We start from the raw sequence: 72,089 nt of genomic DNA, 5'->3' as shown, positions 1-72,089 counted from the left end.
AAGTGTCCTATAACTAGATAGCATATGCTTTTGTCCAAACATAATTGGAAAGTTAGCAGAAAAAAAATCTCCAAATTTTACTCAGATCATTTAATTAACATGTGTAGGCAGAAGTTTCTGTCCCACCTGGCCCCACAGCCATCCATGCACAAATAAACACAGAGACCCTTATATTAATTATAAACTGTTTGACCTATTACTCAGGCTTATTATTACCTATCTCTTACAACTTAAATTAATCCATAATTCTTATTATACCATGTGGCTTATTATCTTTTCTTAGTACAGCATTATCATCATGCTTCCTCCGCACCTGGCTGGTGACTATGTCTCTGCCTTTCTTCTTCCCACAATTCTCTTACTCTGGTTGCCCTGGCTATACTTCCTGCTTGGCTACTAGCCAATCAGCATTTTATTAAACCAATACAAGTGAGAAATCTTTACAGTGTACAAGAGCATTATCTCATAGCAAGCACGCTTGAAATAACTGTTTTTGTAATCATCATCTTGGAGAAACATACCAACATACTTTTACATCTGCAAACACCTTGCTATCTTATTGTTAGCTGACAATAATTTTTAATAGACAAAGAATGAGTAGGTCACTGTTGACAATAAGGATATACAGTATTCTTCATAAAGATGATATATACTGTAAAATGTGGATATAGCATCAACATAGCCTTTTTTCCCATAACACCAAATATTGGATTACCTATTTCAATATTGGTTGCAATGGTTAAAATAGTCCCACTATCTCTGAAGGGATTGCCCACAGCAGTATGACTTATAGTAGCAGCAAGTATTTCAAACGTCTCCTGTCTTTCCAAAGGGAATTGACTATGCAGACTATGGTATGTAAATAAAGCATCAACCAAAAAAATGAGAGGGTCTAGATGATGATATAAACTAAAAGGTTCAAGCATATTTGTTATATATAAAGGGCAAGGGTCAGTAGAATCTTTGTACTTGAAGATTATGTATTTGAAGAAAAAAAATAAGTGGAATAATAGTTATATTTTCTTGCATGGACATACACAACCCCTGAAAAAAATAGATTGATGATGGTTTTATACAATGAAACATTGATATATCTTAAACATAGCCTAAACTTCTCTCACAAATGTATATATAGAACAAGGCAGCAATTGAAGGAATTAGGTCAGTGTTGGAATGAAAGCATCTTTAATTTATTCTCAACACATAAATATAATCCATTTAAACTCTGAAAATGTAAAATTATTAATTGCCTGAAGAAAATTCTAATAATATAGTTCCTTTACATAAAGTAATAATGTCTGGAGATATGACCCCCAGATGGATTCAGGATATCAGTCAGTAGAAGGATTCATTTATGAAATTGGAAAGTGTTTTTCATATAGTAGTTGCGTGTAGCCTTTTTATATATTATATATATATATATATATAATTTATATTATATTTATATCATAAAATATACAGTGTCCTTATATTTAAAAAAGAATACTGAAAATATTTTAGGTCTTTAATAAGACATAAGTATAATTATCTTAGAATGGTTTGATATGAGACCATACAATACATACATTTCATGCTAAACACAAAGGTCTCACTCATGGGGTTTTGTGAGGTGAAAAGACTTTTGCAGGTGGACTACATTCATCTTCAACCTGAGTTACTGCTTTAATTATAGTTGACTGCCTTTTATTGCAACCTTTTAAGTTGCCAAATTGCTGTCTGCAATGTGACAGGAACAATTATTTCCATGTGGGTGAATTTCTCAAAGAAGTGTCACCAGAATAAATCTGATGTGCCATGGTGAATGGAGTAGCTAACAATAGCTAATGCTCTAAAGGAACAGTTTTTTGAGGTCAAGTATAGGTATAAAGGGTGTATGGAAACCCACGTTATATATATATATATATATATATATATATATATATATATATATATATATCCAAATGCTATAAAAATAATACAAAGTGCTTTATGTGATTAAAATTCAAGGGAAAGCAAATTAAAAATTAACAGAAGAAATTTGGTGGAATGGCTACCATATATGCAGTATTTATAAGCTATATAAATAGACCAGTACTTTGATCCTCCCTTGGTACTTTATAGGGAGAAATGATCAAACTGCAGTTTCTTGCTTTTTTATTGAATTTTTTTGAGCTCTACATTTTTCTCCCTGCTCCTATTCCTGACTCCCCCCTCCCCTTCAGCCTAGTTTCTTGTTTTTAAGACAGTGAACACATCAAGGGCTAACTTTTTAAATTCTTTTAAAATGTTTTTGCATTAGACAAATATCTCCTTCAGTAAAGCTAAAATGACTTTCTTATAAAAGTTCCTTTGCTAATTTGACACATTCAAAAATTGATTTTGATTTCTTTTCCCCAAAGCCAATAACAGTGTAAATGAGGACAGTTCATCAGTAGTGAGAAAGATAATTGCTGCAGTTTTTCGATAATGGTTTTCTTTGGTAAGTGAAATTTTATTCAGGTGTATAAGAAGTAATCTAAATATTGTCATTTCCATCAGCAGATATAGAAGAAACCATGATTTAAACAAATGGAAATAATTGCTATAGTAAAATCTCAGTAAGTGTCTATCAGCTATAGGAACTTTCTCAAGCACTTCCAAAGGCTTTCTTTCACAAGGTTTTAACAGGAAGGCTGCTCCTTTGTCCCTGTGCCAGGCTAGTTTAGCCCCGAATAACAACACAGAAATTGCATTTATTAAATCACTGTTTGGCCTGTTAGCTCTAACTTCTTATTGATTAATTCATACATCTTAATTTAACCTATTTTTATTAATCTGTGTGTCACCATGTGTCAGTCGTTTACCGGGTAAAATTCTCAGCGTCTGTCTCCATCGGATCCATGACATCTCTCTAACTCCACCCTTCTTTCTTCCAGCATTCAGTTCTGTCTCCCTGACTACCTAACTAAGCTCTACCCTATCAACAGGCCAAGGCAGTTTTTTAATTCATTAACCAATGAAAACAGCACATAGACAGAAGGACGTCCCATACCACAAGGTATTTTCAGGTTAATAAAGTAGCATCATATAGTATTAAGAGTGGCGGGGCTGCGTTCCCAGCACCCCGGCCGCCTGCTCTGCTAGCTTTTGCCCCGAAATAATTACATGGACACTGTATTCTTTTAAACACTGCTTGGCCCTTTAGCTCTAGCCCTTACAGACTAATTCTCACATCCCGATCAACCCATCTCTAATAATCTGTGAGCACCAGTCTTACCGGGAAAGGTTCAGCATGTCTAACCTGGCGGCTTGCTTCATCACATGCCTCTGCCTGGGATAGCAGATCATGGCATCTCTCTGAGGCGTCTGCTCCCGAGAGGAGAGCTGTGGAGTCTGAGCTCACTTCCTCCCAGCGTTTTGTTCTGTTTACTCCTCCCACCTATCTTCTAACCAATGAGGGCCAAGCAGTTTCTTTTTATTTAACCAATGACCTTCCTCCATCAGCATCAGCATCAGAATACCTTCAAACACAGCAGTGGTATCTTTGGACTTGAGTTTAATTTAAATGTATGCCTTTTCTTCTCTAGCTCTAGAATCTTGTTATCTGTCGGTTAATTGACTATTTGTTTGGAAAGAATAAAAAAGAATTGTGATTTGTGTTGGATAGGTAACCATTTTCAGAAGTATAAGTCAATTTGTGGTGATCTAAATGATATGAATCTCATTCCTTCCAAGAATGTTTATTTAGCAAGATCTTCCCCTTTTGTCTCCCTTGTTTTCCAGCACCTTATCTGATACTCCAGATTTTATGAGGGTTGGATAAAAAAATACTCTTCTTGGTATGATAATAAATTTGGTGTTAGAAGTTTTGTGTTTGGTGGTACCTCTAAAATACATTTTGAATGAGGTTATGCAACTTGATTTCTCAGAGATATGTAGTCTTTCTTTAATTAGCACTAAAACATTTTCCTTCCATCATACTGTCCATTTTGTCATTACCTACCCTGTCATGATAACCTAGGTATATTTTATTCCTTAATGTGGAGTGTTGATTTTGTCTTTATCATAGTCATCTGAAAAATTTCTATCAAGGGCTCTCATGGGTAGAAAATTCCTTTAGATATAACCCTATGGAGTCTATTAAAGCACTGATTCCTAAGCAGAATAAATCTTGTTTATCCCAGAGAAATAATGGTATTTGATAGACTCTGGAGAATGTGGCCAACTTTAGAATTCTGAGCATACCATGTATGATTATACCACTGATGATCATATGTTTATCTTTATAAAATAAGGATATTAATATTAAATTTCTGTGAATAATTTGGTTTATAATTACATGGGATTTAGAACAATATATGCCATGTAAAGAATGAGGTATTGCCTAAAAGTGTTATCCATTTTTAAACTTAAGGGTTTAAAAGGTTACGTTTAAAAGAATCTTTTAAAAATAATTACTTTTCTAAACTTTCTGATGTCCCTTGGACTATTCAATACACCAACAATTCAGGGTCTTAGTTTACTTCAGAGCTTTATTTTGTGGTGAGCTGTCTGTTGTAATAGTGAGCTGGCAGTAGTATTAGGATGCTGTGTTTTGGGATAAACAGTTTTCAAGCACCAGTATTGTAACATGTAAAGATCAAAATGAAAGTTTTACTGCCTTTTAATTAAATTGTATAAACCAAATCAACCAGTGAATTTTGTCCTGACAGCAAATTTCAATTGGTAAGTGTATCCTGACTTAACCATTTTTTCTTTGGATGATTATAGCCAATCTAATGAAAACTGGTTAAAGGATATTTGTCACCTACCAAATTAAGTTTGTATGATCTTTACTTAAATCATTTACTTCAAAAAACCCTTTCTCATATTGAAAATAAAGCTATACCAGAGCTAAAAGTTAATGAAAAGCCTAATTAACACAGCGAGATAGCTTTCTCCTGTCAAATTTGTCAGGGAAAGGGGTTCATAGAGTGTCTGGAAAAGCAAGTGTTGATTATAACAGTAACAAAATACTTAGCAACAGAAACTATAAAGACTCATCTATGCCAGCATCCAATTCCCTATCCTCTGAACATCATTGTTGAGTATGCTGTTTTAATCAATTTATTTTTAAATAATTTTATGCAATATATTTGGATCATATTCTTTACCCTCCCTCAACTCCTCTTGTGACTTCTCCCCACCTCCTCCTACTCAATTTCATGCTCTTTACATCCCAATATGTTTTATTCACATTCTAATATTAGTGCTACAATTGTAAACATTAAAAGTTCTATTTTTTAAAAACAAGCTATAGATATAAATTTATATATACAAATGTAAACAGGTGTGTGTGTGTGTGTGTGTGTGTGTGTGTGTGTGTGTGTGTGTGTGCTTATTTTGGTGCATGTGTGTGTGCATCTGGTGGTAGATCAAGTATTATCAGAGAAATGTATTGAGAATTTTAAAGGTAAAAATCAAAATGACATGCATAATACAACCAGGCATCAGAATATTTAGTTATTTCAGAGGGTGTCATTGGGAGTGATTATCCATGATCTTGACTCAGATAAGGTACATACGGCACTAAGACAAGAAACTTTACATTGACTATTCATCTGTAAAGCCCTTTGAAAATGATATATATGGGTGAGTGAGGGTACACATGTGTGCTCAGGCATTCATGTGTATGTGTGTGTACATATGGAGAACAGGTGTTATCCACGGGTATCAGTCTGCAGGTGTCACCCACTTTGATTTTGAATCTATCACTGAGACAACTCACAAATCAAACCTTGGCTGACTTGCCAGTGAACCCCAGGAATCGTCATCTTTCTGCCTTTTCAGAGATGAGATCACATGTGAATGGCACAACACCTGACTTTTTCACTTGGGTGCTGTGAATCAAACTTAGAGATCTCATGCTTGCATGGCAAACACTTTATGAGGTGAACTAGCCATGTGGCCCCCAAAGCATCACTGTTGAATATGAAATGGATTATCTGTGAATAATAAAAATGTTCAGTTATTATTATCTAATTTATTGAATTTGAAAATATTGTTAGACTCGCAATTATTTCATGTTGGTCAAAAATCATATTCACAAAAAACATAGATAGCAAGATGAAATTCATTGTTGCAACTTACTAATTGAATCATTTAATAGATATTCATCAAATTTTTGTTAATGTGCCAGGAACCATAGCAGTGCTACATATTAGCAGTGAATAAAATCATTATGACTTTTTCTTTCTTTAAAAATAATATTATGATATAAGCAAATATTAAGAAATGAGTGCATAAACCAGTGTGTAGCTGTAGATACTTTAAGATTAATTGAAGAATCTATTTTAGAAATAAGGTCCTGGAAGGTTTTCCTGAGGAAGTGACATTTAAACTGAAATTGGCTTAAAAATAATTTAACAAAATTCAGGTAAAATGATAATATATACAAGTGCTATAAAAGTACAAGGGGCTTTGCATGATCAAGAAATGAAAATAAGTACAGTTGATACAATGTGTTGGAAGAGAGGCCAAAATGATGCTGTACCTTAGGCAAAGATTACATATGGATATACAGAGCCAGTATAAAAGATCTGAAATTTTTATTCATTCAACCTATTGTCGAAATCATTGGAGAGTTTTAAACAAGGTTGTTAAAATGTACAGACAAGGTCGCTCTAGTGACTATATGCAGAATGAAGTAATTCAGAGACTTTCTAGGAGAGCGATTTGGGGGAATTTTTTTCTGAAGTCTATTTGGCAACAGTGACAATAGTAATAAAAAAGAGGCAAAGGAGAGAAATCTTTGAAAGTGGGATGCACTGCCTATTGTAGTAGAATGAGCGTGGAGCAGGCAGAAGGAAAGTTAAGACAATGTCTTATTTTCAGCAATTGAGCATATGTTGGTGTTATTTACTGTGGTATGGTATAATGTTAAGTAATTTATTTTAGCTGGTTTATTATCCATGCTTGGGGCAATATACAACTCACTAGAAATTCCTACTTCTTGTTCAAGATTTGGTAATATAAGTAGATACTCAGACTAGGAAATTATTGCTGTTATGTGACAAAAGTTACTTTAATGAATGAATTTACCAAAGCCATATCTAGAAGTTCTCATGCCATTAATAATAGCACACTCTGTTTATACTATATGATTGTGGTGGTATATGCAGGCAAATCCTCTACGTATTTATTTACTTCAGGAATTTAAGATACCAACTGGACATCAAGCCAAGTTCATGAGGCCTGACATGGCTGTTTGATTACAATTTAGTAGCTCATGAAATTTGACTTCATAGAAAGAAATGATTTGCTCTGATTTTATACATTACTATGTGACAATAACATGCTGGAGAGGGGTAAAAATATTTAATAAATATCTAGTCTTTCTGCCTTACTTATCTTTAGTTTTTAGTGTGATATTATAAACATGCAAAAATTTCTGATCCGAACTATTTTTAACCATGTTATCCAGAGCCATTAAACATATACACAGTGTTGTATGATTGCAAGTAGCCTTTCAGAAATTTTTCATCAACCGAGGCAGAAAATCTACACAAAGCCAATGAAATGTAGCAAAATAAGGAAAGACAGAAAATGAATGATGCATGTATAGTTCTTTGTCTTAAATTTACCAGTCATGTAAGTGTATCATCTAGCTTTTGAAGTAGGGTCAAGAAGAGGATCAACAATACTAAAGAGCAGAAATTATATAACTCTTGCTGCATGAATGAAAAAAATAACAGATGAGAAATAAAGTATTCCTCATCTAACATGCCTTACACTTTTTCTACCTTTATTTATTTTACAGTTCATTTTTATTTCTTATATTACATTGAGGGAATAGCTTGTTGATTTTTTGTCTGGTTGTACTTGAATAACCAAATTTATTTCTGCTGATTTGATATTCTAAATTATCTTAATATCCTTCTGTATCTGTAATCATTAAAAACACAGAAAATTGTTTTGATTATTTAAATGTTTAGAGATTGTTTATGATAATGAAAGAAGCAATTATTTTTTATTACTTTAAAAATAATACCAATCAAAATTTCTACTTCCTCTCCTCCTCCCACTTCCCTCCCACTCCCCCCCACCCCTACCCTCACCTCCTTCCAGTCCTAATAGAGGGCAAGGAACCCTGCCCTGTGGGAAGGCCCTCATCACTATATCTAGGCTGAGCAAGGTATGCATCCAAAGAGAATAGGATCCAAAAAGTTAGTGCACGCAGTAGAGACAAATCCCAGTGCCATTGAAAGAAGCAATTATTAACATAAAGTGTATATCTGATTATATTTAGATGATGCTACATATATAAGATCAAGCATTTTTGTTGTCTGTTAAATGAAATTAAATGCAAAGTTACTAGACACGTGGACTATAAGGAGAATTATAGAAATGGGAAAATTTCTATTTACACTGAACCATTATTAATATATGATAAAAGCCATACTAAGAATAGAGGCTCAAATTGAAACTACCCCACCATCTACCTCATCTATGAAGTGTGTGAAGAGGACGAACCTACAGATCCAAAACAACAGGATGTTCATGACTCAGGACAACAGGACTTTCAACAGGAGCCCCGGTGAAAGTGCCTTATCAGTGGTATAGCAGAGGCCAAAGGCCTCAAGCCAGACCTGTGACTTGTGACAATGAACACTTACAAGAAAAGATTAATGGACTAAAGAGTAAGGTGTGTGTCTCAATAGGCTGCACTACAGCTTTTACTATATGTCTTCTCCTTTTTTTGTTTTGCTTACTTGGTTTGGTTTATGATTTTCTTTTTAAAATTTGTTTTGTTTTGTTCTGCAAGGGCAGAAGGCAGATGCAGATGTAAGTGGGATCAAAATGCATGATGTGAAATCCACAAAATTTGATGAGAGTTAGTAGAATTTTAGAAAGGAATAGAAGCTCAAACAGCCACATTTCAGGATAAATAAGTTTCATTTAAAGTGAAAATAAAAGTGATAGGTAAATAGGATCAAGGGAAAGAGAGGGAATGGCAATAAAACATTTAAAGAAGGTTTGAAGATGATTTCCAGAACTAAAGAGAAATGGTCACTTCACTCAAAAGTAAACTTTGAGTAGCAAGATTATTTTTAATTTATAAATTGATATACCAGATGAAAGTCTTGGAAATCACTTTCAAATAAAAGAATGCAGAAAAAAACTTGAAAAGAAATTTTCAGAAATTTTTCTACAACATAATTAACAGTAACAGCCACACTTTTTTTATTTAAATAGCATTTTTACTTGTGTTACATAGAAACCAGTTTCCCCTCCCTCTTCTCCTCCTACTCCCTCCCCTTTCCCACCTACCCCTATTCCCATTCACTACTCCACCATCTCTATTCAGAAAGATATGGGTCTCCCATGGGTTTTTACAGAACATGGCACATCAAGTTGAGGCACACTTTGCACCAATATGAAAAGTTCTTGAAAGGGTCAGAGTAGGAGGGCAGTGAAACATAAGGAGAACTGGTAAAGATGAATAACACTAAAGAAAAAGTCAGAGAGATAATGCTGCTGTAGTATCTTTCATATATATGTATATACACATACACGCATATACATATACATGTGTGTGTATATATTAAATTGGAGTTACCATATAATTGGGTAGCAATGTTTCTTCTAGACACCTTACAAGAATCTCAATGTCATATGTGAGTTACTCTGTTTGGGGTTATAGATCAGTGAGGAATCATTGATCCCCATATATTAAAGTCTATTTAGAATACTCTTGGTTGTCACCCAGAACTTGACAGCAAGACAGTCTTGCAGAAGGTATTACACACTTGAGATACTGAACATTCAGAACTTAAGCTGATTCTGACCTGGAAGCTTCATCCTTACTGGCTCCCTTTTGTAGGGCTAGAAAGGGGCTATTCATATTACCTAAGGAGAAAAGTAATCATTAGTCAAACCCTGCTGTGAATCCTATGAGTAATAACAATTGGTCTGTCAAAATTAGGCCACTTGGTACATTAAAGATTTAAAACTAAAAGCATAAAATTGTCTAGGTGGAGATATACAGTAAAAGAAGAAACCACAATAAAGATAGATTAATTAGACTAAATTAAGTTTGAAAGTTTTTTCCAGCAAACAATAATTCATAAATGTATGATATGTGCATCAAATATTACAAAAGACTAATATCCAAGAAATAGCAAAAATCAATCCACTTGAAAATAAGCAAGATATTAGAATGAATAGTTATTTTACAGAAGAGATGACTTAAATGTCCAATAAACACATGAAATGATGTTTGGGCTCATTGAATTAATAACACAGGGAAATAGCATTTCACATTTCCAATATTGGGATGAACATAAAACTTTGGTATTTATTTAATTTGGTTTGTTTTCTCTGCAAAGATTGACACAATAGTCCAATTGCCAAGTATGTCACTTTTTGTAATGATTTAACTAACTAAAAATGTATTTTACAATAGAAAAGATTATAGAAATTTAAAAAAAGTTACTGACATAATTTGTGGACCAAAAAGCCTAACAATTTTATTATATGTTCCTTTAACAAAAACTCAGACAACTCATTAAAGAATTCTAATACATATATGTCAAGAGATGTTATAGGAATGGTACTACTTGTTAATAACCACAATCTGGAAATGCTGCAGATATTTATCCACTAAGGTATTTTATTAGAAAAGAAAGTGAATTATCTTAGCTGTGGTAACTATATTTACAAATATTTTATTCTTTAATATTCAGCTGGCAGAAGGAAGTTACCAAAGAATACATATAATGTGACACCCTATGTCTAATATAAAATAACACAAATTAGATGTATATGATTCATTAAAATGAGCAAAGAATTTTAAAAACAAGGTAGTATTTAAGTATAAATTATTGAAAGCAGAATAACATTAAGAAGATGTAAATTTTATGTGTTTCCATAAATGAATATGTATATATATATTAAACTGAACTATATTGAATTATATATTATATAAATATTAACTGATAGACTTTTAAAAATATTACTATGAGAGTCTACCATATATCTCTTTCTAAGACAACACAGAAAGATAAAATTAGTGATTGGGAAAGGGAAAACTTCAATTAATAGGCTTAATCTAGTACAAATATCTGTATTTAAAATATGCAGAATATATTTTCAAGATTAAATACAGAATATACAAAATCACTATGTACACTAGTTATTGGACACAAATTAAGCATATTTTAAAGTATCAGTATCATTCAATCAACTTTCTCTTATCATATTCTAGTTAAACCATATAAGTGTATATACATATATACGAACAATCTTTTTAAAAATTTAAAATAAACTAGTAAACAGTGAAGTCCATCACTGTGTAAATTCTGCACATTTTATACTAAGGAATGATAAACAAACTAGAATTCCAGAATGATAGGCTCACAAAGTATCCTTTATGGAGTACAAACCATTGACTTGGTCAGGTGTTGTGGTGCATGCCTTTAATCCCAACATTCACAAGGCAGAGGCAGACAGATTACTATGAGTTTGAGGCCAGGTTGGTCTACAAGAGATAGTTCCATGAGGCAGTGACCTCCCCCAGAGCAGACCTGAGTCAACGACCTCCACAGGAGCAGTCCTGAGACAGTGACTTCTGCCAGAAAAGGACTGACGCAGCGACCTCCGAAAGAGCAGGTACAAGGAAGTGACTGGCGAGGGAGGAGGCCCAAGTCAGAGACCTCTGCGGGACTGGAAGCAAGTCAAGCATCTCCACAGTACCAGGTCCAAGCCAGGGACATCTGTGAGAACAGGCCTGAGCCAGTGACAGCCTGAGCAGGCCCACGGCAGTGACCTCTGCTGGAGCAGCCTCAAGCAAGCATCCTCCATGAAAGAAGGCCCAAATGACCCCCAGGATTGCAGAACAACCCCCGGGAGTGCTGAGCATCCTCCAGGAATATTCAGTGACCTCTGGGGTAATTGGAGCCATGGCCCTGACTGCACCACAAATAACAACCATCTGAGCCTTGGATCGACTGGCACCTGGAAGACTGATCATCATAGACACAGCCCCAACTATGCTAATCAGAGAAAAAGATGGGTAGACAAGTTAAGAACACACTCAACACCACAAAGAACAACACAGCACTAACAAAAAATAGTGGCCCTAGAACAGCAAGACTTGAACACACAAATACAAATGAAGCAGAAGAAAATGACCTAAAAATAACTTTATGAGAGTGTTTGAGGCCCTTAAAGAAGAAATGAAAAATTCCCTTCAAAAAATGGAAGGAAAGACAAACAAAAATGGAAGAAATCAACAAAGCCCTTAAAAAAAAACAAGAAAAAACAATCAAACAGATGAAAGAAATGATACAAGCCTTGAAAACTACAATAAAGAAAACATAAACTGAGGGGACTATAGAAATAAAAATTATGAGAAAGCAATCAGGAACCACAAATGCACACATAAAGAGCAGAATACAAGAGATGGAAGAGAGTATCTCAAGTGTTGAAGGTACAATAAAGGAAATAGACTCATCAGTCAAAGAAAACATTACATCTAACAAAAGCCTGACACAAAAAATCCAGGAAATCTGGAACATCATAAAAAGACCAAACCCAAGAACAATAGAGATAGAAGGAGAAAATGTCCAACTCAAAATCATGGAAAATATATTCAACAAAATCATAGAAGAAAATTTTCCCAACATAAAAAAGGATATGCATATGAAGATACAAGAAGCTTGGCAAAACACCCAACAGACTGGATGAAGAAAGTCCCCTTGCTACAAAGTAATCAAAACACTAAACATATAGAATAAAGAAAGAATAGTAAGAGCTGCAAAAGGAAAAAGGACAAGTAACATATAAAGGCAGACCTATTAGAATTCCACATGACTTCTCAATGAAAACAATGAAAGCCAAAATGTCCTGAACAAGTGTTATGCAGACATTAAGAGATCACAGATGACAGCCTAGACTACTATACCCAGCAAAACTTTCAATCCCCATAGAATGACAAAACAAGATATTCCAAGACAGAATCAGATTTAACCAATAACTAGCCACAAACACAGCACTATACAAAGTATTGGAAGGTAAATTCAACTCAAGGAAGTTGGCTACATCCACAAATACACAGAAAATAGATGATCTCACAGCTGCAAATCTCAATGAGGGGAAAAACATACAATAACATCACTAACAACAAAAATAACAGGAACTGGCAATCATTGGTCATTAATATCCCTTAATATAAATGGACTCAACTCACCTATAAAAGGACACAGGCTAACAGATTGAATACAAAACAGAATCCATCCTGCTGCATACAAGAAACACATCTCAGCCTCAAAGACAGACATTGCCTCAGAGCAGATGGTTAGGAAAAATTTTTCTAATCAAATGGACCTAAGAAACAAGCTGGTGTAGCTATCTTAATATCATCAAAATAGACTTTAAGCTAAAAATCAATCAAAAGAGACAATGAGGGACATTTCTTATTAGTCACAGCAAAAGTCTATCAAGAAGAAATCTCAATATTGAACATTTATGCCCTTAATACAAGGGCACCATCATACGTAAAATAAACACTTCTAAAGACTAAATCACACATTAAACCCCACACTCTAATAGTGGGAGACTTTATTATCCCACTCTCACCACTGGACAGGTCTGTCAGACAGAAAATTAACAGAGAAATAAGGGAACAAATAGATCTTATGACTCAAATGTACTTAACACACCTACAAACCTAATTTTTGACAAAGAAGCAAAAAAAAATCAAATAGAAATGGCATAGGACATTCTTCTGTTCATGTCTTGTTTTCATTGGTTAATGAATAAAGAAACTGCTTTGGGCCTGATAAGGTGGAACTTAGGTAGGTGGAGAAGACAGAGAATTCTCTTTAAGAAATAGCTTTGGGCATTCTAGTCCTGGTTTGCCTGGTTATGCATGTCTATGTACTTAGAGTAATTTAGTCATTTTCTTAAGGTTGTATGGGTGGTCTGAAACTTCTGGACTTTATGTTAAGAGACTGAGATATTTTCGTGGCAGTTTTTAATTATTGGCTATTTTTGAAAGCCAGACTTTGTGCACATTTCTGTAGCAACAAAAAAAATGTCTGCTCGGGTTTTATGAAGAATGTAACAATGCTAAAAAGAAAGTCATTTTACTAATATATACATCCTCTTTACAGATGGTGCTTGTTAATGAAACCTTACCAGATGGGAAGAAACAGGAGCCCTCTGCTACACAGTTTCAGAGGCTGATTTTATCTTATCTTATCTTGTTTGAAATGTGCATTTTTATTAAAATGATAACTCATTCCTGAGTTCCTTAATTTAACTGAATTGCCAGTTTGTACTTCACTTATCAGGACTTGTGATTTTGTTAGGTAATTTTCTGCTAGTAATTTCTTAATATACTTTATTTTCAAGAGAAAAATAATATGTTTGTCATATATGTATTGAGAACAAATCAAAATGTTTTAGAACTAGATAAAATTTTAGTGGAAATATCACTCAGAAGTAGATAATTCTGCAAACATTCTGAAAGGTATTAAATATCCTACTCTTTAAATTTTAATATTAGAATATTATGAATATTACATCCCAACAACAGAATGGCACTCATGTGGACAACTGCATCCACATAAAATGTGAGAGAGCTTGGGAAGTAATTCTAGACAGAAGAGAATAAAGTAAAACATGGCTTCTTGGTAGCAGCAATTTTTCGGATCTGCTCTGCTTGCTAGCAGCAAGTGCTCTCATATAAGAGAGGCTTCCTGCATGTACTGGCTTTGTGGGAGCCTAGGCTGTTTGGGTTCTCACCTTCCTAGACCTGGATGGAGGGGGGTGGACTTTGGACTTCCCACAGGGCAGGGAACCCTGACTGTTTTGGGGCTGGAGAGGGAGGGGGAGGGGAGCAAGGGAGCGGGAGGGGAATGGAAGGCGGAGGAGGGGAGGAGGCAGAAATTTTTAATAAAAAATAAAAAAGAGAGGCTTCCTGACTCAGCTTTTAGCTGCAAAATCCTGCAACTCTTTAAGAGGTCCTGCTACAAAACCCTTAAATGGTGTTGGTGAAAAGCTGACTGCACACTTTTTGGTTTTCAGCCATAGCAGGAAAAAAGCCATGCTGTTTTAAAATGCAGGCTTTCTGGGCCATCCTGCCGGGGCAAACTCTAACTCTTTTAGGCAGGTGGTATGACTATGGTGCATTTAAGTGTGATTTGTGAGCACACTGTCACAGCTTGCTTGCTGGCAGGGAACTGGAAATGCCATAGACTTGTGGCAATAAACCTGGCTATAGCCAGTACTTCTGCCACAAGGCTGTAATCTCAGAAAGCTAAGGAATGGGCTGGATCGAGTCATCAAAGCTATGGCTTTAATCTTACCCATACTGGAGAATTCTGGGAAGGAGGAAGCCCATTGCTCTGCAGTCCTGGCCCATCCACTGAAGAAGCAGGATGTGATTGCCTCACTGTTAAGAGGTATTAAGCCATGTGGCTAACATAGATAAGAATAATGGGTTAATAAAAATTATCAGGGTTAATAAGAAGCCTGAGCTAATGGGCCATTCAGTTTATCATTAATATACACCCTTGTGTGATTTCTTTGGGGCGAAATAGCTTTGGGACCTGGTGGGAAGATAGAAACCAGGCAGTACAGAAACCCATGACAACATATGTTTCTATGTCAACACACCATTAAATAGGACAAAGATTCCTGAAAATAGTAGATAAAACATAAGAAAAGCTCTTAATACATTTTCTTGAGAGGACTCTGTAAGCACAAAAAACATAAGCAATGATTTGCAATTCATATATAGCACTTGATACTCTCAGCATAAGAATATACACAATGAAGGTGCAATTTATCTTACCATACAAGATTTTTCCCAATACCCTTTCTGAATGAGGGATCATATCTATAACATAAGGAACTGAAATACCATATTCTTCAAAAATAAGTAATGCAATTAAAATAGAATACAGATTTTTGAGAGATGTTTCAATACAATGGCATGCATGCTACCTAAAAGTGTGTGAAAATTACATAATAACACAAATAATTAGAAAAATGCAAACAAGAATTACAATATTAATACATATCTCACACTGATCAAAACAACTCACATTTGGAAAACAAACAAAAAATGTTAATGAAGCCACTGGAAGAAAAGGAATACACAAGTTTTGAGATTGTAAATTAGTCTGGCTACTATGTAAATCAGTATAGAAACTGAAATAGAATTTCCTTATGATCTAGCTGTACCCTTGAAATTATATATACCTGCAGGGGTCTACTGTATACTACAGGGGTACCTGCATAAATGTGATTTATCCTGGCACTGTCCATGATGTCCAAGTTATAACATAGCCTCAAAGTCTGCATGGATAAATAAAATACGTAGACACTGGAGCTTTATTCAGCCATAAAGAAAAGCAAAATTATATCATTGGCAGGAGTATTGATGGAACTAGAGATTATCATGCTAACTGAAAAACACCAGATCCATAAAGACAAATATATTAAATTATGGAGGTAAACAACTGCTGCTCTCTGAATCTGAAACTTTTTCCAAAGGAGCGAATTCTTGTATGATACTATAAATACAGCCAAAATTTGCTTATGACTGAAGTGGAGCGCTTATGCTCTAGAGAGAAACCTACTACTTTTACTAAATAGCCTTGTTGTCAAACTGCTTTCGATGTGTTTATGTTTATACCCTTAGATTAGTGTTACTTTCATCTGTGGTCAGAGAAATATATTGGTACAGGGAGAAGTAGTAGTGCAGAGATGTGTAATTGGTGGAAGTACTAAGACAGTGAGAAGAAGAATGCTGAGCTCAAAGGCGAGGGAATAGTGCAGAAAAGCAGAAGATAAGGAGTAGTGCTATAAAATACTGATCTCTAGATATGATACAGTTATTATTCCCATGAACTCACTGCAGCTACAGTTATCTGCAAAGTCCTGTACAAGATCAAGCCAACAAGATTAATTAACATTCCAATATGCAGCACTTATTGGACCAATGGGTTACAATGAAAAGAAAACAGAAATGTAGAGAACGTGAAGAGCAGAAAGAGATGTATCCAAGGAGAGAAGGAGTGAATTGAGAATAGGTATGATCAAGATACATTGTAAATATGTAAGGAAAATAAATAAATATTATCCAGGACTTTATGTCATGCGGAAGCAAAAACCATCAAAAACAAAAATCAAAACCCAAACAGACAAAAAATAGTGAGTCCTATATTTTGGGAAGGTGACAGAAAAGACACTGTACAAAAAAGAGTAGTTAGATTTGTTCAATACATGCTATCTTAATTTATGGAAATAGCACACTGAGGCTCATTAATATGTACAATTTATATTAATTTTTTAAATAAAATGTAACACTGAACAATGATCCCTCTAAAAACCAAATTGCACACTTGAGGAGGAAATGCACCCTGAAAAGATGACATGTTTTTATCCTCAAGCATTTTACCCCTTGAAAACTCCAAAGAAAATAAACGCTTAACCCATATATAGGGGAGATGGAACTGTTTACTTGTGATTTATCTGACAAGACTCTCATTGTTTCCTATAGCCTTTAATTATGTCATTCATTTCTAAAATCATTGGATTGCTATGTATACGGGTGCAAAATTTTATAGACCATGGGCTTTGAGACTGACAGATGTAGATTGTATACTACACATGATCACTTTCGTCATTTCATATAAATGACTTAAACGCTCAAAGTCAATGTGTTGCTTCACAAAAAAAAGATGTTGATGAATCATTGTGTTTGTGAGAATAGATATAAAGTTCTCATGATAAAATATGCCTTCTACTCTGGTTTTCTATGGATTATTAATGAGATTAAAACCCTTTCTTCCCAATTTAACACTTACAACAGATTTTTTTCATATGGATCCTACATTCACCAAAGATAGGAAATAACACTGACAATAATAAGCATGTGCTTTGTTTTCTGCACCAAAAGATCACTTTCAAATATGCTAAATGAAAGTATTATTATTTAATTTATGAAAACCTAATAAGCAATCTCATTGCAATAAAGGATAAGTGGGAAATACCACAATTAAAGCAGAGGTATGGATGGTCGCTAAGCCCTGTGCAGTCAATCTAGTGTGAAAAGATATTGTCAAGGGTGCTCCAGATAACTGACTGACATGCTAACATGCTATAGAACAGGGTTTGAGAATCCCAGAGAGAGAGAGAAAGGTCATTTTCACTGAGGCCTTCCAGAACAGCCAGCCTATGATTCAACTCATCTATTGGCAAAGTGGAATTGTCCCAGAAAGAGAATAGTGTCTCTCCAGGGACAGCTCTTATCCATTCATACTCATGTAGCCACATTTCTTAATTGTAGTCATGCTGATAATGGCTTAGGGAATAATATTTTTTTGATTTCCTGATGACATTTTAGTATCATTTGAGTTAATAATTAACCAAAATTGTATCCCCTAGCAAAGTTAATTTAATCTTGATGGAAGAGCTTCATCAGAACTGAATAATCCAAAATTTTTATCTTTTCCTTCAAAATCTGTATCATTCATCAAGTGACATACTGCTGGCACACAATGGTTGCTTCAGTTGACTCGTGCCTCTTCAAACTTTTAAAGAATATTTTAGTGTATTGTGGCAGGACTGCAGAAGTTTCCCTCACATAGTGGCAGCTCCATGTTGCCTGTAAACAAATTACTATCCGGGACTTGTAAAGTGAGTAAAACATATTCGTTAACTTTGGGTTAAAAATTGGTTAAAAAAGTCTTCAAGTACTATGTTGAGTAGTAAAGTCAATGTGGTCAGGTTTCCTTCATTTACTATAATGTTTTCTGTATAAATATTTTTATTTTGTTGAGGTGTGGTCTCTATTTTCATAGTTTATTCAAGGTTTCTATCACCAAGGGGTGTTGTCAAAGGTCTTTTCTGTGTCTGTCAGGAGGAATATGTGATTTCTCTCCTTGTGTCTATTAATTGGCTGCATTAATTTGTTCATTTGGATACACTGAACCATCCTTTTATCCTTGTTAAAAATCACCTTATAATGGTTTAAGGTAGAATCTTTAGTTTAAGAAACAATTGTAATATTTATTAATAGCCTTTACTTGCATTTTTTACTTATCAATATTGCCAAATGATTATCATTTACATTCAGGTTTTTTTTTTAAATTCTTTACTTTATCAGTACCCATTCTTACCCATGTGAATCCTAGGACTTTCTTTGAGTTTACCATGCACCTACAAAAATTGGTTCCCAACTTGTAGAAAGGGAAAAGATAGCCCTGAGTAAGTTATTATTATTATTTTGTTGAACATACATATATAATTTTTGAGACAGGGTTTCTCCATAGCTTTTGGTTCCTGTCCTGGAACTAGCTCTTCTAGACCAGGCTGGCCTCGAACTCACAGAGATCCACCCACCTCTGCCTCCCGAGTGCTGGGATTAAAGGCATGTGGCACCACCACCCAGCTCTGAAAATATATTTTATACAATATATACTGTTTCCACTTCCCTCTACTCCTCCCAGTTCCTCCCCACCTCCCTTCTCATCTGGATCCACTTCCTTTCTGACTCTAATTAGACAACAAACAGGCATGTAAGAGCTAAAACTAAAACACAGTATGATAAAACTAAAACAAGTAAATTGGAATAGAACAAAACAAGGAGAATGTAAAGAGCCCACGAAAAGCACAAGAAGCAGATATAGATACAAACATACATTTTTTCATCCACACACTTTGGATTCCAGTGAAAACATAAATCCAGAAGATACAATACATGCACAAAACCTGTAGAGAAAAAATAAACAAACAAATGAACGAATGAATGAATAACATTAATATGAAACAGAAAGAAGATTAAAAGAAAAAGTCTTAAAACATTATGAGATAAGGTACCTCCAAAAATGCCACTGATTCTTTAACTGATGGGCATGCAGTCTACTCAGAAAAGTAGTTTGTATATCCAGTGAGAGCCCCTTGGAGAGAACTTAAGTTTTCATTTGCAAGTGATTGCCAATTAAAGATAACTTCTGGGTTAGGGATAGGGAAATGGGTCCACTTCCCTTTTCAGTCCTATCTTATGCAGACTCATTTAGGCCCTGTGTAAGATGTCACAATCTATGTAAGTTCATACATGCATTAGTCCTGATGTGTTGAGAAGGCATTGTTTCCTTGATATCCTCCATACACTCTGGTTCTTACACTCTTTTTGCCCTTTTTTTCTGCAGGGTTTCCTGAGGGGTGGGATTCGATGGGGACATCCCTTATAGGATTGAGTGTTCTAAAGTGTCTCATTCTCTGAATGCTGTCTGACTATGGGTCTCTGTACTCATTCCCATCTGCTGTAGAGGAATTGTCTCTGATAATGACTGAGTATCTATGAGTGTCATAGAATGTCACTAGGAGTTAGTTTATACCTACATTATGAGCCCTTACAATTTAGTCTTGCATTGAACCTACCCACTTTGTAGCTCCCTAACACTTGTAATTCCGGTTCCAAAGAATATGATACCTTCTTATGTCTTCCACTGGCGCTGAACACATGTGATACACATCCATATTGACGATAAAAACTCACACTTATAAAATAAGATTAATAAAGTCTTTAATTTTTGATTTCTCACTGAAAATGGATTTTTCTCTCATATAATACATCTGATCACATGTTTCCCTCCCTCCACTCCTCCAAGCTCCGCCTCATCTCCACTCTCTCCCAGATCCATTTCCCATCAATTTCCTCTTTAGATAAGAACAGGCCTCTAAGAGATGGCATCCATATATGACAAAACAAGATAAAATAGAACAAGGCAAAAGCCATCGTATTGAGGCTGGATGATGCAACCCAATATGAAAAAATAATTCTTAAAAGCAAAAAAATGCTTAAAAATGTATATGATTATTTTAAAAATCATGATGAAACATTTATTTTTCTAATTAACACTGTAAATTATTTAGAAGTAAAATACATTCTATAAACAATATAGTATTTATTATGTTTCATTTTCTATTAATCTTATTTATTTTATATTCTACATATATTTTTAAAAAAAACAAGATCTGCCAGAAAGAATCCAACTTTGACCTTGTGCAGAGGAAGTAACTGGGCTGCTGATGAGAAGGGAGAGCTCCATGTAAGCACTCACTTCTCTGTGCTGGAATAAACAGATTAGTTTTGCACAGTGAAAAAAAAATCCAACTTTGATGTTAATTGACTCGGGATCCATTTCTTCTGTTACATATTTTGGACTGAAGGAGAAACATCTCATATATTACCTCATAAGGTGATACATACATTGCTTAACATATGACACTGAGATTATTGATCATTGACGAAAGTGTTAGGCATTATTGGTATATCCTTAAAGTGATGGTAGTAATGACTAAGATTTGCTATAATCTTAAAATTGCAATTCTGTCTTCTGAGGTTTGTAATGTACATGAACTCACATTGCTTTCTTGCCAACAACTTTGCAAACTATTGTTTCTTCTTAGATGAATGGTAATTTTCTAACGCTTTTCTTTTACTATGTTTCTGGGCATTAATCTTTTTGATTTATTAAAATGAGAGTACACCATGAATATTTATTCTTTGGGTTTTAGTTCCCATAAAATTCATTTAGGAGTAACCTTATGATTTCTGATTGGCTTGATTAGGTCTAAGGACCACTCCTTCTGAGGGAGCTCATGTCCTGTACTGTGTGTGGGGATTTGATGGGAACATCATAGGCATTAGAGAGAAAACTACTACCTTTATCTTGCTAATTAGATTTGTTGTCAAGTTCCATCTTAGATATTTATATTTATGCAAACAGCCTAGTGTTGCCATGAACTTGGAAGAAGGAAATCTTTCTTAGTAGCATAGACCAGCTCTTAAGGCTGACGCATGATTATTCAAAGTAGTGAGAACAAGTGACAATTGAATGTATATATTTAGACTAGACACCCATATAACCCCCTACATTGAAAGTTCAGGGAACATATTAAATAGAAAGGAAAAATGTACAAGCCAATTAGCATGTAAAGGGGATTGTGAGATGCTGTGGTGTGGGATTCCCCTCTGTATGCTGTGAATATGCCTTATTACCATTGGTTAATAAAAAGCTGATTTGGTCTATGGTAGGGCAAAATATAGAAAGATGGGGAATCCAAGCAGAGCTAGAGGAGGAAAGAGAAGATGGAGTCCAGGAGATGCCATGTAGTTGCTGAAGGAGAAAGACATCAGAACCTTACCGGTAGGACACAGCTTCATGGTGATACATAGATTAATAGAAATGGGTTAATTTAAGATATAAGATATATCTAGAAAGACTCCTCAGTCATTGGCCAAACAGTCTTGTAATTAATATAGTTTCTGTGTGATTATTCAGGTCTTGGTGACTGGGAATGAATGAGCAGTCTCCATTACAATGCTGTCTTATAAGCATAAAACAGTTGTGACATTCATGAACTCATAATAAATACAGATGCCAGAACAGGGTCTTTGTAAGAATGAACCAGTAAATAAACAAAATAAATAAAAAGACCTTGTCCTTGTGGTATAGGAGTTCCTTCTGTTTATGTCTTGCTTTCATTGGTTAATGAATAAAGAAACTGCCTTGGCCTAGTTGATAGGGCGAAACTTAGGTAGGTGGAGAAAATAGAACTGAATGCTGGGAGGAAGAAGGGCAGAACCAGAGAAGCCATGGATCCTCCGCCTGAGATGGATGCTGGTTAGAATCTCTGGTAAGCCACTGCCATGTGGCAATACACAGATTAATGGAGATGGGTTAAACTAATATGTAAGAGTTAGCCAACGAGAAGTTAGAGCTAAAGGCCAAGCAGTGTTTTAATTAATACAGTTTCTGTGTGGTTATTTTGGATATAATCTAGCTGGGCAGCCAGGATGAACAAGGGGCCCTCTCCTTACAACGTCCTTGCATGAGGCCCTGCCCCATGGAAGGGAAATAAGGACAGTGTTGGAGGATAAAAGTTATAACCACTGGTTCACTAATGGTGCTCCAATGGACAGCTTCATATCCAGGTTTATGGAAAAGGCTCAGGTTAAATCCAGTGGGTCACAAAGAAAAAAATAAAAACAAAGAAAGTGAAAGTGGTGTGGGGATTTGGTAGAAGGAGGAGGATGGTTTGTTGGAGAGAGAGAAAGGAGATTGAGAATATAGGCGTAAATGTGACCAGAATGTGTTATATATGCATAAAATTGTCAAAGAATAATCATTAAAAACTGGCAGAGTCTTCTAAGCTTTTTAATTTTTTTAAAATGGGGTCTCATTGTCTAGCTCAAATTGGCCTTGAATTCCCAGTTTTCTGTCTTCCACCTACTCAGCTATTAGAGCAGGTTTATGGTACACTGACAAGCATATAGAGTAAGCTGGGCAGTGGTGGCGCACACCTTTAATCCCAGCACTTGGGAGGCAGAGGCAGGTGAATCTCTGTGAGTTCTAATCCAGCCTGGTCTACAAGAGCTAGTTCCAGGACAGAGACCAAAGCTACAGAGAAACCTTGTCTTGAAAAAAAAGTGTGTAGAGTACATGCAAATCTTTAGTTTAAAAAGTTTAATTTCATAATGCAATATTCTAACATTTGTTTTTTATTTAACAATATATCTTGAAAATGTTTCCATGTTAAAATGCTGCTTGGAACATATTGGGGAAATAGAAGTATACTTACTTGTGGCATTGAGATTATTTTCAATAGTCATTAACTCTTTAGGAGAGTTACATAAAATCAACAAGAATACTGACTCAGGCACTATTTCAAGAGTGACAATTTGCATTATACTTTGTATAACTTACAATAACAAGTTATTGGAATGACATCATGGCTAATTGTTAAGGAATATAATGCTTGTATAAATATTGCCAAGTTTCCATCTCAAAAGGCTATCCAAAATAAATACTGCCATCAATTTTATATGAAAAACCCCATAGTTTATTAGTCAAAATTGAATGGTATATATTTTTAAAAACTGTCAGTCATAAAGTCAAATGTTACGTTATTTTTAATATGTATTTTGTATTTCAATTGTAAAGTTTAGCATTTCATGTTTAAGGAATTTCTGTGATACTTAGTAATTTATTTTACACCCTGATTGCCAATTTTCCCATTTTTTCTTATTGATATGTAACAAGTGTCTATGTGTATATGTGTAATGTTTCTTATTTTTAACATGTGCAACAAATATATTCACTAACCTTTTTATTTTCACAATGTATTATGTATGTGAGTCTATGTATGGGCATGTACACATGTACACAGATATCCTAAGAGACCAGAAGACATCAGATCCTCTAGAATTGGAGTTATAGGTGGTTGTTATTGGCTTGATCTGGGTCCTGGGTATTGAACCTGGGTCTTCTGTAAGTGAACTAAATGCTCTTAACGAATGAACCATCTCTCCAACCCTATTCCCTAATAAAAATGATTTTATTTAATTAAAAAAATAGACTCTGTTCATGTATTGCAGGGTGTCTATGAGCTTACTGTATCCTCTCAAGTAATAGGACTGCATTCGTTATATTAAGCTTTTAATTTCTTCCTTTAGTATAGCCAGTTTTGCTATAAAACATGTTAATATTATGTAAGAATTTCTCCAAACATTTTTAAAGATTTAGCTATTTATTATACATAGTTTTCAACCTGCGTGTATGCCGGCATGTCTGAAGAGGGCACCAGATCTCATTATAGATGGTTGTGAGCCACCATTTTGTTCCTAGGAATTAAACTCAGGACCTCTGGAAGAGAAGTCAGTGCTATTAACCTTGGAGCCATTTCTCCAGTCCTCTCTAAACTTTTAGTAACAAAACCTTGGAGTAATGTCTTTTTCTCCTCTTTGTCAGTTCTCTATTTCTTATTGAATGAAGTAAAGTCCTATATTATTTATTCTTTGAATAGTTAATTGTACCAAGAAAATGTGTCAATTTTTTTATCTTCATGCTAATACAAAGCTTCATTTCTTTAAACAGGTTCCTTGATTTTATTATCATTATTATTATTAACATTATTTTGTTATTAATATTGTGTATATGTGTTTATGTGATCATGCCATATAATGAATATGGAGGTCAGAAGATGACTTGCTAAGATCATTCATTTCTTTTTACTCTATGTGTGTTTTAAGTATCAGACTTAGGTTTCTGGTTTGCATGATGGGAAATTTTACCTGCTCAGCGATCACACTGGAACCAACTATGAACCTTTAAAGTATCATTGGGCTACAGGTTGTTTTAATGTCCTATATGGGCAGTGGTTCATTGTCCTGACTTTAATAAATATTATTGATTATTTGAATGGATTTATGTCTTCCATGTAAACATAGTAACCTCATTGTGCTGTTACTTTGAGATTAAATTAATAGGCTAATCATTATCATTGTTCATTTGCTGTCTACCCAGCACAGGAGGATCTTGCATATAGATGACTAAATTAATTACTTGCAGTATGAATTTTGTTACAAATTTTCTTTGGATTGACCCTATATTTGCATAAAACACAAGTTTTACACATTCCCCAAACTGATGGCAGTGCTATACAGTATGGCAGCTACAAGCTACATGAATTTTAACTAGTTAGAATGACTTCAATAAGATTAAGGGATTATATTGTTAAATAATATTTCTCTAACATCAAATAAATAAGCTTTATTTTTCAATTAATTAAATCTTAAAGTTATAACAGGAAGAATTATAGTTTTCTTTTGTTTAGTAAAAAATTGTTTGGTAGGACTAAATTTCACATTTTCTATCATCTTACCTATCAGAATATTATACACTTACATCTGTGGATTTTCAGTTAAGCGGCTCTAGCAAGAGAGGATATAGAACCAGTATCTCTATAGTTGGACCTAAAACTTGCTTGATAAGAAGGAGACATTGTATGGTACTAGAATCCTGCTAACCACTTAGTGCTAATGATTATGGTTATTTGGAGAAGAATCTACAACTGCAAATTTGCTCAACCAGTATAAACCTTAACAACAGTCTATAAACATGTGACCTTATTCCCACAGTTAAGTGCAGTGTTCACCCTTCATCAAGAATCTTCTTTGCCTCAGAAAGAGACCACTATACAAAACCACAATAATCAAAATACAGAGTGTGGAGCCCATTTCCAGTGACCATATTTATAAAACACTCCCATACCTAATGCCAAAGGAATATTATAGAAGAGGAGGTAGGAAGATTGTAAGAATTGAAGGATCATGGCATTTGCTATGAAATGAGGTCTCCTAGTAACATCAGAAGTTACACCCATAAATTTTCACCAACATGACTGCCCTATTGTGAGCCTAACATTGATGACATCAATGAACATGACAAACTTGACAGATAAAATTCCATGAGGCCTCAGCCATATACAAACAATATAGGTAACCGAGGAAAGCTAGGAAAAGAAGAAATAGTTTTTCCTAGGTAAGAACACACCACTTGGTTGTCTAGTGCCAAATGATCAGTCCTGTAGACATATATTCAGCTACCATTATGGAGACTAAATGGGTTATATAAATGAATCTATCTATCTGTCTATCTATCTATCTATCTATCTATCTATCTATCTATCTAAACAAAACTGAACATATTGCATGTGGTACAGTGAGATAATGAATTTTTCTATGTATATGAAAATGATCTGATTTGACCATACATTCAAGTGAACAGGATTTAAAAGAAAGCCACTGTAAAATAATAGAGTATCAAAAACATGTTCTCTCTCTCTCTCTCTCTCTCTCTCTCTCTCTCTCTCTCTCTTTGATTTTCGAGACAGGGTTTCTCCATAGCTTCCTGTCCTGGAACTAGCTCTTGTAGACCAGGCTGGCCTCGAACTCACAGAGATCCGCCTGCCTCTGCCTCCCAAGTGCTGGGATTAAAGGCTTGCAGCACCACCGCCCGGCTGTTCTCTTTCTCTTAAAAAGCTCCAAATATATGTCAAATATAGTTTGATTGCCACTTACCTCATCACATTTTAATTCTTGAAATCTTGGAAGCAGGCAAAAGCTGTTGAAAGACTTTTAGAGTAAATATTGCTATGGACATCATTTAGTTTCATCAATTTACATTTTACTATTAGGGTTAATGTAGTTTTTCTTTCAACCATTTTGTATATATTCACAATTTTGCTTCTATTTTAAAACATTTCAAAGTGCATTGCAGATATCAGAATCATTCCCCTAATCATCTCAATATTCCCACAGGCAATTATGTTTAAAATGCTTTATTTCCTTTAAAAGATGAGCCATATTCTAAAGCACATATTGATAATTCATACAACTGTGCATCCCAAATTTTAATTTAGATATAGAATATGTATCTATGAAGATGGATGCTTAAAAGAAATCTCACACTAGCTCAGAATTGATAATAGATGGTTATTTATTTCGGGGTAGACTAACAAATCAACATTCTCTTCTGGAATGGAGAACAGCAACCGAATCCTGTATGCGTTACATCTACATAAATAGTATAAGAGGCCATACCCATGTAAGCGGATAACTTAAAGGCTACTAGCTGTAGAAATTCCTACAGCATATCGAGACACAGAGCCATATACACACATACACACTCACACAGCACTTACATAGATATTACATGCATCATATATATAGTGTCATTTCATTTGTATTTCAATAAATAAAACTTGCCCAAGGATCAGAAAAATAGAACAACTACACTGGTCAGCCTTACAGACAAGGCAGCAATGGCACACACCTTTGTTTCCAGCAGCCACACTAGTTTGTCATAGAAACCAGGCAGTAGTGGTGCACACCTTAATCCCAGAACTAGGGAGGAATATTTAAGAGGAGGAGACAGATCTCACATACAGTCTCCTTCTGAGATTCCTGGAGACAGGATTGCCATTTGGGACCAAGGTAGAAATAAGAGCCAGTGGCTGGTTGTTTTGCTTTTCTGACCTTCAGGTTGAAAACCAATTTCTCTCTGAGTTTTTATTAATTGTGCTTCATTATTCCTCTGGTAGAGAATTATTTCTTGGGTGACTATTACAGATGCCCAATTCTAAATGATGTTTCATGTCTCTGTGATAACAAGTGAGGTTATTTCATGTAGTTTTATGTTTATATAGCCTTGTACTAAATCCCCATGTATGAACACATCAATACCTTTGTGCTAAATAGTCTGAAAATTGTGTGTACATATATACTTCCTTTTTATTCTAACATGTCAAGTCAAATAACTATATTTTCAATACTGGTCATTATTACGGGCTCTTTCTTATTTTTGTCATTCATATTCTGTCATGTTAGGTTACTAGACATATTTTGTAATGGAGAGAAAAATAGGCTGCGTGCTTGATCCCATTGTTTCTTACTAATAATGAGTTTCCTTTAGTATGCAAAAGTTCCTGTCTTGTAAGGCTTTAGAATTGTTTTACAGGGTTGACCATTATAAAAGTGAGTTCTTACTGGTTCTGTTTTCAAATTATACTTTCCAACTCTACTCCCCAGCACACGGCTATATCTTAGATTGTAAAAAGGCTTCAGTTTTCTTGCTTAGTTTATCAATAGTAAAGCTTTTTGACTTTCAATCCTCATATTAAAATAAAACATTGTTATTAGAACACATTCATATATACATGTAACAATAAATTAATGAAAAGAGGCCATGAATTTGAAGGAGAGCAAGGATGCATATTTAAGAGAGTTTGGAGGGAGGAAAAGAAAGGTGAAATGATATAATCAAATTATCATCTCAAAAATAAAGCCAAGCGTTGGTGGCACATGCCATTAATCCCAGCATTAAGGAGGCAGAGGCAGGCAAATCTCAGTGAGTTCGAAGCAAGCCTGGTCTCCAGCAGGACTGTTACAAAGAGAAATCCTGTATCAATAAAACACCCTAAAAAAGGTAATAAAATGTGTACTTTGACTTTTTATATCACAAGAATTTTAAAGTAAGATTTTATAATCATAAAAATATTTTAAATAGTTTAATAATTTAATTAAAATGATACATTTGCTAATGAAAGTGATGGGGTAATGAAGTAAAATATGCTCTTTTGTGTTGCCATATTCCAACTGATTTTTACTTCCATTTTTCCTTTAGTAGGTGTGGATTTTCTTCTCTAAATGTCTTTGTAATCATTTTTTTCTGGGACTGGTACTGTTTCTTTGATATATGTATTTTACCATTTTGATTTTATATGGTCACTGATTTGTATAACAACTTATTATTAAAAGATAGATATATGATTTGCCTAGCATTTACTCTTGAAAAACTATTGCATCTGAAAAAATAAAAACTTCAATTCCTGATGTTTAACTGCTATATCTATGTTGTGTTTCTCAATATGAAGCCACAAAACAAAAGCTGATCTCTAACAATTGCACTATGAATAATGTTTCCACAAAATACAGTGTAGTATCCTGTTCGATCAGATGAGAGAAATGTTAGCCAAGAAACAGAGACAGAGAAATAATACCCCTATGCCTTAGGCATGTTGAACATACCACAATCTGTTTTTGTATAAATAAGAAATAACACAGAAATCACTTATGTAACTAAGTCCCTGTTCCTGTTATTGTGATATAAAGATAAAAATTCACAATAATAAAATACTAAATCTAAACATGGACTCTGACATGTTTAGCCATCTATTTTATATCCCCATAGCATTCGTCCTTGTTGCTGGAGAAATTTTGCATTTCAATGTAATAAGAGTTTTCTGTGAACATTATTAAGTCATAGATAAAAGATAAATGTGACTAATATTACATAAAATGCTTTATGGTTTAGCTTGTATTACTGCTACTAAGAACTAATTCTAAAAAGAGCAAAAGTCCAGTACCTGTGACTACCATGTCTGACCTTGAGTCTTTTCACTCAGGTTGCGAGCATGGCTACTTTCTAATCACAGAGATTATGACAGTGAGCTACTGAACTGAGTAAGATGTCCTTAAAGGACTTCAGAAAAGTTTATATTCCCAAGGTGTATTATATTGAGTCATTTGTGACTCAGCTATGACATTAAGAAAATCTCATTGTTTTTGTTCCCTCATCTGTAAAATGAATAGAGAATTGGCTGACCTGAAAAACATTTTAAGGAATTAATTCATTAACTAAGATGACTTGGAAAAGAAGAATTATATAGGAGTTAAATTTAGCACTGAAATAGTACATTAACAATGGTCCATAACCAGGTTCACTGATATGAGTTATATGCAGAAGGAAATGCTGTCAGGTTTTATTAGGGTATATGTTAATCACTGGAACATAGTGTAATATCTTCATAATATTTTAAACCACATTCTAATTTATCAGACATAAAAAGAGAGGGGGCAGAAGGAGGGAAGGAGGAGGAAAAGAGAGAGGGGAGAGAGAGAGAGGGATTTCTCTGTTTTACTAAGCAGACTGGCTCTGTAAACCTCCAACCGAAATGCGCCAATGAGATAGTGCAAAAAAGGACCAGGTACAGAGCCTGATGCATACTAATGGCTAAATAACTTCATAGACTTCAATGAGACCCTGAAAATTGTATCTTCTCTGACAGTACCATTCAGAATGATATGGTTTTCTTTACTACACCACCTCCACAATGCCTCTGTATCTTTTGATATATTAAAAAGCCAGTTTGACTAGTTTATTTTCACATTTGCCTTTACAGATAAAAACCTGCCTCACAGAGGGAATCTACTACTGGTCCAAGGTCATATAACCATCTAGTGCTTTTCTTTCCATCCATGAGATATTTTCAAGATAATACGCTAGTGTCTGAAGATACAATGACAGAAAAAATAATTGACGTAACTTTTGACTTTAGGAAACTTAAAGTCTGAGGTGATATAACAAAATGTCAAACATATATGCAAAGAAACAATATCAAATTTTTGACAGATGTTGTGAAGAAGGCATATGTGAAACTATCTACCTGCAATGGACAGATTGGGTCAATGGGGCTTGCCTTAAGACACTGCATTTAAGATTAGAAGGACACTGTGATGATATAAAGAAGAAATGTCCTCTATAGACTCAGGCTTTGCAAACCTTGTTTCCTAGTTGGTGATGTACTTTGTGGAGATTTATGAGGTGAAGCCTTGCTGAAAGAATCATACCACTGTAGGTGGGCCTTGAGAGTTTAAGGCTGACACCATTTCCAGATTTTTCTCTCTGCTTTTTGCTTGCTAGTGAGGAGATAGGCTCTTTGTTTCTTTTTCTGGAAAACATGCCTGCTGCTTGCTGTCATGCTTATCCACCTTGATAGACTATCACTCATCTGGATCCACAAACCAAAATAAACTTCTTCTATAAGTCAATTTTGCTCATGTTGTTTTATTATAGCACTAGAAGAGTACCTAATACAGTCACATAAGTTGTAAGTAAAAATAATGGTTAAGTGTGCTACAGAATAATTTTTCATATATTATTTGTATATTCCTTATGAAGATATAACCAGAGATGAGATGAAATACACACACACACACACACACACAGAGAGAGAGAGAGAGAGAGAGAGAGAGAGAGAGAGAGAGAGAGAGAATGAGTTAATGTGACTCTGGACAGAGAAAATGAAAGGAATCTGGGTACAAAGATAATATTGGAAATGAAGGCATGAGGCAGCCCATGGAGGGTATAGGCATTACAGTAAGAGAATTTATTACCACTAAATAAATGTTCCAGAAACTGGAAACACTTGATTTCCCTCAAATAAATAGTGGATATGGAAAATGTGGTACATTCACATAATGGAGTATTACTCAGCTGTTAAAACAATAATATAAAATTTACAGGCAAATGAATGGAACTAAAAAAAATCATATGGAGTGAGGTAACCAAGACCCCAGACGATAAAATATGCAGTTGCTTATATCTGAATAATTGGTGTTAAGTAAATGTAACCAAACTACAATCTGTAGACCCTGAGAGGTTAAGTATAGAGGAAGAGATGTGGGAGCATGTGAATCTCCCTGGGAGGAGGAAAAAGAATTGATTTTATGTGTGGACTGAGGGAAGGGGGAAGGGAAAATGAGGATAAGATGAGGATAAGAAGGCAAAATAGGTTAAGGGAGGAAATATGGAAAGAGTCATTTAGAATTGAGGGATATTGAAGACTGTTATGAAAATCCAGTACAATGGAAAGCTCCTAAAATATATGATAGATGTCCTAATGAAGACTCCAAATAATGGGAGGTATATAGTGTTGTGGGATTCCCCTCTGTATGTTGTGAATACCATTGGTTAATAAAGAAACTGTCTTGGCCTCTGATAGAGCAAAAAAGTAGGGCTAGATGGGGAAAACTAAACTGAATGCTGGGAGAAGGAAGGAAGAGTCTCGAAAATCCATTTAGCCCCATTGGAAACAGACACAGGAACTTTACTCAGTAAGCCACAACCTCGAGGTGATACACAGATTAATAGAAATGTGTTAAATTAATATGTAAGAGTTAGCCAATAAGAAGCTAGAACTAATGGGCCAAGCAGTAATTTAATTAATATAGCTTCTGTGTGGTTATTTTGGAGCTGAGCAGCCAGTAACAAATAAGCAGCCTCTTACAATAATATAGTACCAAGTGGCCATCTGTGGTCACCAAACAAAACTTTCTGTACTGGGACTGGGCTACATCCAACTGAGTTGTTGGCCAAAGCAGTGCGTGGAAAAATCCCCAAATAACCCAGACTGTTGCCAACATAATAGATTGCTCTCCACAAACTGACAGCAAGACCACATTGCTGAAAGAGCACTCAACTCATTAAACATGTAGAGGCCGAGCTGGTGCCTATATAGACCTTTAATCCCATGTTCTAGCATCTTTGGTATGAGAAGGTACTCTGCGTGCTATCAAAAGAGAAATGTAAAAACTAACCCAGATATAGAACCTTGGGGCTGCAATGCTGTCCTGCTTTCAAAATATGCTTGAGCAATGATAACTCTTGGAGACTAACCAAACAACATATGATTAGACTTAGGGCCCCTCTGTGAGAAAGAACCAATACCTGACACTCCTTGGGGGACACAGAACCAGAGACTAGATATCCCAGATGCCTAGAGTAAAACTAAATACTATTAGGCGTAAAAAATCTAGTGATAAAATGACTCTTAAAGATAATTCTCTTATACTCATAGATCAGTGACTTATAGAGACATCATCAGAGAAGTCTCTTCCTGTAGTTGATGGGAACAAAAACAGAGACTCACAGTCAGACATTATCCAGAGAAGGAGAGACTTTGGAACTCACAGCTCTAAATGGAATGTGTCTATCAAACTCCTTCCCTCAGAACTCAGGGAAACCCGTGAAAGAGAAGGTACAAAGAGTAAAAGAGCCAGAGGGGATGAAGGACACCAAGAGAGTGAGGTTCTCTAAATTAGCTGAGCAAAGCTCATATGAATTCACAGGAACAGAAGCAAGCAGATGTCCTGCACATGTCTGTATAAGGTACTCTGTGCACACATTATACTCTTCAATTTAGTATTTTCATGGGATTCCTAAGTGTGTAAATGAATGTGTCTCTGATTCTTGTGCCTTCTCCTGGGATTTCTTTCTTTTGGTTTGCCTTGTACAGCTTCAATTTGATGGTCTTGTTTTAATTTATATTTTGTTTTGTTATCTTTTGTTGTTATTTCTTTGAAGCTTGTCCTTTTCTAATGATAGAATAGGGATGAACCCCTGATGAGAGGAGCTGTGTGGGGAGGAACTGGGAGAAAAAGGAGAGGAAACTTTATTCAGTATATATTATATGAGAAAAGAATCTATTTCCATAAAAGAGAAGAAATAAGTTTATGTTTATGCCAAGCCCTGAGAAGTTACTAAATGATTTGTAGACCAAACTCATTTGGAAATCACTAGACTATAGTCCAGTGAAACTGTGGTTTGATTTTGACAGTGGTCATGGCTGTGAAAATGCTGAGTAGGGAACAGACTTGGGTAAAATGAACAAAATAGAATATGGAAATGTAAAAAGGGCATAATTGCATTTTAGGAGTAAATAGTAACATCAGTTCCTTAATAAAATTGGTTTAACTAATCAAATAAAATTTGAATCCAAGTAACACAGGAAGTTAATTTTTTTCCTTAGATCCAAATCTTCCTTTCCATATTCTTGACTATATAAATTGCTACAGTAAGCCACTGGTTTCCTGGTATTAATCCCAAGGTGTTTGGCCAGAGCCTAAGTCTTTACTTGTTTGGAAAAGAATGGCTAAGTTTGAAAACTCAGAGAAGCTTCTTGGTATATATCCATGGATGCAAGATGAATCATGGCACCTTATCCCAACACAGGGCTTCTGAGTCTGAGACCAAAGTGATCTGAAATGAAAACAAACTTCTATTCAGAGGTGGCTGAAGAAAAAAAGATACCAGCGTCTATGAATGAAGTTAGACTAGCTCAAATATTGTCCATATATAAACATTTCAAAATCTTCCTGTCACTGCTTTGGAAGAATTGTCCTTGATTGAGGCCTCTTATCATGGAAGAAAACAAAATTCAGTTGAAAAGAAATAGCCTGTATGAAGTGGACATTGGAGAAAGGAAAGATATTGTGACTATCAGGTATTGAAACCATTTTCTTTTTTATTTATTTATTTATTATTTATTATGTATACAATAGCCTATCTGTGTGTATGCCAAAGGCCAGAAGAGGGCACTAGACCTTATTACAGATGGTTGTGAGCCACCATGTGGTTGCTGGAAATTGAATGCAGGACCTTTGGAAGAGCAGGCAATGCTCTTAACCACTGAGCCATCTCTCCAGCCCCTGAAACCATTTTCAAAGTGATAATTTATGGTTTAGTATTTCTCTTTTTCACTTTTCTTATAGCAAATTTGTAACAATTAAAATGTCCTTGATTTCCTGGTACATCCATCACTTAGGCATGTTAAATCACCTGAATTTGCAACTTTTCTATATTTCTCCCAGAATTTCCAGAGTTTTATTGATGGTAATGTCAGTGGACAAATTTCTTGCTTACAAATCAGAAATTCACAACAAAAAATGGAACAGTCTATGGTATTGCTCTGCTTTTCAGATATGTTTTAAAAAATCACAGGTATTTTTCCTAGTGATTTTTAAGGCTGGGTTGCTTAAAGGAAGAATAAACCTCTGATTGACATTGTTTTCTGTAAATTTATATTTTTTCTTTGTCTTTATTATTTTTCTCTATATATTTATACATATGTACACACACACACACACACACACACACACACACAATTGTATTGTTCTTGTCATTACAAAACATTGCCCAAATACTTCTGTAATAAATGCAGGATTATATGGGATTAAAGACCATATATTTGTGTTTAGTCATTAACATACAAATTCAATGTTATAAAATTAAAATACATGACAATACTTTTTTTCAAGCTGGTAAACTTACTTTGATAATTTATTCTTTCTTTTCTATTGATTTGAATAAATTTTATATAAATTTTATTTTTGTTAAACTAGACTTTCTTTGTATACATTGATCCTAGTTTATCTATTTATATAGCAAAATTTATTAATTGGGATTCATTTTAAATAGCCCTATGTTTGTCAAATATAACAAAAAAATATTCTGTTTATGTTAGAATATTCACTTTGCTGTATTCAGAGTCAGTATTTCTGTTTTCTAGTTCTTTGTCCTCTTTTATTCATGTAGATAAAATGAAATTGGATCCTGTTAATGAGTCATTTGACCAGCTTCAATAAATCTTAGAAATATATAATAGTAACGTCATAAGTCAACCAACTAATCCTAATGAAAGATAAGTATTTTTGCAATCATGTTACTAATTTAGTGTTAAAGTTGATGGATATCAGTGTCAAAGGTAAAGCATCCAACCAATTTTTGATCACTTATTTTTTGACAAATACTGTGTTTAGCACTGTAGACAAAGAGTTGAATAAGGCCTGGGTTATAATTGAAGAATATATATCAGAAAAGGTCAAAGATATGAATTTGTTTGTGTGTGAGTAATTGTGTAATGTATCTACTAAACAAACCTATAAAGAATTGGTGCATAGCATTCACTAGTGATCTTGACATTTTGAAAAAGTGGCCAGTGAGAAGAAAATGGTAAAATACACCAAAATCCAAACTTCTTTGCCCTAGATCCTCCTTACATATATTAGACTAGCATGTCTGTGTTTAAGGCACTTGTTAACAAAGGTTATTTGTACAAAGTTGGTCTTAGACCAGTTGCCATTACGGGTTAGCATGTAGCTGTTGGGATATAATTTGATGGTATAGTGTTTGCAGGTTTTAATGCCAACCGTGAAAAATAGTAGGACCTTTTCTTTTAATTTCTATAACCTATCACAAATATTTATTCAATATTGACTAAAGCCATGTTAGACATACATATTACTAAAGAATATTTCACTAGTTTCTATGCTTCAATATTGTAAGAAAAATGTTTATTTGTTGTATGAGATAAATGAGCATTCATATCCATTGTCAAACAGGACCTTTGTAATATTTTCATTTGTTGGTAGCTGAATGCATGTTGCAAAAAAGTTTTAATTTATCTGTATGGTCTTGGTAAATTAGCATGCATACATATTCAATTACATTTCAATTTTCACAATTTATAATGTACCAAATCAATGTCAAGTGTTAGAAATGTTATTTTCATTTTGTACATGAAGGATGTATTTTTCTCCTACAGTGGGAGATATATAAAAGCAACCTCAATTTAAGAAAATATTCTTATTCTGCTTTCAAACTCTCACTACCACCAATAAATTATACAAATAGATTTTTTTGAAGGAGCCCAGAGGCTGCGTTAGATTACATTTTCTCAGATTTTGAAATCTGAATTCACAGAATTGTCTTTTGGAAACTGTCTCTGCTCCCACGGCTCAGTGAATGAAATAACAGACCAATGAACAATGTGATTTTCTTTTACTATATGATTTGAAGTGTTGAGCACCAAATGTTCATAGCAAAATGGAAGATTTCCTGCAACATGTATACCAAAATCAAATTTCCAGTGTTATTTTCCACAAAGCAGGATCCTTTCCATTGTTTTTATAGAGTTGATTAATCAACATATTCTAATTTGCAATGCAATTATCTTGCTCCTTAAAAAACAAGGTAAGCCTATAGAAACCCATGATTGAGTTTAATGAGACATTTTCTTATTATATCATAAAAATGCTTCCAAACTCTTTTTTTTTATTTTTTTAAAGACTAGTCAAGTATAGTAGTGAGAACAGAGTAACCAATGGCTAACAACCCTGAATGGTTGCTAACAATTGACAGGGTAAACAATTGTTATACAACTGTGAAAAGTTGCTAACAACTGTCATAAATGGCTGACTGTTATTAATCAACAGAAAGCACAAATGGCTAACTGTGAACAATCAAAGATTAGGGAAAGAATTAAAAATATTTAATTATTTGGGGAATTATAATGTAATTACATAATATTTCCCTTAGTCCTTACATTTTAAACAAAATATGTATCTTTAATGGTGAAACCTCTTGTCTCTAGTTGGTACCATAAGATATCTACAACTTATAATGAAGACAAAGCACAGATAAAATTCCATTATTGTCAAATTCATTTTATGTAAATAATCTATTCTAAGAGACTTATCTGATATTTTAGTTATGGAGACATTTGATAGGATATTAAATAGAAGATTCTGGCATCAGTGCTTCTGCAAGTCATAGATCTAATATTGGAGAACCAATACAACCAGTCTTTTTTGAGGCGCTCTTCTCACGACCTGAAGTATACCTAGACCACCCCACTGTCAATTAAACTTAGTGCTTTCCCTTGATAATGTATACATGTGCTTTAATATGCTTCATGAATGATTAATTCACATACTTTCCCCCTTCTATTTGTGAGTACTTGACATGATCTAATACATGCTATAAAGGGTCAGGGAGATTGTGGGGTCAAGTGATCATACTACAGTTAATGGATTCCCTCCAGGGAAAATCAGTCATAAAATCAGTCAACACACAGGAAGAAACATGATAGCAACTCCAGGAACTAAAGTGTAGTGAGAATTTTAGTTCTTTTTTCTATCATGTGGGTTCCAGGCTTGAACTCCAGTTATTAGGCTTCGTAGCAGATGCTTTCAACAGCTGATCATCTGACAGCTGGAAGACATTTACTTTGAATCGAAACCAAAAAAGAATAGAGATTAATTTAAGCATGCAGTTGATAAGCAATAAACATATTTGCTAACTGGGTGACTTCACGGTTTCAACACATGTTAGCTATTTATTTATTTTAAAAACATATGTGTTGTTTTTAATTATGGGTATTTGACGGGGTGTTATATATGAGTGTAGGTGTCTGAGGAGACCAAAGAGGGGCACTGGATCTTCTCGAACTGGAGCTGCAGGCAGTTGTGAGCCACCTGTTGTGGTTGTGCTGGAAATGCATCTCAGGTCCTCTGTAAGATGAATATGCATGCTCCTGAGCCTTCTCTCTAGTCCAGAGGGGGTTTCTCTGATCACCGTGGGAAGCAGTCTTTTAGGGGTTATGTCTACATAAAAAACATCATTCTAGTCTTGTCTTAGCCACTGAATTTTGCTTCCTTTATAGGTGTGTGTGTGTGTGTGTGTGTGTGTGTGTGTGTGTGTTTGTTGGGTGTGTGTGTTTTACAGAGGCAGTTTTACTTTTTGGTAACTTAATCAATAACAGATTTGGTTATTAGTTTTTTGGTAGAATAAATTATACCATTAATCCTCTTTTGGAAACACTTTGTAAGTGGACTCATACTTCTCCTCCAAACTTGTATATTTCCTGTCCAGCAGAAAGCAGTCAGGATTCTGAGGCAAACTTCTATTTTTTTTAATCACAGCCATGTGCTTCTCTTGTCTGATCTAAGCTGCCCAGTTCTTCCTTTTTTACTGTGCGATTCCCTAGCCCCTCCTAAATCTCTTTGCTTGGTACACATCTTGACTTGTGCTGCTTGTGTTTCCAGTAATGGCAATTGTTATATAGTCCTGCATTTGGGAATTGTTTTTCAAATGATTCTAATATTTGTATATGGATAGAATTGATGTCCTTGCACATAGAAACAATCATGAAATGACCAATTTTCAAATGCAAATCCCAAATATATGCTTATAAATATCCAATGCACATTCTTATACAAACAATGATTTGTAGAAGTTCATAATATCTTTATATTTTAAAACAGCTCCAAACTCAATGCATTTTCAATGTCTCATTCTAAGTTTTTTATCTTATATTGCTACTTAAATGTGAACTGGACAAAGAAACTAAGAATGTATTAAAATTAGGAATTCAAATCAAAGTATACATTTCAAATATGTAATCATAATAAATTTTATTTCAATAATCAAAATGATGGATGGCATCTCATTCATTAAAAATATGAATGAAAGAGAACTTTTGAATGAAAGAGAAATCACAAAATTGAAAATATGAGGGAAGCATAAAAATGCTAATTTCCTATTACTTTGTCAGCATAGTATGCCTGTTTTGCAAGAATTAATCATTTCTGTCATCCTTTTTCTGTGCCCTGATATCCATGTGTCATTGACTTTGAAAAGAATTTATTTAGAAGGACTTATACATTTTAGTACACTGTGCTATGTCTTATAAGCTATTATAAATTGTCTGGCTACATAATGCTAAAGAATTCATCATTTCATTTGCAAATAAATCAGTATGACTGGTTGGTGTATATGAAAAAAGCATAAATAACAATACCTCATGTTTATATGAAACATTTTATTTTCTTTAGAGTTCTTTCATGAATAATTTGTCATTTTGTACTAATCAATCCAGTGTAAGAGGCAAAACATGCAACATTTTAATAACTCAAATCCAAGAAATCATTTGGGTCAAAGTGTATTTAGTTATTTCAAAACAAAATTCAAAGCCAGTGTTTTCTGACTTGTGTTCTTGTAGTTACTTTTTGAAGTCAGAATTATAAAGAGGAACACAAAGTAGTTACATTATGAAACATTGTTTTTAATCAATAAATCAGATAAGGAAACACATAAATGTGAGAAATGTAACTAATAGTTAAATGTGCTAATTACGAAGCACAGAAAAGAGAATTTAAAGGTGAATATTTCCCAGGTGTTGTGATTTGGATAAAAAATGTTCTTCTTAGGTTTATGTGCTTAGACACTTGGTCCCCAGTCTGTCTCTGTTTATGGAGGTTATGGAGCTTTTAGAACTTAGAGGTTTGTAGAGGAAAATACACTGCTAGGAGTAGTCTTTTAATGGTGCATAGCTTCTGCTTTGTTGTCTTGGCTTCCTGTAGTGTTGTCAAAATGTGACTGACCAAGTTTTTTTGCCAGACAGCTTTGGCCTTGCTTTCCTATCCTTTATGGGCTCCCCTGGAACCACAAACCTAAAGGAGCTCATACTTTGGTTGTCTTGGATGATAGTATTTCATTATGGTAATTAAAAGATAACTAACAGAAGAGGAAAATGCAAAATGTTAATTATCATTTAATTCATAAAACAAAATGCTATTTGAACAGTATGTGACTAAAGAGATCTCCTAGACATGGCTTTGCCAACCTCTAACAGATTTACTCATTATAATCAAAGGTCATTACGATTTGAGTCAAAAAGAAACTGGTTAGAAAACCTAATGTAATATAAAATATTACCTGAGGAATTAAAAAAAAAACCTTTATTATAATATTTACTAAATCCTGTATTACTTTGTTCTGATGAACAAGTATATACATCTTTACATTTATAAACTCTATTCTTAAAGGGAAGGTAATCCATTATGAGTTGAGCAAAAAAATCAATGAAAATGTGAAGTCTTCATAGTGTCATGTAATAGTTGAACAGGACAGTTCTTTATATATTTAGAAAGCTATAATATGGAATAAGGATTCAAACTGTCCTACTTTTATCTAAAGAATAGAATCAAGCTCAGTAAGGAAAAACATGAAATAAATTTGATTTCAACATAAAATAATATTTCCAAATCCTCAAAGGTTTTCAAATAGAAAATGAATTTAATATTGGAGTATATATATATTTATGCACATGTAGGGTGACCATTAGGCAGAAATATCTGAAGGTTATCAAAATATTTATTTATGAATTGAGCTAGGAAAATTGGAGCTAGGGCACAGGAGACCACTTCCTACGTATAACCCCAGCAGCACAAACATTGAGGGCCTCATTGAATAAATGGGACCTCCTGAGACTGAGAAGCTTCTGTAAAGCAAAGGACACTATCACTAAGACAAAAAGGCAACCCACTGACTGGGAGAAGATCTTCACCAACCCCGGAACTGACAAAGGTCTGATCTCTAAAATATATAAAGGACTCAAGAAACTAGACCGTAAAAGGCTAATCAACCCAATTATGAAATGGGCACTGATCTGAACAGAGAATTCTCAACAGAAGAACTTCAAATGGCCAAAAGACACTTAAAGTCATGCTCAACTTCCTTAGCGATCAGGGAAATGCACATCAAGACAACTTTAAGATACCATATTACACCTGTCAGAATGGCTAAAATAAAAAACACCAATGATAGCCTTTGCTGGAGAGGTTGTGGAGAAAGGGGTACACTCATCCATTGCTGGTGGGAATGCAAACTTGTGCAACCACTTTGGTAAGCAGTGTGGCGGTTTCTCAGGAAATTCGGGATCAACCTACCCCTGGACCCAGCAATACCACTCTTGGGAATATACCCAAGAAATGCCCGATCATACAACAAAAGTCTATGCTCAACTATGTTAATAACAGCATTATTTGTAATAGTCAGAACCTGCAATCAACCTAGATGCCCTTCAATGGAAGAATGGATGAAGAAAGTATGGAATATATACATATTAGAGTACTACTCAGCAGTAAAATACAAGGCCTTCTTGAATTTTGCATGCAAATGGATGGAAATAGAAAACACTATCCTGAGTGAGGTAAGCCAGACCCAAAAAGAGGAGCATGGGATGTACTCACTCATATTTGGTTTCTAGCCATAAACAAAGGACATTGAGCCTATAATTAGTGATCCTAGAGAAGCTAAATAAGGAGAACCCAAAGAAAAACATATAGGCATCCTCCTGAATATTAACCTTCATCAGGCGATGAAAGGAGACAGAGACAGAGACCCACATTGGAGCACCGGACATAAATCACAAGGTCCAAAACAGGAGCAGAAGGAGAGAGAGCAGGAGCAAGGAACTCAGGACCGCGAGGGGTACACCCACACACTGAGACAATGGGGATGTTCTATCGGGAACTCACCAAGGCCAGCTGGCCTGGGTCTGAAAAAGCATGGGATAAAACCGGACTCCCTGAACATAGCGGACAATGAGGACTACTGAGAACTCAAGAACAATGGCAATGGGTTTTTGATCCTACTGCACGTACTGGCTTTGGGAGAGCCTAGGCAGTTTGTATGTTCACCTTACTAGACCTGCATGGAGGTGGGCGGTCCTTGGACTTCCCACAGGGCAGGGAACCCTGATTGCTCTTTGGACTGACAGGGGGGGGGGGGAATTGATTGGGGGAGGGGGAGGGAAATGGGAGGCGGTGGCGGGGAAGAGACAGAAATCTTTAATAAATAAATAAATAAAAAATTAAAAAAAAGATAGGATCTCACCATGGAACTCTGTCTGACTTGTAGAGGTCTGTCCATCTCTCTGCCTCTTTAGTGCTGGGATTAAAGGTGGATCTCTGAGAGTTCAAGGCCAGCCTCGTCTACAAGAGCTAATTTCAGGACAGGTTTCAAAGCTACAGAGAAACCCTGTCTCAAACAATAAATAAATAAATAAACAAATAAAGGTATGTACCACCAGAAAAAAAAAAAAATATATATATATATATATATATATATATATATATATATGAATTGAGCTAGGAAAATTGGTTTAAGATATTTAATTTTCTCAGAAATTTATTATATCTCATGTAGCTCATTATTTTTATTATTTATCAAATGATCATGTCAGTATGGTCTCTCAACAAAGGTGCCATTCTTAAATAACAATGCCAACTCCTTGATGTACTGAAAATATTTTATTATACAGTCCATTGTCTGAAAAATATTGTAAGTGACCTGTAAAGAATTGAATTGATTGACTACAAATTTGGAGGCTCATTTCTCCAGATATCCAAGAGTAGAGCATCACTTCACAAATCTAAACTAGGCGTCTCGTTTAACATTTTAATGATCCTACTCTCTGACCTGAAGGGGAAACTGGAAGACTTGAGCTATTGAAGTGGTTCCTGTTTGTTTTCTAGTTTTAATAATACATCACTTATCCCAGGTAAATGTTTAATCATTAAAAAAGAAAACCAAAAGAAAAATCTTTGAATAGAACTGGGGAAATATTTTTCACTTTCATCTAATATTCATAGACTTTAAAAGAATCTTTTACGAAATGATTCTTTGTTTGAATATTTAAAAACATAGTGAAACAAACCATTATATAGCTAGCATATAGGGTTGAAAAGTATTTAAAACATTTCATTTTATTATCTTAGCTACTTGTACTATATATGAATCAAGGTCAATGCATACTTTACGAATTACTTGGTGATTAAAGATAATGGAAGGATTCGTAATGATAATTTCTCTTACATTTCACTTAAGTTCATTCAAGAAATGTCCTCATTTAAGAAAATTAACCCATTAGCCTTTATATTTTGGCCTTACAAAGGGCAGCCTGATTATACCATTATTATAGTATGTTTATTTTTATATTGAAGTAAATATATAATGTAGTATTTTAAAACCTTGTGTATAAGCTTCAAAATAATTTCAATGACTTCTTTACTAGCATTCAGCATTCATTAATTTAAAAATATTTACTTATATGTGATATATAGGACTTCAATGAAGCTATAGAAATGATTCAGTTTCGATGCATAGAAATCATCTTAATAAAAATTATTTTAATTCTAGAAAGATATTTTTGTTGATTTGGGAATTGAGGACAGGATATTACACGTTCCCAAAATGCTATTACCAATTGATATTCCAATGCTAATATCTATATTTTGCATGAGTCTAAATTCTCTTGAGAAACCAATAGAATTATACATATGTCCGCATGCGCGCGCGGGCACACACACACACACACACACACACACACACACACGCATGAGTTTATATAGGTCAGTGTAGACAATAAGTTCAAAATAGTAAGAACAACTATTTCACTCCCAAGAGGCTGAGTACCTACCAGTGTTTTTGTCCCTGAGGCTAATTGCCTCAGCAGTCCCATTCTGAAAGTGAAGATCTGCAGAAGGCCTGGAGTTCTCAGTCCTTAGTTCTCATCAGAAGTCTACAATTTATATATATTGAGAATATTTCCACCTCCTCCCTGCCTCCCATTTCCCTCCCCCTCCCTCCACTCCTCTACCCCTCCCTCTCTAGTCGGAAGAGCAGTCAGGGTTCCCTGCCCTGTGGGAAGTCCAAGGTCCTCCCTGCTCCATCCAAGTCTAGGAAGGTGAGCATCCAAACAGAGTAGGCTCCCACAAAGCCAGTAATTGCAGTAGGATCAATACCCAGTGCCATTGTCCTTGGCTTCTCATCAGCCCTCATTGTCCCCCATGTTCAGAGAGTCTCGTTTTATCCCGTGCCTTTTCAGTCCCAGTCCAGCTGGCCTTGGTGAGCTCCCAATAGATCAGCCCCACTGTCTCAGTGGGTTTGTGCACCCCCCACGGTCCTGACTTCCTTGCTCATGTTCTCCCTCCTTCTGCTCCTCATTGGGACCTTGGGAGCTCAGTCCGGTGCTCCAATGTGGGTCTCTGTCTCTAGCTTCATCCATTGCCAGATGAAGGTTCTATGGTGATATGCAAGATATTCATCAGTATGGCTATAGGATAGGGCCATTTCAAGTTCTCTCTCCTCAGCTGCCCAAGGAACTATCTGGGGGCATCTCTATGGACACCTGGGAACCGCTCTAGAGCCAAGTCTCTTGCCAACCCTAAAATGGCTCCCTTAATTAAGATATATACTTCCCTGCTCCCATATCCACCCTTCCTTTATCCCAACCATCCCATTCCCCCAAGCTCTCCCCATCCTCCTTTTCTCACTTTTCTCTCCCCATTTCCCCTTACCCCCATCCCACCCTACCCCAAGTTCCCAATTTTTGCCTGGTAATCTTGTCTACTTCCAATATCCAGGAGGATAATTGCAATTAGTGACTCTAGTTTCAGGGAAAGAATCAACAGCAGTAGCAGTAGTGAAACTTAACTAAGTCAGCTGCAAGAGAGTAGTCCATGAAAACAGCAGTTGTGCTAAGTAGCTCCCTGTAGACTGTTCAGACAAGCTAGCTGAATCAATGAACCCCAGGTTCAAGGAGAGACTATGGAGTTTAACAGAGTAAGATATGCCACATCCATCCCTCTCTTTCATATTCATGCATGCACTTATGCACGCACACATTAATACAAAAATACATATGCACCACACACATACATATTGTAAACTTAGTATATGATAATGTAGCATTGAAATGAGGATATTGAATGGACTAATTTACAATGTGTAAAAATTTGAAATAACTATTCATGATTGTTTTGATGTTCTAGGTAATATGATGTGATATGCATGTTAAGCAATACCTGGGAAAGTTCCATCCTCTTTTGTAAAAACATTAATATGATGATGAAAGATTTTAATAGATTGATAACCTGCTCTTTTTAAGAATTTCTAAAGTCCAAAGTAAAAACCTGTTAACATCTTGTTGTACCTATTTTTTTAAATTAAATTGTAATGACGTCTTTTCCCCTTTACTTGCTCTTTCCTCACTCAAGCCTCCTCCATGTTTCTCTTCACTCTATGAAATGGATTGCCTTTTTTATTGCCATGTAGCACAGCAGCTTCTGTTGTTATAAGCGAGAGCCAACAGGGAACTTCCATCCCAGTTGCAGATAGATTTGTTTTTGTCCTGTGATCAAGACTTACAACAATCACAAAGGATCTTAACATTTAGTTTCGGATGGGCAGTGAAAATAATGACAATTGTGTCTACTGTTATGACATCGCCAACAGATCAGAGGGAGGTTGCCCAAGCCTGGGACTGGATTTATATTTAATAACCTAATGCTTCTGGAACAGTTATATTTGCCTACAGAAAGCACCTCTTTTCAAACTCTATTTGAAAGTTATTTTATTGAGGATCATATTTCTTTGTGTTTTTAAATACATTCTTAATTTTAGCTGGAATTCCTCCATCTGCTATTTTGATAGTTTTTTATATAAGTGTCTGTCCAAAGTGAAAATATATAAATATGAAGTTTATGGTTTGATGGATTATTACAAACCAGCACATTAAATGGATTTCAGTATTATCACTCCTTAGATTTTCTTTGTGTTTACCCAACACTGAAAAATTAAACATATTTATGACTGTTAACTATTTAGATATACTCTTAGATATTGTTGTTTTTTGCCCATACTTATTTGATTTCATTTTACTGATTTGTAACAGTTCTTATATAGTTATTATTACAATACTGGAATTGGGTACACACTTGTTTATATAACCTTCCATTTAGCATTTTAATGATACCCTTTAATTCATAAAAGTTTTATTTTTCTTAGACATATTATTTATTCATTTCTTCTTAATGACTAGTACATTTTTACAGCCCTTTGAAATAATTGTTCTCTATTTCAATGCCATGGAAGCATTTTTTTTTGAAATGTTATTTCTCTGCTTCAATGTCATGGAAACATTTTTCTTTTTTTTGCACGTTATTTTAAAAAGAGAAAACAAACTCTCTCTTTTCATTTTACACACCAATCCCAGTTCCTACTCCCTCCTCTCCTACCATTCCTTCCACACAATCCTCACACCATCCCCCATTCACTTCTCGGAGAGGGCAAGGCACATTGCTTTGGGGAAGGTCTAAGGCCATTTCTACTATACCTAGGCTGAGCAAGGTATTCAGCCAAAGAGAATAGGTTCCCAAAAAGACAGTATAAGCAGTAGGGATAAAGCATGGTGCCAGTGCCAGTGGCCCCACAGTCTCCCCCAGTCATGCAACTGTCAACCACATTCAGAAGGACTAGTTTGGAACTTTACTGTTTCCTTCCCACTCTGGCTGGAGTTGGTGAACTACCATTAGCTCAGGTAGACTGTTTCAGTGGGTGTCCCCATCATGTTCTTGACCTCTTTGCTCATATTCTCACTCCTCCCACACTTCAAATGGACTTTGGGAGCTCATTCCAGTGCTACAATGCAGGTCTCTCCCTGCTGTTGTTTCCATCAGCTGCTGGATGAAGGTTCTACGGTGATATTTAAGATATTCATCAGTCTGACTACAGGGCAAGGTCATTTCAGGCACCCTCTCCTCTACTGTTTAGGGTCTTAGCTCTGGTCAACCTTGTGGATTCCTGGGACTTTCTCTAGTGCCAGGTTTCTTGCTAGTCCCATAATGGCTCCCTCAATCAAAATTTGTCTTTCCTTGCTCTTATCTCTGGCCTTCCTTCATCTATACTGTTCAGTTCTCTCAAGTTCTCCTTCCTCCTTCCCCCTCCCATTCTCCCCTAGTCTTCCCCTTCTGTCCTCCCTACTCCCCTTACTTCCATGCTCCCAATTTTGTCAGGCAATTTTGTCTACTTCCCCTTTCTAGGTGAATCTATGTATGTTTTTCCTAGAGTTCACCTTGTTACGTAGCTTTTCTGTGATCATGAACTATAGGTTCAATATCCACTTATGAGTGAATGTACACCATGTTCATATCTCTGCGTGTGGTTTACCTCACTCAGGATTTTTTTTTTAGTTCCATCCATTTGCATGTAAATTTCAAGATGTCATTGTGTTTTTACTGCTGAGTAGTACTCTAATGTGTAAATGTGCCACATTTTCTTTATCTATTCTTCAGTTGAGGGACATCTAGTTTGATAGAGACATTTTTCTGACTAACTTACCATTAATTACATTTTTTCCTTTCATTATTTTTTTATCAGTCGTGTTTTGTTCTATCCTATATCTCTGGGCTATCCAGTCTCCAGTTACTTGCTATCTAGGCAATGTCTGGCATGGCCTCTTTTTTGACTCTTGGGTCTCAAGTTGAACCAGTCATTAGTTGGCCACTCCCCCAAGTTCTGAGCTGCCATTACCCCAGCACATCTTGAAGGATGTCATGTATGACAGAATTTTAATAAAAGAGCTCTTAAAGATTAATGTTCACTTATATAGCAGAACTCTGATCAGGTAATTTGGATGGCCACTCACCAATCATTTAATAACCTATCCAACTGAAAAAAAATTCTTGAACATTTTGATCATAATTATTTTCACTGACTATTTTTAAAATTCATATCAAGAACCCATTCTAATGGTCACACTGGTGGTATCTCAATGTTGTCCTCGGCTTTGAGTTTTAGATTTTTGTTTTTCATTGCCTTTGAGTTTTAGGGCAGGGTGATAAGGTATTTTGTACAACAGACTTTAACTGGCATTTACCTGATCTTTATATAATAATCTTTATATATTTGGAGAAAATTAAATATCCTTCTTATCTAGCACACATTCAGCTGTTGACTGATGACCAATAGTTGCTACTGTTGGCAGGTATCAAGATTACATTGCTCATTTTCCCCATTTCCATCATATACTTTGGTTATGTGCAGTTTACCTTAGAAAGTGTGGACTTACATTTCTCCACGAAGTCATTTATCAGTATGAACTTGTGTATATTCATTACACTACTTGATGTTGCTGCTGACCTTGTCCTAGTTTGTCCACTGGGAGCTCTTTCAGTGGGCTTCAGTATGCCTTTGCAATGTACCATGATTACATGTATTTTGGTTTTAATTTTTTGAAGGTACTAAATTTTGTAGGTTTATATTGGATATTCTCTGATTCAACCTATATTTCTCAAAGTAACTCCAGGTCTTTTTGTGAGAAACATACTAGAAACCAAGGTCAAAGTCCTCCATGTGCTCAAAGCTGTTAGGTAACACTGCTATGCAGCCTTAATTACTTGCTTCTTGCATGAGTGATGTTGCATAAAATGATAAACCAAAATTCAAGTAAAGTAACAGTGCCAACGGCAAATGATGTCATACATTTAAAGAAGCAAGTCTTCAAAATGCATGCCTCTGACATAGAAAGTAAATCAAGCTGCAAAACAACTCATCCAAAGCAAAGTGTATAGCTCCACTTAAAGCAGGAATATGGGGTGTTATTTTTTAGCACACTATGTACTACCGCTTCAGTTTTTTGTCTTTCTTTGTTTTAAAACTTCATGTTTTTTATAATTATACAAATAATTTAACCAAGTGGGCAGTGGTGATGCATGCCTTTAATCCTAGCACTCGGGAGGCAGAGCCAGGAAGATCTTTGTGAGTTCTAAGTCAAAGTGGTATGCAAGAGCTAGTTCTAGAACAGGCTCCAAATCTACAGAGAGATCCTGTCTCAAACAACAACAAAAACCTTAACCAATGGGATCAGCTACATGAGAGACCAGTATCTTAAGAGTAGCTATGGTAGAGCTCAAACTATGGGAGTGACGAGATAATGACTGGCAAAGCTAGAGCCCATACCCTGAGAGAAAAGACACCCTTGAGGGCCAGGAACCAGTCAGGATACCACAGAGAACTAAGATAGAACCACCACACATGACTGGCAAAAGAAATTCAATGAAAGGATTCCTAACAACATTCTTTTATACACATAGATTGATGCCTAGACCAACTGTATTTAGAGAGGCTTTACCCAGGAATTGATGGAAAGAAATGCAGAGACCCACAGTCAAACATTAGTCAGGGAGCTTGAGGAATCCAGTGGAAGAGGCAGAATAAAGATTGTTGGAGCCACTGGGGTCAAGGACACCACAAGAAATCCCACAGACTCAACTAATCTGGGTTCATAGGGGCTCACAGAGATTGAACCAACAACCAAGGAATCTACATGGGACTGACCTAAACCCTCTGAAAATATGTTACAGTTGTGTAACTTGTTCTACTTGTGAGACTCCTAACTGAGATAAGGGACTGTCTCCTACTCTGTTGCATGCTTTTGGAACTTATCCCTCCTACCTGATTGCCTCATCTGGCCTTAAAAGAAGAGGAGGTGGCTAGGCTTACTGCAACTTCATATGCGATGGCTGGCTGATATCCATCCGAAGAGAAACAGAATAGAAGGAACGGATGTGGGTGAGTGGTGAGAAGGAAATGGAAGAGGAGGGAAAGGAAAACTTTGATGGGAATATAAAAATAATTACACCTAAAAAAAGTAATTTTGGGTGAGTGAGATGGTTCTGTGGCTCAAAGTTCTCACTGCACTAGCCTGTCTACCTGAATTGGATCTTCGGAACCTGTGGTAGTGAGGAACTGACTCTCAAGAGTTGTTTCTGAGTATTGCAGTTTCTGAGAAAATTTGGATTTAATCTATCTCAAGACCCAGAAATAACATTCTTGTACATATACCCAAAGGATGCACACTCATACTAAGAGGATGTTTGCCCACCTATGTTTATGGTAGCATTATTTGTAATAGCCAGAACTGGAAGCAACCTAGATGCTCCTTAACCAAAGAAAAGATAAAGAAAATATGGTACATTTACACAATGGAGTACTACTCAGCAATAAAAATAATGACATCTTGAAATTGGCAGGCAAACGGATGGAAATAAGAAAAGCCATCGTGAGTGAAATAACCCAGATACAGAAAGACAAATATGGTATGCACTCATGAATAAGTGGATATTAGACATAAAACAAAGGATAGCCAGCCTACAGCACATAATTCCAGAGAAAACAGGAAACAAGGAAAAACCCTAAGAGAGATATACATGAATACTCTGGGAAAAGGAAGTAGTCAAGATCTCCTTAGTGAATTGGCAGTGTGAGGGGAGGAGGAAGAGTGGTAGGGAATGATAAGGGGAGAAGGGGAGCTGGGAGAAGAACATGAAAGACTGAGAAGTTTGAGTTGGGTGAAAGACAGAGAAGGGGAGCCATTAAAAAGATACCTTGAAAGAGGGAGTTATTATGTGGTTAGTGATAAACCAGGCAGACACCAGTGGAAATCCCAGGAATCTACAAATATGACCACAGTGAAAAGTGAAAAATCCAAGCAATAATGGAGAGGGTACCTTAACTGCCCTTCTCCTGTAATCAGATTGATGACATCCTTAATTGTCATCATAGAACCTTCATCCAGTAACTGATGGAAGCAGATGCAGAAACCCACAACTAAGCACAGGACTGAATTCGTGGAGTCCAGTCACAGGAAGGAAGGAGTGATATTATGAGCAAAAGCGTCAAGACCATGATGGGGAAACCAACAGAAACTGACCTGAGCAAGTGGGAACTCACTGATTCTGGACTGACAGCTAGGGAACCTGCATCTGAACTAAGCCCTCTGAATGTGGGTGATAGTTGTGTGGCTTGGGCAGTTTGTGAGACCACTAACAGTAGAACCAATGTTTATCCCTAGTTCATGAACTGGCTCTTTGGAGCCCTATGAAGGGATACCTTGCTATGCCTAGATACAGGGAGAAGTGCCTTGGTCCTGCCTCAAGTGATGTTTGTTAAATCACTTTTTAACAAAGTCAAGTGACTTTGTTAAATCCCCTTGGGAGGTCTCACCCTCTCTAAGGAGTAGGTGGAGTGTGGGTTGGTAGAAAGAAGGGGAAACAGGTGGAATGGAGAGAGAGGGAGCTGCAAATTGTATGTAAAGTACTATTGCTTAAAAAAATAAAAAGAGTCTTTGATGGAGTTGAAGAATATATAGTTATAGTTTTCCTTAGTTATTATAAAAGATAAAATAGATATAAATCTTGTAACTGTAATTCGTACTTGAAATCTACTTTATGTAATTTTACTATGTTAAAGTTAAAAACTTCCTTTTTATTTAAACAGAAAAGGAGAGGTGATGGAGGATTCCCCTCTGTATGTTGTGAATACCATTGGTTAATAAAGAAGCTGTTTTGGACCTGTGATAGGGTAGAGCAAAGCTAGGCAGGGAAAATCAGGATGCTAGGAGAAAGGAGGCAGTGTCAGTGAGAAGCCATGAAGCCACTGCCAGAGACAGATATGCTGTAACTTTGCCAATAGGCCACGAACCTTGTGGTAAAATATAAAATAATGGAGATGGGTTAATTCTAGATGTAAGAATTAGCTAGCAATATGTTTAAGTTATTGGACAACCAGTGATTTAATTAATACAGTTTTGTGTGGCTATTTCGGCAGTCAGGGTGGCCGGGAACTTATTAGCAGCTTCCTACAACAGAACTGCTCATAGTGACTTAAGTTCCTTCATGGAAATTTCCTTCTGAACATTTCCACATACCTACCTCTGTGTCTCCTTGGTACCCTAGCTTTTCATGTTTGTTTAAAAAAATAAAAAGAGTTGTACTGACCTCCACAGGTTTGCCTTGACACCTATGTATACATTGACTCATACACAAATGTATACATGTGCAAACACAGCAAAAACAATTTAAAAATTTTAATTGATGCCTCATAAATCATGAACAATGGAATAATATTAATAAACTTTATGACAAGATATTTTAAAAAATAGTACTAAAATTGCATAAAAATGTATGCAATTTACAACTTCTACGTTGTTTTTGGAAGTTGTTAAGTTACTACAAATAAGACTGCAGCAAATCAAACTGAAGATGCACCAATTTAACTATAAAAAATGAGCCTAGGCAGTAACATTAAAAACCAGTCAAACAACCGAACTTCTTCTTTATGTCTTATGGCCAGATATCAGTTCAATGACTTTTAAAAATTAAAACGATTTGAGTAATATTTTTGCTTTACAGATGATATTCAAAATTACTCTGGAAAATCTTAGCACACTTAGGTGTACATTATTTCATAAGGTCACCATGTTCTCAGTTCTACTAGCTTGGTTCAATTATCAATAACAAGTAGAAATACAAATATTCTCATGCAAGCAAGACAAATTCAGACAAGGACAACAGTGCAGAATTTCGTTTTAAGTAAATTTTATAACAAGTGTGCTTGGAGTTAATTTCCTAAGGGATTAAAATAATGGTATATGCAAGATATTCATCAGTATGACTATAGGATAGGGCCATTTAAGGCTCCCTCTCCTCAGCTGCCCAAGGAACTAGCTGGGGACATCTCCATGGACACCTGGGAACCCCTCTAGAGTCAACTCTTTTGTCAACCCTAAAATGGTTCCCTTAATTATGATATATACTTCTCCCATGTCCACCCTTCCTCCATCCCAACTCTTCCATTCTCTCAAGCTTTCCCCATCCTCCCCTTCTCACTTTTCTCTTCCCATCTCCCCTTACCTCTGCCCTGATGGAGGAGGGTCATCTGTCTATCTGTTGTTTTCATTGGTTAATTAATAAAGAAGCTGTTTGACCTGATATGTCAGAATATAGGTGGGTGGAGTAGACAGAAGAGAATGCTGGGAAGAAGAGAAGTGAGGTAAATGCCATGGAACCAGCCACCAGGTCAGACATGCTGAATCTTCCCTGGTAAGCCATCACCTTGTGGTGCTACACAGATTATTAGAAATGGGTTAGTCAAGATGTGAGAGTTAGCCAATAAGAGGCTAGAACTAACGGGCCAGGCAGTATTTAAAAGAATATAGTTTGTGTGTTGTTATTTCGGGTGTAAAGCTAACCATGAGGGAGCCAGGAAGGAAGAAAAGCAGGCCTGCTTGCCCCATCACTACACCACCCCACCCCTACCCCCAAGTTTCCAATTTTTGCCTGGCAATCTTGTCTACTTCCAATATAGAGGAGGATAACTATATGTTTTTCTTTGGGTTCACCTTCTTATTTAGCTTCTCTAGGATCATGAATTATAGGCTCAATGCCTTTTATTTATGGCTAGAATCCACTTATGAGTGAGTACATACCATAAGCTTCATCTGGCAATGGATGGTGATAGAGACAGTGACCCACATTGGAGCACTGGACTGAGCTCCCAAAGTCCAAATGAGGAGCAGAAGGAGGGAGATCATGAGCAAAGAATTCAGGACCGCGAGGGGTGCACCCACCCACTGAGACAGTGGGGCTGATCTATTGGGAGCTCACCAAGGCCATCTGGCCTGGGTCTGAAAAATCATGGGATAAACCTGACTCTCTGAACATGGGGGAAAATGAGGGCTGACTGAGAAGTCAAGGACAATGGCACTGAGTTTTGATCCTACTGCATATACTGGCTTTTTGGGAGCCTACTCTGTTTGGATGCTCACCTTCTTAGACCTGGATGGGGGGGGACCTTGGACTTCCCACAGGGCAGGAACCCTGACTGCTCTTTGGACTGGACAGGGAGGGGAATTGGGGGAACGGGGAGGAAAATGGGAGGAGGTGGAAATTTTTAATAAGAAAAAAATAAATAAAATAATAGTATAGAATCATTTTCTATACGTGTATAGTACTTATTCCTTCCTTTTTTATGAATCAGAAATCCAAAATGCTTCTTAAATATTTTAAAATGAGTTGTTATGGAATGTGCATAAAAATAAAAAACAACAATCCACATTAGATATTCAGGAATTATCAAGAGTCAAGCTTTGAAAAGCATTACCTGTGTTTAGAATTGTGTCTGCTGATAGAACATGAGATAACACTGGTCTGAAAGTGCCTCTTTATAAAATGGCTTGATTTCTGTAGAAGCCACCTGTCTATGGAGTTTTTATAATTAGGATCTCACAGTATATCCAAAGGTAATTTCTTTCTTTGAGTCCCAAACAAGTTCTCACAAATTCTACCTCATTAACATATAAGGAAAAGCTATGCTATGCAGATGTTTGTAAGTTTTATAATTTTCACTTTTTAAGTTTTTATTTTACTCTAACTTTTTAAAATTTAGGATAATAATAACATTTATTCCTCATCTTTCCTCCCTTCAAACCCTCCCATATATATCTCCTTACTGTTATTTCTAAATATAACCTCTTCAGTCCACATAAAGTGACTTGTATGCATGTTTTCTGGGCTTAGTGTTTGGTATTGGACCACCAATTGTGTTCTGCTCTAGAGAAGATTAGTTTTCTACTCTTAATATTTGGTAGTTAACTGTAGTTATTTCTGTAAGGTTGAGATCTCATGGGCATTTCTCTGTCCACTTTGACTTGTCTATTGCTGTTGTCCTTGCAAAGCTCATGCTTGGGTAGTCTTTTTTTGTGAGGCTTTATGGGTGTAGTTTCTAACAATACTAGGAGCACAATCTCACAACAAACTTCTTGATCTTCTAGATCTCACAATCTTTTGCTCCCTCTTCTTCAATGTTCCCTGAGCCATAGGTACAAGAGTGTTTTGTAGACTTATCCATTGGAAATGGTGCCCACAGCTCAGCGTTTTAATAGGGTTGTTTGTAGATTTCTGTAGTAGTTTGTCTCTGTTGAAAAGAGAAATTTCCTTGATGAGGGGTAAAGACTCACTTTGCAGGCTAGACCCTAGAAAAAGAAGTTTTTTAGTTCTTATAGACCTTCTATATGATAAATGAGTAAGAGTCATAGAAACTAAAATGAAAGAAAAAAATAAAAATAAATATAACATATTTACTTCAATAATGAAATTTATTAATCTTACTTTAAATATTTAAATAAGCATATTTAAATATAAGGTTATAAAGCCATGGAAATGTAAATATCTCAATTACTAATAAATCTATAACACAATAAAAAATTATTATTTTAATTTTTGGCATATAGTTGTATTAGTCTTTTGTATTTTTGTGAATAAATCCCCAAGAAAAGCAATCTTAGGCACTTATATTCATCATGGCAAAAAGGGTGCAGTAGAGGATAGTGCTTCATATCACGGCTGCCAGGAATCAGAGGCAAAGGAAATATAGGAATCAGCTAGAACAGTAAATTTCTTTGCAAAAATAACCCCCTGACATACTTTCTCCAACTGGACCCCACTACCTGCCTTTTTCAATATCTCAGTAATGCCATAATGTTATGTCTTTGTCAAAATGTAATCCATTCATTAAATCATTGGTTAAATGATCTCATGAGATTGTCAGAAATATACCTTGTGATGTGCTTCACTTATGTCCTATGTTTTCTTAAGTCCAATCAAGTTGAAAATAAAAATGAACTAAGTTTGTTCTATTCTCATTTCCTAAAGAATTCTTAATGTAGATGTCTTAAAATAGTTATGACTTTATCTCAGTTGATATATAGTATATAAAAATGTTTGTCAATGTCAGTTACATAATTTGGGCACAGTGGCATTGCAAAGGTATAGAATTCAAATGCAATTAAACTTAAGTTACTTTCAACTTGAGATGGACTTTTTAAAGAACATTATATATAATCCCACATGTAAAACATCTCTAAAACATACACAAATAAAAAATAAACAAAAATATATCGTCAACAAATCAGCTGAGTTAGAACCAAAAGGTCAAACAAAGAATCAAAGGATGCAAAACTATAAGACACACAGAAAACAGATCGTGAAATTACAAATAATTCTTGATTAAAAATCTCTTTGAAAGTAAATAAACTTACTCAAAAACTAAAAGAAAGAATTATGTGAATGAATAAAAATTAAGGGTCCACCTTCAATGTGACAATGTTTACTTTATCTTACTATATGGTTTTGTTTTTTTTTTTTTTGCTGTGCTTTGTTGTTATCTCCTAGAAACCTGTTCTTTTTTAATGAGAGATAGAGAGTGGATATAAACTGGAAGGGAGGTGGGGAAGAACTGGCAAGAGTAGAGGGAAGAGAAACTGTAATCAGAATATATTGTATGAGGAAATAATCTCTTTTCAATAAATGGAAAAAAATAGAAAATTATTTCAATCCCTAGACTAGATTGTATAGGGAAGTAGAAGTAGCTGTCTTCTCAAAATGACTTCTGTCACACTTCTCCATCTGAATATTTGCATGAGAAAGTATTTCCTAGCACCTATATGGTATGTGAGCCCCGAGATTCTAAGCCCTCCTCCTTTCACCAAACTTCATGTATTCCCACAACTCTCTCTAAAATTTGTGACGTGTTGATGTGGGAAGGTCATTTGTCAATCTGTTGTTTCATTGGTTAATCAATAAAGAAAACTGCTTGGCATGATAGGTCAGAAAATTAGGTAATTGGAGTATACAGAACAGAATGCTGGGAAGAAGGGAAGTGAGCCAGATGCCATGCTTCTCCTCTCCAGGGCAGATGCGATGGAGCCAGCAGCTGCCAGGTCAGACATGCTAAATCTTTCCCGGTAAGACACCACCTCATGGTGCTACACAGATTATTAGAAATGGGTTAAGCAAGATATGAGAGTTAGCCAAGAAGAGGCTAGATATAATGGGCCAGGCAGTGTTTATATGAATACAGTTTGTGTGGTGTTATTTTAGGGCATAAGCTGGCAAGCCCTGCAGGAGCCAGGTGGGACAGAAAGCAGGTCTGCCTGCAGCATCTTCTACAATGTGTACCTTGATTGCTGTTGTTACAAACACACACACACACACACACACACACACACACATAACTTATTGAGTCCATTTGGTATTGCTGATATTTTTAGCTGTTCAGGGCTAGCCACTTGGATTTGGAACACCCATAAACCCATTAGGGGCCTCATATTTGGAGAAGATTGATTCTTTTTCTTTTGGCTGCCACGAATTGACTGTCGTTTTTCATCTAGAGGTTAGGTCCTTTGTGACTTCCCCTGTGAACATCAGATTGCCAACTAGCATAGTCTTTATTTAGGTCTTCTTGAGGCAGTTATACTATTGAGATTTCATAGATAAGCCATCCCTGTCATATAAAGAAAATGCTATTTTACAGCAGAATCCTGTTTCTCTGACTCTTCCAAACTTTCTGCTCTCTTCCATAACATTTGAATTTTAATTTTAGGGTTTGGGTTGCAGATCTATCTGGCCAAGATACTTTATTGTCAGCTGTCCTCTTCATTTTGGATTTTTGTGTTTTTTTTTTTTTGTAATGGTCTCAATTTGATGTTTAAAGAAGCTTCTTTGATGAGGGTTGAAAGCTACATGTATCTGTGGGCATAATGACAAATTTTAGAATGCACTTAGAAATGATGTTGGTTTAAGGCAGTAACAATAGTAGTTTCTCCTATAGGTTCCACGTCCTCACCACTTATGTTTCATTGTTTAAGTGTAGAGGCATTCATTTGTATGTTAATAAACAGAGCTTGCCTGAAGATCAGAGAGCAAAACAGTTCCACTGGTTAGCATTACAGACCAGGCAGCAGCAAGACACACCTTTAATCCCAGTAGCCACACTAGTTGCCATAGAAACTGGGTAGTGCATTCCTTTAATCCCAATGGTGCATGTCTTTAATTTCAGTCCTAGAGAGAATTATAAAACAGGAAGAGACATCTCTCACACATAGTCTCATTCTGAGATTCCTGGAGGACAGATTTTGGACTGAGGTCAAGGGAAAACCAGTGGCTGGATGCTTTGCTCTTCTGACCTTCAGGTTCAACCCCAAATTCTCTCTCTGAGTTTTATTAATTGTGCTTCATTTAAATTTACAAGATCAGTCATGAAATCCTTCCTATTATGTGGGTCTAAATCCAATTAGACAACTCAAGAAATAAGTGTCACTAATGCATTACTGGGAATACCTTGTCCTATTGGTCATTGTTGTCATTCATAGACTTACAGATGTGCAAGACTATTAATTGCATTTCTCCCCTGAAAACCTGAGTAGAACCTTCAGATTACATGAGAGCTTGTCTTCAGGGAGGAGGCTTCCATGTCAGTAAATAGCACTAAAATTGTAGAATTCGTATTGGAAGAATGTGATTTTATCTGAAGCATCTAGGAAGTAAAAATTATCAAAATTATTTTATGAATGGGAAACGTGTATGATAAGATAATGGAAATCTTGAACAACTGAACCTGAAGAGAAGATACAAATTAAGTAAGGTTTATAAGCAGTTAATGGAGAAATGGCTAATCAAAAGGGAGAAACTATCTAGAGTTTTGAGTAACAGAGAGAAGACAGGCCATGCCATTTGCCTAAGAGAATTGTTTGTGCTTTGACTTGTAGTAAATTTGAGGCAGTTATAGAAACACAAATGCACATAAAGAAGTAGTGCTTGAGTTAAGTGAACACATCTTGGTGACTAATTGGACAACCAGAGAGCATGACTGAAATTTCAAATTGTTGGGACAAAATGTCACATTGTTCATTCTTTAAATGCAAGGAATTGAGAAGTTACTACTCTGCAATTGCATTTATCCTTTGTCTTTATGAGAAGAACAAATTAGTATACAGAATATTAGATCCAACCCTTGTACCACAGTCTAAAGTTTATACAATTTAAAATACAAGAGACAAGTGGAAGAGGATTATATATGGGTATTTTCTTTGGAGCATTACATTGGAATAATTTTCTCTCCAGTTTACATTAGAGCTATAAATTTTAGTTAGATTAACTTGTGTATATTCCTCAGTATATTTCAAACAAAAATCAAGACAGCAATTTAGTCTGAATAATTGCTAATGTTGTTAAGTAACCTAATTAAATGATAGTAAAATATTTGAAAGTGGAAAATTATCTCCCAAGGAAAATCTTTGATTTTTTTCTTCCTGACAAGAGTTCACAGCAAACAGAATTACACAAACAAATCTTGATAAATTATATTTATTTTAGAACACCATAACAAGCCTCCTGGAAACTTATTTACATTTATATAATTAAAAATGTCATGCTGTTACTGCTTTATGGAAATATGCTGAAAATCGAGCAGTTTAGTTTTGTACTAATCAGTAGGAGAAGCATAACTACACACCACGGTTTGGCAATTATTTGTAATGGACAGTCTTGATTGTAGTATTTCATAGAGAAAGGACAGGTGACACATTTTGCAAAGAAGGAGTAGACTGTGTATTCAGGGATGAATAGTCAATCTCGTCAGAGGTCCAGTATTTTTTTGCCAACTTAAATTCAGACAGAATATTAAAATTTTCACAGTACCTAGCTAGAGCAAACAGCTATGACAGAAGGTAATTTATTCTAAATATCAAACAACCCGAGCGGCTTAATTAGGAGGTGACTGTAAATTTAGCATTGTAAAAGCTAGTTGGGTGAAAGTATTACTGTGGTGTGTAATACAAGTTTCAGGTAAAACTGCAAGCAAATGAAGTGTCTATTCTATCATGTCCATGTTGTTGTCTAATCAACCTTCAGAAGAATTGGGAAAATTTTATTGATAAGCCTATATGCATAGCAAACATGGAAATAAACACATGGAGCACATGGTCAGGAATATAGAATTTTTTCTAAGCATAACTCACATTCACACTCAAAACCTGATTTTTATTTTGCATAAATGGAGTTATTCATAACAAATCAATGCTCCATTGTTTCATTTCTAATTTATTACTATTAATGGACATTGATGTTAATTACAGCTTAGAGTTAGTATGGGTGTATTTACTATGGATATTTTAGTATTTGTCTTTTTATTGTATATGCTTTTTTACTGTTGAATATAACCTAGCACAAGTTTCCTGGGTCTTGGGTTATGTAGGAATTAAACATTAGGCGTTACTGATAAGGAATTTTCAAAAATGACCTCATAGGTTTTATTCATTCAAGCAATATGAGAACTTTGTACTTCAAATCCTGACATCCATGTTAGCATTCTTTGCCAAATATGACTATGATGTTTGGCTATTGGTAGTGCATTGACTAGTAATCCAAGTCTTTATAAATGCTTATGCCACTTCCATGACTTTTCTCTAATATGTCCTTTGGACAGTTGTATTTTATGTTATGTTATGTTATGCTATAGTTGTTTAATGCAGTTTATTTATTGTTTTGGATATAAGCACTATAAACATTTTTCTCATTGAGTTCTTTTTTTCCTTGAGCATCTAGATTTGATAAATAAGAGTTAATAAATCTGAATTTGCTTTTATTTGAGGTACTGCATACTTAGAGCTGATTTTGTTTTCAGTGTGAGTTTAGGATTAAGATGATTTTTTTAAATTTTGGTGATCTAGTTAACTCAAAACTGTTTGATTACTGAATAGTGTCAATTTTTAATGAATCAGATGACAATAATTGCATGACTGGGACTATTTTTGAAATGCTATTTTGTTCATTGGTTACTTTGGTAATTTTTGCTAATTTCTCTTTTTGCTTGTTATAACACTATAATAGACCCTAATATCTGAAAAGAAATGCTCTACATCTTTGTTCTGTTTTTGTTTTCTCTTGTTTATAACTGTCAACAGATAATATAGGATAGGTGTAAACTTTGCTAGATTTCTTTTAAAATATTTTCCAAACTACAAAACATATATAGTATGCAGATAAGACAAAAATGTATAAAACAGCAAAAATCTTTACGGTCAACCATCAACCTCTAATGGAATTTTATCCCTTTCTAGTCCATATTCAAATGCCCACCAGTAGTATTGAAAGGAATTAATAACATTAAGTTAGATTCTGCTTCCACTAACAAATAATAGTTAAGCCAAAGGAAGAATCTTGGGGTGGGGGGTCTAAGAATGTAATAGATTTACAGTCCCTACTGTGTTCTCTCATTTTCTCTTTAGTAAATATATGTTTTCTGGCAATGTTTTAAAGCTGGCTGAAGAAACAATTGCATCAGAATTGCATACTGAATTAAAAGTGCTGGTTATAAGCTCTGTATCGCCCATTCCTTGATTTCACTAGGTTCACCCTCCTAGATTCCAGGGAGTTTCCATTGCAGTAGTTTTCCATATTACCCCCAAAAAGGCACCAAATTATAGCTGTCTTTTCCACACACTCTCCGTCTAGCACCGCCGTCTGATGCTTCTTGCTTCCATTCCCACCTGCCCCCAGTTCTCCCTCAAAAACTATTCTCTCTGTCCTTCCTGGGGACATCCATGTGTCCCCACTGAGCCCTCCTTATTACCTAAACTTTTTGAGTCTGAGGACTGTAGCATGAATATCCTTTACTTAACAGTTAATGTACACTTATAAGTAAATAAAATACCTTGTTTGTCTTTCTGGATCTGGGTTACCTCACTCAGAATCATCTTTTCTAGTTCCAGTAATTTGTCTGCAAATTTTCTGATGTCATTGTTTGTTAACAGCTGAGTAATACTCTGCTGTGTAAATGGACCACACGTTATCTATCCATTTTTCAACTGGAAGACCTCTACGTTGTTTCCCATTTCTGGCTATTATGAATAAAGCTACAGTTAACATGGTTGAGCAGGTGTTCTTATAGCAGGATCGATCACCTTTTGTGTATAAATCCAAGAGTGATATCTAAGTGCCTGCTCTTACTTACCAGGCCCAGATCACCAGCCATGAGAAATTAAACCATGCTGATCAGAAGAGTCATAGCACAACTAAGAATATGACAATTTTATTGAGAGTAATCAGGCCTTTTATATCTTTATGGGAAAACAGAATATAATGGCAACAACCAGGACCAGTACAGTTGTATTTGCCAGGATACAAGGAAGCTTGCAAGTTATGCATGATATATAAGATTAATGTCTAAGACCAATTGTCCTTTCCTGCCAAGTTTTCATGCTTCTTTGACACTAAGGGAACATGCAGAGAGGCACAAAGCAGCCTGAAGATTTCACTGCCTGGAAAAGTGCTTTGATCTCTCAGAAACTAGAAGGCACATTGTGCTCCTGGAGCCAGATGCTCTAACCTGAAAAACCTATGACATATACCTCTCAAGACAGCTAGGTCTAGTTGGGACTTGAGGTAGATAAATTCCCAATTTTCTAAGGAATGGCCATATTAATTTCCATAATGACTGTATATGTTTGCACTCCTACCTCCAATGGATGAGTGTTCCCTTTGCTCCATATCCTCACCAACATGAGATTTTGCTTGTATTTTTTATCTTAGGTATTCTGACTGGGCAAGACTCCTAGCAGTGGACTGCGACATCTACCCAGCCACAAAACCTCCATCTTAACAATTTGTCCTACCTCAATATGTGCTGGGATAAGGGTGGTGCAAAACATGTAGAAGGGACCAACCCATGACTGATCCAACTTAAGGCCCAGGCCATAAGAGGGAGCCCACTTCTGACACTGTCTGGATGGCCATAAACACTATCATATCATCTGCAAATAACGAAAGTTTAACTTCTTCCTTTCCAATTCGAATCCCCTTGATCCCCTTATGTTGTCTTATTGCTATTGCTATTGCTAGAAATTCAAGCACTATATTGAAGAGGTATGGAGAGAGTGGACAGCCCTGTCGTGTTCCTGATTTTAGTGGGATGGCTTTGAGTTTCTCTCCATTCAATTTGATGTTAGCTGTCGGCTTGCTGTAAATAGCTTTTATTATATTTAGGTATGACCCTTGTATCCCTAATCTCCCAAGACCTTTATCATAAAGGGATGTTGAATTTTATCAAATGCTTTTTCAGCATCTAATGAAATGATCGTATGGTTTTTTTTCTTTCAGTTTATTTATATGATGGATTACATTGGTAGATTTTCGTATGTTGAACCAGCCTTGCATCTCTGGGATGAAGCCTACTTGATCATAATGGATAATTTTTCTAATGTGTTCTTGGATTCGGTTTGCCAGTAATTTTTATTAAGGATTTTTGCGTCGATGTTCATGAGCGAGATTGGCCGGTAATTCTCTTCTTGGTTGAGTCTTTGTGTGGTTTTGGTTTGGATGCTCACCTTCCTAGACCTGGATGGACTGGGGAGGACCTTGGACTTCCCACAGGGCAGGGAACCCTGACTGCTCTTAGGACTGGAGGGGGAGGGGGAAAAGAGTGGGGGAAGGCGGAGAGGAGTTTGGGGAGGGGAAGGAAAATGGGAGGCAGGGAGGAGGCAGAAATTTTTTCAATAATAATAAAAAAAGAAAATAAAATATTAAATAATCAAAGAAATATTAAAGATAAAATCCACAGGAAATTTAACATAGAATAGCTATAAATCCTTATATTTATTTTTACCCCAGCCTGTATTTGACAAAGCACATAATTATTGCAAGTATTTTTTATAAAAATGATTTTTATTTTACTCAGGGTGAATCACTATGGGAAGGAGAACACTCTCCTAAATTATGATTACATCTTACATGTGTCTGTAATAATGCATTTCACACAATTTAAAGGATAAATAAAAGGAAGGATAAATAAAATAGTCAATGAAATGATTCCTAATGATGTTCTACTATATTCATAGATGAATGACAAGCCCAGCCATCATTAGTGGTGTGTCATCCAGCAACTGGTGAAAGTAGATGAAGATAAAACCAAACATTGGGCAAATCCAGGGTAATCCAACAGAGTTGGACGGATTATAAGAGCCAGAGAAGTCAAGGTCTCCAAAAGAAAACCCACAGAATCAACCAACCTGGACTCATGGGGGCTCACAGAGACTTAAGCAAGAAACAAGAACCCTGTGTTCATCTAAGCTATGTCCCCTGATCATTGTACAGCTTGGTGTTCTTTTGGGACTCTCAACAGTGTGAGAAAGAGTTGTGTCTGACTCTTTTGCCTGCTTTTAGTACCCTTTACCTCTAGCCCAACCTTGATATGAGGATTTGTGCCTAGTCTTATTGTAAATTGTTAGGCCATTTAGGTGGATATCTTTGGGAGACTGGCTCTTTAATTTTTTTAAGAGAAATGGAGGAGGAGTAGATATGGTTGAAAGAGGAGGTGGGAATGTAATGTATGGGAGAAAAATAAAAGAAAAAAAAAGCTTGTATCATACTGTAATTTATTGGCTATCCTCCTACCACAATGAATTATTCCTTAAAGGAACAATAGTATCATTAGCAAGAAATCTTTGTCCAGAGATGATGAAGGAACTGAATGTATCTGTTTAGAAACTAGCAAGGTTGTTTACACTGGAAGGAATAAATATTTAAAAAAAAAAACAGTTTCTACTAGAGCTGTTCCTGAAAGGATAGCAAAGCTTTTATTCTTTTTTCAATGGTAACTTATTTTTCTATTCTTCTGTCTTACACTTCATCACAGCTGCATTTTCCCTCTCCCTGACTCTCATACCCCCATCTCTTCTCTCTCCCAGATCCACTCCTCCTTCATTTCTCTTTTCCTGAGTGCTATGGTTGTAGGTTCAAACGCACTTTTCTGTCATTAAATCCTTGCCCTTTGTTCTTAAAGTGAAGTTTCTTCAAAGAAAATTTCAAAGATTCAGAGTAACAAGAACTGCACTTGACTGTGGCTGCCTCCTCCAACAAATGAACTCTCCTTAGCTTTTGGCACACACAGCTCCAAATAATGCTAAGGATATTGTGAAAGTGACAGATATTTTTATGTAGTGGTTATTCTAGGTAAACAAAATGAAGCTGAGAGGTGAGAGCTGATTTTCTTTGATTACACGTATACTAGAGTTCCTATAATCAATAACACACAGTAGAGATGGAGTTTATATGTTAAAATATCAATATGTATATGACTTTCATTTAACATACATTGTTGGGGGACTCTATATGTTAGATCATAATATTGTTTCCGTTTTGTGTATAAGGAAAATGAAGGTCAGAGAGATGAAATTAGTTGTACAATGATGAACAATTAGTTAATGATTGATGATATGTTGGATTCCAAAGTGCTTTTAACCACCCCAGTACTTTATTACATGGTACATGCACATAAATATAACTCGAAAACTAGAAAGAAGTTGCTCATGATGGTGGTGATGGCATATCCCTTTAATTCCAGCACCCAGGAGGCAGATGCAGACAGTTCTCATGAGTTTGAGGTAAGCCTGGTCCATATAGCTAGTTCTGGGAGAGCCACTGTTACACAGACAGACACCCCCTGATATAAAGCAGAGAGAGATACAAAAGTAAAATGCCATTCTAAACTTTAATGGTGAAGCAATTTTTAAAAATGTGTTTTGACATGACAGGCAAGAGGAATAAAGAGGAAAATATTCAAGACTTTTATCTTTTGTAAGTCAGAAACGATATCAATATATGTGGGATTGTGGTTTTGATAATATGGTTACAGTTTTTTTAAGAGATTGTGTAATAACTTTGAAAATATATTTTATTGAATACATTCATTATAATTCCTTTTATAAACTAATAATTAGAATCATGCAAAATTACTTGAAATAAGAGTGAAATATCTTTTCAGATATTTTACTTTCTTTTTTAATAATAGAACCACCAAGCAACAGCTTGTAGCAGGATCACACAGTTGTCATATCTTCTCTAGCTCAAACTGCTTAGAGCAATAGCTTTCCAGTAGTATCTCTACATATATTTATTTGACAGTAATTGTACCTCTTTTCAAGGTATATTTGAAATTGCTCCTCTGATGTATAGTGTGTCTAAATTTTCATTGAAAAGGAATTTTAAAACATCAAAGATTTGTGCATAGTTTCAGAAAGATGAAAGATGTCAAATTATAGTGGTATTTTAAGAAATGGTCTGTAAGAAAATCCTCTATTGAAGGACATAAAAGCAATTGATCTTTTTATTTAGAATATATCAGTAATTTATTTACTATGCTGAGGATAATATTAAAATATAAGTGTTATATTTATATTTAAGGGATATTTAAAACCTACTTTGACATATTAGATACCAATTATAAGCTTTATGCATTATAAATGCTCAACATAAAGATTTCATGGAAATTTATAGCGTCGCCTATATGGTGCAATAATTTATTTTAAAACTTTTTGTTCACCATTCTTGGTATAAAATTCCCATTTCTATTTCCCCCAAAGTCACTGAATTATTTCTATATAGTTTCTACATAGATTCGCCAATCCTGAGCATTTCAGATAAATGATATAATAAAATTTGTAGTCATTTGTATTATTTATTTTACTCATTATTAAATTTGGAGGGATATTAAGTATAATACCCATGTTCCATTTCATTTTATTGATGGATAGTGTTATGTTATAGTTGTGGATATATATATATATATATATATGCATATATATAATATAAATATACATTTATCCAGTCTATACTGAAAGATAGGTTCTTTTTCCTTTAAGTTTTCCTGTGTAATGCTGATATATTATTCTCATACATTTTGTTCTGTCGGGTCATGTTTTCTTTCCTTTGGAAGCAAAATAATTAAAAGTAAAAATGAAATATATAACATGCAACAGGTATCTTGTATTAGTATTTAGATGAACTGCAAGGCTATTAAAGGCATACACATCCTTTTCCTTTCCCACTAGTGACATGTAATAATTCTTATTTCTCTACCACTTATTATTATCAATCCTTTTTTGTAATAAAATAACTCAGGTGGCTATTAGTAATATCTTATTATGAGTTGGCTTGACATTCCAGTATGGTTAATGATGTTATCTTTTCAAATCCAAATTAACCTCTCTTTCTCTCTCTCTTCAGAGAAAATATTGTTTATATATTTCTCATTTTTTCTCCAACAGGGTTCTTTGTATTCTTTTCTTTTAAAGACTCCTTTATTTCATTTTATGCATGAATGCTTTTTTCCCGAGTTTATATCTGCATATCACATGTGTGCCCGGATTTCACAGAAGCCAGAAGAGTCATCAGATCTCCTGAAACTGCACTTACTCATCACTGTGAGCTGCTGTGTGGGTGCTGGCAACTGAACCTGGGTTCTTGGCAAGAACAGCAAGTGCTCTTAACTGTCAAACCCTCTCAGTTTCACATGTTTGGATTCTTGTTAAGTCCATTTAAACTCTTTTGATAGGTGTATATATTTTGAGAATCTTCTACAGTAGTAGGTTTCTATATGGCTTTTCTTTTTAATTTTATTTTTAAAACAATTTTTTATTTTACAGACCAATCCCAGTCCCCCCACCCCCACCCTACTCCCCATCCACTCTTCAGAAAAGGTAAGACTTGCCATGGGGAGTCAACAAAGTCTGTCACATCACTTGAGGCAGAAACAATGCCCTCCTCACTGTATCTAGGCTGAGCAAGGTATCACTCCATAGGGAATTGACTCTGAAAAGCCAGCTTATGCACTAGGGATAAATACTAGTTCCACTGCCAGTGGTCCCATAGATGGCCCAAGTCACACAACTGTCACTCACTTTTAGGGAGAAGCCCTTAGTGTTACTTATATCCACCTGCTGGAAAATGTTATTTTGTTTTTTTTTTTCCTTTTAATTTTTTATTAGATTTTTTTAAAAAAAATACTAATCCAAATTCCCACTCCCTCCCCTCTTCCCATTCTCTCTACATACCCTCCCACCCCACCCCCTCTAATCCTAAGAAAGGGTTTGCCTTGTCAAGGTCCAAGGCCCTCCTTTCTACATCTAGGCTGAGCAAGGTATACATCCAAAGAGAATAGGTTCCCCAGAAGCCAGTACATGCAGTGGAGATAAATCCCAGTGCCACTGCCAGTGGCCCCTCAGTCTGCCCCAGCCATATAACTGTCAACCCCATTCAGAGGGACTAGATTGTTCCTATGCTTATTTCTTCCTAGTCCAGGTGGAGTTGGTGAGCTCCCATTAGCTCAGGTAAACTGAGCTCATATTCTCACTCCTTCTACTCTTCAACTGGACTTTGGGAGCTCAGTCCAGTGCTCTGATGTGGGTCTCTGCCTCTGTTTCCATCTGTTGTTGGAAGAAGGTTCTATAGCGATATTTAAGATAATTATCAGTCTGAATACTGATACTGGCAAGGCCAGTTCGGGCACACTCTCCTCTATTGCTTAGGGTCTTAGTTGGGGCCATCATTTTGGATTCCTGGGAACTTTTATAGAGCCAGATTTCTTGCTAAACCCACAATGGCTCCCTCAATCAAGATATCTCTTTCCTTGATCTCATATCTCTCTTTCCTCCATCTCGGCCATACCATTCCCTCAAGTTCTCCTTAACCCTCCCCTTCTCCCCTCCTCTTCTGCTTCCTTCTAACCCCCGCCCCCATGCTCACAATTTTGTCAGGCGATCTTATCTTTTTCCAATTTCCAGGTGGGTCTATATATGTTTTTCTTTGGGTTCAACTTATTACTTAGCTTGTCTAGGGTCATGACCTATATATATAGGCTCAGTATCCTTTGTTTATAGCTTGTATCCACTTATGAGTGAGTACATACCATTTTCATCTTTTGGGGTCTAGGTTACCTGACTCGGGATATTGTTTTTTAATTCCATCCATTTGCATGCAAAATTCAAGATGTCATTGTTTTTTACTGCTGAGTAGAACTCTAATGTGTAAATGTGCGACACTTTCTTTATCCAGTCTTCGGTTGAGGGGCATCTAGGTTGTTTCCAGGTTCTGGCTATTAAAATGAATGCTGCTGTGAACATAGTTGAACAAATGCTTTTGTAGTGTGATTGAGCATCTTTTGGGTATGTTTCCAAGAGTGGTATTGCTAGATCCTGAGGTAGGTTGATTTCCAATATTCTGAGAAACCATCATACTGATTTACAAAGTGGTTGTACAAGTTTGCATACCCACCAGCAAAGGGAAATGTTATTTTAAGGACTTTTGTTTATGCTGCATTTGTTTAAATCCATGAAGCTAAGATTCTTTGCCAGTTTAAAATACATGATGGTCTTAATAAAGAGAAGAATGGCCAATAATGAGGCAGTAGCAAGGATAGGCAGGGCTTGCAGACAGGGAGTATAAATAGAAGGAGAAATGAGGAAGAGGAGGAGCAAACGAAAAGGAGGAAGACATTAGGGACCAGTCACCCAGATATACAGCAAGCCGTGGAGTAAGAAGTAATGAAAAGTACATAGAAATAGAGAAAGTTCAAGGTTCAGAGACAAAAGATAGACAGGATGATTTAAGAAAAACGGGTTAGAAACAAGCCAAGCAAAGGCCCAGCATTTATAAGAAAAAATAAGACAGGGCTGGAAATAGCTCAGCAGTTAAGAGCATTGTCTGCTCTTCCAAAGGTCCTGGGTTCAATTCCCAGCAACCACCTGGTAGCTCACAACCATCTAATGCCCTCTTCTGGCCTTTAGGCATACATGCAGACATACATGCAGACCGAATATTGTATACATAATAAATAAATAAATATTTTTAAAAAAGAAAGAATTAGACACCATTGTGGTTTGTTTGGGAGCTGAGTGGCAGGCCCTCAAAAGAGCAAAAAGAGTAAAAACAAACAACATCCCTCTCTGCATTACTTCCTTTACCTTGCCCTTCTTCCCCCACACTTTTTAAATGTTCCTGTTTCATTATTCACCTTCAGTCCTTTATTTCACTGCCTTTATTCTTCCCGCCCTGGGAAGCATACTTCCACAGGTCTTCTACAAGTCTCCTAATGGTAGTAGGTATTCCAAATGAAACACATACCTCTAATGAACAGCTAAGATCCACATATAACAGAAAACATACAAGACCCGTATTTCTGTCATAATGATTACTTCTAGCTCCATCAATTTACCTGATAATTTTATCATTCTTAATAACTGAATAATGTTCCATTGTGTATATATACCACATTTATATTATCTGTTCAACAGCTAGACTAACTCCATCTAGGTATTGTGACTAGAACAGAAATTAAACATGAATATAGAGTCTTTTGGTTATAGTATCAAGAGTAGTAGAGCTGGATCATATGGTAGATCTACTTCTAGATTTTTGTGGAGCCTCCACTGGTTTCCATAGTGAAGCAAAGTTTACACTTATTAAGCAGTGGGTAAATTCTCCCCATTAGCGTGAGTAAGATTTAAAAAGACAACAAATGCTATCTGACATGCTAGTGGTATTCCCTGCCCCCATATGATCATGGGTGTTTACTGCTGAATAAATTTAAGACCAAAGATGCTGTCTCCTTCAAGTTCATTTGGTTGACTAATAGCTAAGCCATGAGAATGAAAATCTATCTGGATGGTTGTTATTGCAACTATGCTTTTATAGCACTTGGCAACTCAAAGTAAAGATAACAATCAGAGTAGACTGAATGAGCCTGCATGAAATTTATTACCTGTAAGGTATATGTAGACTTCAGTTTAAGTTTATATGAAATATTATAGCCTATATAAATCAAAACTTATTATTTCCTTTTCCTTTGATAAGTAGCTTTGATAATTTATAGGAAATTTCTAGTTTGAACATCATGAATGATAATAAAGCATTTAACTTGAATAACAGTATTGTTATACTATCTTTTAAGACTATAATTCATATTTTACTGTCTTGTCAAATGTAGGGGATATTTATTCTTTAAAAGGACTCATGAGAGATAATAAAATGAGAAAATAATCAAATATATAAACAAAATGTCACATTAATGTATTTTTCTTCATTTAATTAGCAGAGTTTTCTGACTGGGGATTTTTTTGAGTACTAAAAGTCATCAATATTATTGTTTTATTTTTAACATATGCAGATGATTTTAGTGCAGAATATTAAAACATGAAATTGAAAAGGAAATATAAATATATGTAAAACTTAAAAAGCAATTTCTGTAAGGTTGAATACATTCAATAATTCAGTTTTCAATTCTATGAGCAATTTAGTCCTTCAGAAAACTCATTCCTTCTAAGGTAAAAGGGGAACCTTGATTCTGAGGTTCTTTGACATTTAAAAGTGAAACTTTTGGCATTAAAATACAATACCTAAAATCCATAACTACTTTAATATTCTTATTTTTGTGTTAGCTGAAGCATTAAAGCTGAAAAAAAGTCATGCTACTTTTGTTTTTCTGACCAAGCACCATTGTGGTCAGGCTGGATTTTGTTTGTTTCACTTCAAATACAATATGTTTTCATTCAGACAAGATTGGAGGATATGGATCTGAGCCTGTAGCTACCTCTCTGAGAAATGGCTCTCATACTTTTCAAAGGTCCTATACAAGCATCAAGGACAGAATTAATAAGTACCTTTTCTTATCTGTCATGACAAGAGCCACAACAATGACTGGACCAGCAAAATAACAACAATAGAACAATAATGACACTTTCATTTTGAGGTGAGCAGCATCTGCCTAATTAGATTTAGAGTTTGCTCAGTGTAGGTGATTGAGCAATTTTAGGTGATGATTCATTCCTGGTACTATAAATGCACCCTACTACCAATAGCTAGGGATCTCATGGACTTAGGAAAATTTCTTAATGCCATTTTCCCCAAATGAACACAGTTATTAACTGTATTCTAAATATTTATTTATATACACAGAGATAAGTATATCTCTCACCCTTCAGTCAAGAACCTTCATTTTTCATCATATGGAGATGATTACAGTGGTCAAAACGTAGGGTGCCTAACTCCAATTGTTAAATCTATAACACAACCTCTATATTTAAGGCTCAGTAAACACTGTGTAAGAAAGGGCACAAAGAATTTAAAAGCCAAAGAACAGGGATGTATATTGATATATAGTTTCTGCTGGGCGTGACAAAGAAAATGCACCCATGAAATCTCAAGGAATTGGACTGCCAGAATAAGACCAGCATGATGACAATACCAGTTAAAA

The sequence above is a fragment of the Microtus oregoni genome, unplaced genomic scaffold, assembly GCF_018167655.1.
Source record: "Microtus oregoni isolate MIOR12 unplaced genomic scaffold, Mior012 000073F_ref0000255, whole genome shotgun sequence".
Lineage (NCBI taxonomy): Eukaryota > Metazoa > Chordata > Mammalia > Rodentia > Cricetidae > Microtus > Microtus oregoni.
This window is presented reverse-complemented; position numbering follows the sequence as displayed.